The following is a 72,089-nucleotide window of genomic DNA, read 5'->3' on the forward strand; positions in this document are numbered from 1 at the left end:
ACGACAACTACAATATGCGTGTGGTAACATTTTCAACGTGTTGAATGACTAAGCATTCCGTGGCATAAGCCCCCAACAATTTGAATGATAAACATTCCAGGGCATGAGCCCTCAACAATTTGAATGACAAGGCATTCCAGGGCATAAGCCGTCAACAGTTTGAATGATAAACATTCCATGGCATAAGCCCTCAACAGTTTGAATGAAAAAGCATTCCAGGGCATAAGCACTCAACAATTGAATGATAAACATTCCAGGGCATGAGCCCTCGACAATTTGAATGACAAGGCATTCCGGGGCATAAGCCCTCAACAGTTTGAATGACGAGGCATTCTAGGGCATAAGCCCTCAACGGTTTTATGAGTATGCAATGGACTCAACTTTGTGTATATCAACATACAACTCAACAACATCAACGACAACGTAGACAACGACAACACAACTGTGCATAAATAATTATGACTTACCACAACTTGGTCAACTTAATGATATTAATCATCAACAACAACATAAGAAACTTGCAACATAGCAATATTAATAATAACAACTTGAATGATATAAACAACGATATTTTCTATATCACAGATTTCCCTCATAATATAAATATCTTAAACTAACTAACAATCATTAATCATCTTAATTGCAGACTCTCTGAACAACATTAATATTATAAACAACTTCGTTTCTACCCTAAGGACCAACTCACAACATAGGTTAAATACCCTTAAACACCTTAATTTAACTCATAGTACTTCTAGTTTTGAGGTTTGGAATTATTCCATAAGTTTGGGATTAACTTAGAAACAGTTATGCTGAATTTTCATAAAATTTCACTAAGACCTCCTTGGAGTATTTTCATTATAACTCAAAAACTAAAATTCATTTTCAAGTCAAACCAAAGCCATTGGAAAGCTAACAAAATTATCTAAAACTTTCATGTTTACACCAAAGGCCAATTAAAAACAGAAACGTGTGCAAAAGACGCAAGAACGCGAAACAGGGTATGATGTCACTAGGCAGCTCGCTGTGGCGAGTTGCAACAGACAACTCTACGGGAACGGACCAGTTTCCAGCCAAAAAGCCAATTTTTCATCCACCCAAACCCCAAATTTGATAGGAAACTTAACCTATGATTATTCTACAACCTGAACATCAATTTTTAACACAATTTCGATGGTTTCTACACTTTTCAATTCAAAAATCAATAATTAAAACCTAATCCCAATTATCCAACCTAAGAACAACAACATGTTAAATCACAAATTCAGAATTTATACAATATGATTACTGAATGTTAGCCTCACCCTTACCTTAGATCGATGAACAAAACTCTACAGAATCTGATTCTCCCCACTTGGCTCTTCTCTTGGTTTTTCTCCCAAAACTCTGTTGTACGTGAAAACTGCTTCTGACATCTATTTTCTAATTTTCTCAATTAATATAACCTTCCAATATTTACTTAACTCCCACTTAATTCACTTAATTCTCATTTAACCCCAAAACTCCAATTAAATCCAAGTTCTCACTTATTCTATTAAATAATGAAAATAGCCATTTAATAAAATACACTACACCACAAAATCAACATAAATCATTTAAAATCTTATAAAAAACTTTAAATCAACTAAAAATAATTAAATAACAATTAGGGCGTTACATCTTAAAACAAAAATCAAAGACAGCAATCCCAAATTCTTCAAAAACCTCACCAATTTCTCCAACACACGAACAAGACTACAAACTCCTACACAAACCTCAAATTCCTCTAAGCCCAATAGAACCAACACCACCAAAATACCCACCACACAAAACGGCTTATCTATAAAAAGATTGACACCTACCTAATTACAAGAACGACGCGCACAAGATCTTTGTTTTAATTATGACGAAAAATTTATCCCTGGCCATCGTTGTGCAACTGCTAAATTATTATTGCTACTGAAGGATGAACCAATGGACCCCCCCTCTTGCTGAGTCCGAAGAAGAATTGGAAATTCCTACTGAAACTGAGGAATTATACTTTCACTTTTCAGCCCAAGCACTCGTGGGCTATGACTGTAATATCCCGTTTTTCCAACATAAAAATTTCATAAAAATAATCAGAGTATTCACATAAACGGAATGTCACATTCTTTTCTTAAAATCATAAACTGAATAAATAACTATTTATCCTTTAAAATTCAATAACAAAATCTTTAATCCTTCGCAGCGGAATTTATTCAATAACTAAAACAGTCTTTGGCACGAAGGCCTCTTCATAAATGTCTCATAAAAATCCAATCTAAAAACATAGTCATAATTCTTCAAAAACAATACGTAAGGAATAGAAGAGCAATAACAAAGTTTTCATCCCGTTACGTATCAGAGCACCTAAGACACATGAGAGAGAAAGCTCACACGACATCAACTATTCTTGGTTAATTACTTGCAAGTTACTCATACGAAGAGCAACATTTCCAAGCAGAAGGGGTGAGATTTCACAAAACAATAATATCACTACAACAAATAAGATGTAATGCAACGCCACTTTAAAATGGTTGCCGTAAAACCGTTTTCTAATAGGACAACAACAACACCATATTAATGGGTGGTAGTAGTTATATTCAATAATAATACAACAACAGTTATAATATTATTAAAACCGTTACGCCTAAAAAAATAATAATATTAATACTCTTTAATTATTTTATTTTTACTTTGAATTATATTTAACTTTTCAGAGAAATAGAATCAGGTTTTTCATTTCACACTACCCTTTCTCTCTCAGGACAACAACAACACGTTTCTTACCCACTCACACCAAATCACTTCTCAAAATCACATAATCTCATAATCGCTTCTCTCGTAATCACTTATCACAATCATTCTTCACTTCTCACAATCTCATCTCAGAATCACTTCTCACTTCTCACAGAATCATTTCTCACAATCGATTATTCACTTCATCTCAGAATCACATCTCATAATCGATTCTTCACTTCATCTCAGAATCACATCTCATAATCGATTCTTCACTTCTCACAATCTCAGAATCACTTCTCACTTCTCTTCACGAATTTGCGGTATGTAGTTCCTTTGCGTTTTTATTTTGCTCTAATTTGATATTTCTAGGTTAAGTTGATACTGATTTAATGCAATTGACATTTTTTAGGTTAAGATGATTCTGATTTGATTTTAAGTTGATTCTACTTGTTTTTTGTGGATTAGTAGAAAATGATATGAAATCGAACGAGACTTGTAATAATTCTGAACTGATTTCATGTTGTTTTTGTTTGTTTTGTTGGTTTATTTGTGCTTATGGAATCTCACGCGCTTCTGATTTCACCGCTCATCAGATATGCTTCATTGCAATCACTGTGATAAGAATAAGATATGAAATAAGAATAAGAATTATGATTTTAAGTTTTGCTAAATTAGATTAGATTTTTGGACTAATTTCAATTATTTTTTTCTGTATTTGATGTTGGTTAATTTGTGGATGATTTATCTGCCGGTTCTTCGATGAGCATTTGAGTTGACTTTCTGTATCTCTCGAATCAGGTTTGTGCACTCTGTTGTCATTTATTAAGTATCCCATGTTGCTGAATTTTGATTAGTTTGGTTACCATAAAAATGTTGTTGAATGTTTTAATTTGATTGGATTTGTTCATGTTTATTAATCTGATTTGATCTTTTTCTTGACATTAGAATTAGTAGAAAATGATATGAAGTAATAATATGAATTGTGATGTTTATGTTTTGCTGAATGAGAATAAGAATGTGAATTTTGAACTAATTTCAAGTTTTTTTTTGTTGGTTTATTTGTGGATGATTTATCTACCGATTCTTCACTGAGCATTTGCGTTCACTTTCCGTATCTCTCGCGATCCAGGTTTGTTAACTTTGTCGTGTTTATTAAGTATCCCATGTTGCTGCATTTTAATTTGATTGGTTACCATAAAATTGTTGTTGAATATTTTAATTTGATTGAATCCGTTCACGTGTATCGATTGTGGTATTGAACTACGGAATATATATCTCTGACCTTAGTATAGCTCTTCATTAGTTTAAACCAAAAATTCACTATGGACCATTTTTTGAAAGTTATTTTTTCACGAGAAATGATAGAAGTAAAACATGACCAATTCCACTCTAAAGGTTATAATGCAATTGTGCTATTAACAAACTTGTGTCCAACTGGAATAGTTTCATAGTTTGAATGCGATCTTTAGTTATATGTCTTGTGGGATATTCTGAGAAATATTTGACAGAGCATAGGAATTCCTTTTAAGTTTGATATAGGCTTTAGATTCTCTCTTATTACTTAGGTGGCTGATTCTCATTTTATATTTTACATTATGATTAAGTATCAAGATAAAGGAAAAATAATAAACGATCAATTGTTTTCTTATGGTAAGTAGGGGTTTTGTGGTAGGATGGGGACCATTATATGATCCAACCAAGGGAGAGAAATGCCATCAATGCGGGTATTATGGTTTTATATTTGATTGATTAATTTGTTGTGCTATCTGATATATATATGCCCTCACCTGTGAAGAGTTTTTAGTTTTTTATGTATCCATGACACTTTATTCTGAAACAAGGAATTCTGATGCATGTTTTGTTACAAGCTAAGAAGTTGCATGCATTCTTGTTTACTAGTTTTCCAGAAGAAAGGAAAAGGAAAGAATATGCTATTTAACTAAACATGGGTGATATAAGATGCAAATCTTCTTTACTATATACTTGGTACAAAACTTGAAAAGGACTTATTTTTTGTTCAAAACTTGAAAAATAAAGCAATGCTGGTTTTGTGGTAGGTTCTTATGGTAAAATATTTTCTCAAAGTAGATCTTCATTGTAGTAGCTTTTGATTAGTTTGGTATTAAGAATCCAAAGTGTTTGTTCAGTGGGCCAATATATGTATGTTTGTGCTTCCTTAATGCTCATATTGTTAGGATCATCATCATTTGACTAATTGTTATGTGCGTGTCTTTGCGTTTAGTGAAATCAATGTTACTAATTTTATTATTTAATTGGCTCTCTGAACTCATTAATCGCCATAAATTTATACTTCAAGCTGTACTAATTTTTCTTCATTTATTTTTATACTTGTCACAGTTGAAGACGACATAACTGTAAGGAAGACCTGCATCCTCATTTTCTACACCAACAACAAACACTCTACTGTATGGTTTCTTTCTTTCATTGTATTTTCTACACCAACAATAAAGATGATGATGATTAGATATCATTTCTTATTTAGTAAACTCAATGGACAAAGAATGGATGAGATTTCCAAGAGAAAGCCCAGAGTACATGAAGGGCGTATTCTTTTTTCTTAATTATGCTTATAACAAAGGAAAACCTGAAGGACTGGAGATTTTGTGCCCTTGCGCTCAATGCCACAATGCTTCTTGGAAAACAGGAGCGATTGTATTTGATCATTTAATAGGAAATGGATTTGAGAAAGGCTACAATGTTTGGGATCGCCATGGTGAGGGGTTAAGTCCCATGGATATTGATGGTGATACAGATTCTGAAGAGGATGAACTAGATAACATTGATGAATTATTGAATGATAGATTTAGAGATGTGATACAAGAGGAGTGTGGAGTTAACAATGGTCTTAGTGATGATGCTAAAAAGTTTTATAATCTGATTGAAGAAGCAAGCCAAGAGTTGTACCCAGAATGCAAAAATTTCTCTACATTATCTTTCACTATTCGTCTGTACTTGTTGAAGTGTCTTCATGGTTGGAGCAATGCATCCTTTACTTCTCTGTTAGAGTTGTTGAAAGAAGCTATGCCTTTATTAAATGTTCCTGATTCATATAATAAAACTAGAGGAATGATAAGAGATTTGGGACTTGATTATAGTAAGATTGACGCATGTCCTAATGACTGTATGCTATATTGGAAAGATCATAATAATGACATATCATGCCATGTTTGTGGTGCTTCACGGTGGATTGAAAGTACTACAGAAAGTGGTCAGACTGAGGAAAACAAGAAAGAACACAAAGTCTCTGCAAAAATATTAAGACATTTTCCTTTGATTCCTAGACTGCAAAGGTTGTTTATGTGTTCAGAGACAACCACTTCATTAAGGTGGCATCATGATGATCGTTCCAAAGATGGGAAATTAAGGCATCCTGCTGATGGTCAAGCATGGAAAGACTTCAATGGTCATCATCCTGAATTTGCTCGTGATTCACGTAACATACGACTTGGATTGGCTAGTGATGGATTCAATCCATTTAGAGCAATGAATTTGAAATATAGTGCATGGCCTGTTATACTGATTCCTTATAATTTCCCACCATGGTTGTGTATGAAGGCTGAGTATTCTATGTTACCTTTACTAATACCTGGGCGAGATTCACCTGGAAATAACATTGATGTGTACCTCCAACCATTAATTGAAGAGTTAAAGGTATTGTGGAATTTAGGTGTAGAGACATATGATGCTTCAACAGATCAAACTTTTCAAATGCGAGCAGCTCTCTTATGGACTATTAGTGACTTTCCTGGGTATGCTATGTTGAGTGGATGGAGTACGAAAGGATATATGGCTTGCCCTTACTGTAATTATAACACTAACTCTATCTATCTGAGCCATAGTCGAAAGGTGTGTTATATGGATCATCGTGTTTTCTTACCTATGAATCATAAATATAGATCAAATTCAAGGGATTTTAATGGGGAAAAAGAATTCAGGCCTCCACCAGATTCGCTTGAAGGGGTAGAAATTTCTGAAATATTAGAAACCTACAACAATGTCTTTGGAAAGAAGCAAAAGAAAATTAGCAATGGTCCATGGAAGAAAAAATCCATCTTTTTTGAGTTGCCATATTGGAAGCATAATACTTTGCGCCATAATCTTGATGTGATGCACATAGAGAAAAATATTTTCGATAGTATTATCGGAACTTTGTTGGATATACCGAGGATGACAAAAGATCATGGAAAGGCTCGTTTGGATTTACAAGACATGGGAATTAGAAAGAAACTTCATCCGAAGGAGATCAATCAAGGGAAGGATATAGTTTTTGCAAAAGCATGTTTCTCTATGACCACAAATGAAAAATCTATTTTTTGTGGTGTTTTAAAAAATGCAAAACTACCAGATGGATGTGCATCAAACATTTCAAGGTGTGTTCAACTTGGCGAAAGAAAAATTTGTGGCTACAAGACTCATGATGCACATATTATGTTACATTATTTACTTCAAGTAGCAATAAGAAGTACAATGTCTAATCAAGTTGCTCACCCTTTAATCCGCCTTTGTTCTTTTTTTCGTTGTTTATGTAAAAAAGTTATCGATTTGAAGGATCTTGATATCTTAGAATCAGAGATTGCAGAAACTCCTTGCCAACTAGAGACAATTTTTCCTCCGAGTTTCTTTGATATAATGGTTCATTTGCCTATACATCTTGTGAATGAGGTGAGAATGGGAGGGCCAATTCAATATAGGTGGATGTACTCTCCTGAAAGGTATTTAGGTAAATTGAAGGGTTACGTTCGTAACAAAAGTCATCCAGAAGGTTCTATGGCAGAAGGATACATAGTCGAAGAAGGCTTAATACTATGCGCAAGGTATTTGAATAGTGGTGTAGAGACAAGGCTTAATCGAATGCGAAGGAATAGTGAGAAATGTCATCCTTATGAAGTTGAAGGTTCATACTTTTTTCCCTATATTGGTCATCCTATTGGAGGAAAGAAAAAGGGTGAAGCAATTTATTTAGATAGAAATTCAAAGAATCAAGCTCACTGTTACATCTTGTTCAATTGTGATGCAGTTCAAAAATTTATGAGGTAAACACACTTTGTTGTAGGCTTTAAGTTAGTAGAATTATTAATTAGTAAGTTATCAATGATTTTTCTATATTGCAGAGAGCATGAAAATGTAACAAAAAATCTCAATAAAAAAAGGAAGTGGAGCAAAGCAAAGAGGCAGGGGAAGGATTTCATTGAATGGTTCAAAATTCGTACTTGGATGGATGATGTATCTGATGAACTTAAAGAGTTGTCAAGAGGACCAAATGTCGTTGCTAGGAGATTTTCAGGTTTTGTTATTAATGGTTATAGGTTTCATACTAAAAAACGTGATGCAAGAAGGAAAACACAAAATAGTGGCGTTACATTGGTGTCGATGACCCAAAGCTTTGCAAGCACGAAAGATGAAAATCCGATAACAAAACCATTAACTTATTATGGATCGATTATAGATATAATTGAGGTAGATTGTTGTGGAAAGTTGGTGTTATTTAGATGTGATTGGTATGAAGTTGAAGACAAAAAAAAGTATGGGATGACTTGTGTCCAGTTTAATAAAAGATGTTATAAAGTTGATCCTTTTGTGTTGGCCTCTCAAGTCCACCAATGCTTCTACGTTCAAGATCCCTACAATGAAAATAGGAATTATGTTATGAGTACTGTTCCTAGAGACTTCTTTAATATGAAAGAAGGGTCAAATTTAAATGCCCAAGAACCCTATCAAAGTCAACCATTAGATCATGTTATAAATTTAACCATAGCTGATGAAAATGGTGAAGTTGAACTGTCCAGAGATGATATGCCACCAACAATTACTGAAAAGCCTGTACTAGTGCCAAATGATGAAGAGTCCGATTCTGACGACTCTTTGTCGGGCTACATTGATTAATACTCTTGGAAGACTTATTTATATAACCTGGTAGGTATATAGATAATTTTGTTTGTAGCCCTTATCCAATTTGATAACTGCCTTTCATTTATTCTCTTTTTATATGCTTTATATGTATGTATTGTGTTTGTATTGATTCACAGGTTGAATTTTTGTCATGATGAAAGCAAATAAAGGACAAAAAGACAAGAATTGGAGAAAAGAATAAAAAAAGAAATAAGGGACAACATGCTGATATTGAGACTCATGTTAAATTGAATAATAATGGTATATAACGTTTTATGCTTCTGCAATTTTCATAATGTAAATTTGTTTGTATACTCAAATCATTTTTTTGCTCTTGATAGAGATTAATAAGTCTAGAGATGATGTTTACATCAGTTCCCAACTCAAACAGCCTATGCTACCTTCTAGAGGAGAACCACCGTAAGTTCAATTGACTGTTTATAAATATTTTGCTTATATAATTTTTCATTTAGCTATTAGAAGTTTTAATTATAACTTTACTTTTCCCAATTGATAAAGGTTAGTAGATATTCCAGAAAATATAGAGTCCAATGCTGAAATGTATCAAAAGTTCAAAGCTTGGTTGGAAAATTTTTCAAAGCAGGGGCAAATTTCAATTAAAGGTCAAAAGAAGCAAAAACCATCGACAACTAGAATTTCGATCCAAGAGGCAGAATCTGCTCAAATAGAACATAAAAAGCAGGATCACATGAAACAATCACATGTTCAACAAGGTCTTTTATTAGTTATCTATTTGTGTCAGTATTTAAATCAAAATTCAAAATGCTAATTATACTCTTGATACTGACTTGAACTAAATATTTATTTGTTTCATGTGTCTAAAAGCCAAACTAGTGGAAGGCTCTATGATGAATGGATTAAACAACAAAGTTTCTGCTCAAATCAAAAAGGACCTTGTTAATCACGGACCACCCAAGAAGCAAAAGAATACTCTGAAGCGTAAATGGTACATCAAATGCAATTTATAGGAACTGACAATGTCATGATGTAGATTTTTTTACCTGTCTTTTATTTGGCTGATGTGAGTACTTTATTAACTAGTGGACGGCTCTATGATGAATGGATTAAGGAACAAAGTTTCTGCTGAACACAAAACGGACCTTGTTAATCACAGACCATCCAAGAAGCAAAAGATTACTCCAAAGTGTAAGTACTACATCAAATGCACATGATATGGAAACTAACAAAACATGTGACCATTGTTTTCCTTACTTTCTCACATTTAGTTTTGTCGAATTCTATGTAAAGTGAAAATGTCATGATGCAGTTTTTTGTTTTTACTTGTATTGTGCTTTACTGATGTGAGTATTTTATTAACTAGTGGACGACTCTATGATGAATGGATTAAGCAACAAAGTTTATGCTCAAATCAAAAAGGAACTTGTTGATCACGGACCATCCAAGAAGCAAAAGAATACTTTGAAGCGTAAGTGCTACATCAAATGCAGTTTATAGGAACTAACAAAACATGTGACAATTTTTTCCCAATTTTCTCACATTTATTTTTGGCGAATTCTATGTTAACTGACAATGTCATGATGTAGTTTTTTTTACCTGTCTTTTATTTGGCTGATGTGAGTACTTTATTAACTAGTGGACGGCTCTATGATGAATGGATTAAGGAACAAAGTTTCTGCTGAACACAAAATGGACCTTGTTAATCACAGACCATCCAAGAAGCAAAAGATTACTCCAAAGTGTAAGTGCTACATCAAATGCACATGCTATGGAAACTAACAAAACATGCGACCATTGTTTTCCTTATTTTCTCACATTTAGTTTTATCGAATTCTATTTAAAGTGATAATGTCATGATGCAGTTTTTTGTTTTTACTTGTATTGTACTTTACTGATGTGAGTATTTTATTAACTAGTGGACCAATCTATGTTCGATGGATTAAGCAACAACTTTTCTGCTCAAGTCCAAAAGGACCTTGGTGATGATGGACCATCGAAAAAGCAAAAGAGTACTCCAAAGATTCCTTCAATGTCACTTGATGAGTACTTTAAAAGGAGTAGGGAGCAACTTGAAGCAGAGGAGTCTGAAAATGAAGAACTTGACAGGGAACAAGAAGTTGAGGGTGAGATAAACTATGAAAATGGTGATGGTGATAATTCAATGGAAGGTAACACTCCTACTAGTTTGACTTTCCCTTGCTTCTCTTATATATGTGTATATATATGTATAACTCTTGTGATATTGGAATGTTAACCAGGAGAAGCATCAAAAAAAAAAAAAAAGGAAGCACATTGTGCTTAAAAATTCATGCTCGGTCACTAGTTGATAGACAAGAAATCACCTTAAATGAAGAAGGAGAGGCCATTGGACCAAGTCAAAAGATAGTTTCTGAATTCAGCAATTTTTTGGGATCAGTAGCAAGGATGTCAGATTTATGTCCTCTTACTTACACAAATTGGAAGGCTATACCAAAGAAGAAGACTATATGGGCCTATGTCAATGTATCAACTCTTCTAGTGTGTGTGTGTGTGTGTTTGAGTACATTGTTCCTTCACTTAATCCTTAATCCAATATATTTATCTGTATACGTTCATTTTCTTTGCAGAAAAGATACATTGTTCCAGAAAAAGGACAGAAGGATGTATTTGCTATTATAAATGATGCTTGGAGGAGGTATAAATGGTTGATTAAGAAAAATCATTTTACTAAGTATAGAAACTTGCGTGAGCGGCTGAAAAACCGTCCAGACAGCATACCTGAAGCACACTTTAAGAAATTAATGACTTATTGGAGTTATGAAGCTATTCGAGTAAGATTAATTTAATTTTAATTGTTTACTATTCTACATTATTATTTTCATATTTGATCAATTTAGTTCATCATATGAATACAGGAAATCAGTCATCAAAATGCTAAGAATATAGATAAACAAAAATGGAGACATCGAACGGGTCCCATAAGCTTTGCTGTCATAAGGGAAAGATTGGTATATAACTTTTACTATTATTAGCGAATAATTAAATTCTTCTATTAGTGATAATTTTTATACTATTAGAGAATAATTTTTTGCTTTGGATAGCGTGCAACCAAGGATGATAGAGAGCCTCCAACTCAAGCTGAAGTTTTTATTGAAACACGACAAAGCAAGAGAGGAAAGCAGCTGGACCAAGTTACAAGTGATGCAATCGTAAGTTTTTTCTTTATGATTTTACCAAGTTAGTTATTGGCAAAAACTGAAATAAAAATAATCATGATTTTATCCTCAAAAATGACTTTACGTAGTCAGCTAATGTTGTTTTTGATTTTGCAAGACAACTCTTCAAGATTTGATCACAAATTCTGGTCATTCTTCGGTTGAAGCTTTTCAAACTGTCTTTGGAAAAGAAAAACCAGGGAGATTGCGCTGCTATGGAAGAGTTACAACATCTTCTCTGTTGAAAAGAAATAAAGTGGAAGCTATGGAAAAAAAGCATGCTGCTGAGGTGAAAAGTTTAACTGACAAGGTCCAAGAGATGGAGACTATACATAGAAAGGATATGGCTGCAATGGAAGAAAAATTGCAAGTTCTTCTAAGAGTCATGCTGAACCAAAGCAACACAGGCATAGATATGGGGGATTTAGGAGTTTTTTTATCAACCCGAAATGATGACAATAATGTTCGACATTCATCTACATCTAATCATGAGGTATGTTTTCCGTATATTGAAGTGTCGGCTAATTGTTGCAATAGAGATAAACATCAGTAGGAGTAATCAATCTATAAATTATCATTTTCATATAATATGTAGATTTAGTGAGGTAGGCCACTTCAGATTATCATTTTATTATTAAGTTCTTGAAGTTGGGTGTCAATGACTTGATAAAATAACTTAACTCCAAAGTGAAAAATAGAAGTAGAAAAAGTTGATTGTTTTAAGCTTTATTTCTCTTTTTTCACTAACCATTGGATGCTTCGATTTCTTTGATTCTGGATCAGTCAGTCATGAAGCTCACAGTGAAGACTCTGAAAGGAAGCCATTTCAAAATCAGAGTTCATCCTTCTGATTCTGTATGTTGTACTTCTTTTTTCTCTATTTTTTTCCTTTCCAATTCTATTAAAATTCTTTGATTGAAGAATTCCCAATATTCATTCAATTTTGTTAGATAATGGCTGTAAAAACGAATATTGAAGACATTCAAGGAAAAGATAATTACCCATGCAGACAACAATTGCTAATTCACAATGGAAAAGTTTTGAAAGATGAAACTAGTTTAGCTGATAATGAAGTCTCTGAAGATGACTTTCTTGTTGTCATGCTCAATAAGGTATGGATCTCAAATATTTCAAGTTAGAATATAATATGTCAGGGATGATGGAACCTTCATGGGTAGAAACTATCAGAATAGTTCTCATGTGATACATGATCTCACCTCGAATAGTAGGAGGACGAACAAACAAAGACAAATTTGAATATGAAACATAAGCATTTAAATTAATATAATATGAGGCCCTTTTTTTGGTATGCTGTCAATTGTCTAGCTCTAGTCCTGATTTGTCCTCGGTTGTGTGATGGTTTCTGTTTTGCCCCTTAAGTTAGTATTTGTTGTTCCTGTTTTATCTGTTTTGGACTGATTTTCTTTTGGTTTTGTTCCGGTGTTGTATAACGATTCTTTGCAGTAGTAAAAATAAGATAGTTGGTATGGTTGATGTGGTTTTGCGGATAAGGGGATTAGTCTTTTTTGAATGAACTATTTGCCACATTGCAACATTGTGAGTATAATAGTGAATTAATTTTTATTTTTATCTTGTAGGTAAATAATAGATCTATGGGTAGTGAATGTGTTGTTGATAACTACGAAGAAGAGGAAATCAGACGAAGAGGATGAAGAAAAATTCTTTGATGACTTGGACGGAGATGAGGATGAAGAATAATTTGACCCATTAATTCTTGTTTATTTTCATTATTTGATGTAATAAATTTCACATTGAAGGCTAAATTGTCGATATTCATAACAAAATTGATTAACTTTGGTTAGACATTTATTTTAATGTAATAAATCTCACATTGAAGGCTAAATTGTTGATATCGATTACAAAATGATTGACTTTGATTAGACATTTATTTTAATTCATACTAGATTATCATCTATAATCAAGTTCTCTAGAATTTAATGTTTGATGTCACCATTTAAGCTCATAAAAAGTTGATATGTGCACTGTTTACATTTTAAAACTTAAATGGTTGATCAGTGAATAAGCAGGTTTGAGATATAATAATGAAAAATTATGTTTTTTTTTTCTCTAAAATCAGTGACAACGGTTTTTGTTGTTCTATACTCATATTTTAAGTAATTATAGACAACGGTTTTTATCTGTTGCGTTTTCCTGTATGCAACAAATCCGTTGTCAAATGAAAAGACAACACGTTAGACTACAACGGAAAGAAAAGCATTGTCGTAAGGTAAAACAACGGTTTTATCAACTATGGCTACGATTTTCAGCCGTAGTTTTAGACCAAAAATGTTGTAGTGTATTAAGCATATAATTCAACATTTATATTTAACAACCTAAAATCATCATAATATTCATCATAGATAATAATATATCATATATCACATCTTTAATAGTTCATATAAAGAATCACAGCTTCAACAACTTGGCAACTTAAACATTTTTGACTCGACAAATGCGACTCCAACTTGACTATGCAACTTAGACCTCTTATATGCATGTGGTACCAATCCAGGGCATCAAGCCCCCACCGTATTTGAGCGTAAATAGGCTCCCAGGGCATCAAGCACTCAACTTATTTGAGCGTAAAAAGGCTCCCAGGGCATCAAGCCCTCAACTTAATTGAGCAAAGGCTCCAGGGCATCAAGCCCCCAACAATGAAATGCTAATGCATGGACTCGACCTCTTAACATCTTAAATCGACAACCTCTTATATAATCCAATAATTTGGAACTTCATCATCTTAATCAACTTAGACCGACTCATGCAGCTTAGTTAAATAACAACAGCAACACAACGGTATACAAAAACAGCATGACATAATAATAATATCAAATGCAAGTCAACAACGTCTCAATTATTCACATATAATTCAAGTAATGCATATACAATTATATCACAATATAACAACATCAAATAATAATCAACATCTTAAAATATCATATATACATATAACACTTCATCAATCATGGACAATATCGTATTCACAACATATATATACATATACTAATTCATCAATCATAAACAACATCATACTCATAAACATATACATTCATATCCTAATTCATCAATCACATTCAATTATTCACTGTGACCTACGTGCAGTAATTTGACTATAACTCAAGTTCTATAAATCCTTTTGAAGTCAAACCAACGGCGCTAGAAAGTTAAAATTCATACCTACAATTTTCGTGTTTACACCTAAGACCAATTCTCTACCAATCAATACCAGTTTTCATTTAAAATTCGGACAAAGTTGTGCTGAAATTCATAAAAATTCACTGTGACCTACTTGCAGTAATTTGACCATAACTCAAGTTCTATAAATCGTTTTGAAGTCAAACCAACGGCATTAGAAAGCTAACATCCATACCTACAACTTTCGTGTTTACACCTAAGACCAATTTTGTACCAATCAATACCAGTTTTCATTTAAAATTCGGACAAAGTTGTGCTGAAATTCATAAAAATTCATTGTGACCTACGTGCAGTAATTTGACCATAACTCAAGTTCTATAAATCTTTTTGACGTCAGACCAACGGCATTAGAAATCTAACATTCATACCTACAACTTTTGTATTTACAGCTAAGACCAATTTTGGACCTATCAATACCAGATTTCATTTCAAATTCGGGGCAGAGATGAAAAGAAAAATCAGAAAAAGCAACCTATATTATTCAACTTCACTTTCATTCAAAATCATAACAATCATCACTCTTAACTCTAATTCTCAAATTCTCAAAAACTAAACCTACAACATGTTAAATACAATTTTCAGAATCATAGACTCAAGATTATTGAATGTTAGTCCCACCCTTACCTTATAACTCAAAATCGCCGCTTTCTAGGTCTTTTGCTCTTCTCTTGGCTTTTTTCTCCTTTTTCTCCAAAATTGATCGTACGTTATGTTTTTTCTAAACTAGGTTTCCCTATTTATAATCTTTTTTCTATTTTATCTATTTTCTCTTTCTCCCCCAAAACTCTTTAAAATCTCATAACAACCCCTAAACTAAATATTATTTTATTTTCAAATCTTATTCTATTAAATAATATAATAAGCCACTTAATAAATCACATAATCATATAAATATATTTTAAACTCTTCTTAATAAATCCTAGACTCAATTAAATAGTTAAATAAAACCAATAATTCAAAGAGGGCGTTACAATGACTGCCCAAGAACACAGCATTTTCATGGATGCATTGGTGAGATCACAGTTGTAATTCTTGATGAAAGTAGGAGCACTCACAACATCCTTCAACCCCAGATAGCCTATCACCTCAAACTTCCATCCACCCCCTGCCGTCCATTTTCCGTCATGGTAGGAAATGGTTCACACATCAAATGTACACACCGCTGCCCTAATGTATCCCTCCACATCCTACAAACTTCTCTATCCCTCCCATTATACTTGCTACCCATTCAAGGCGTGGATGTCGTCCTTTGCATCGAATGGCTCAAAACTTTGGGTCCAATCCGAGCAGATTTCTCCAAACCCTTCCTCACTTTTACCCACCAAAACCAAACCATCACTTTCACTGGCGATTCCACCTCCTCCCTCAAAGAATCCACTTATCACCAATTTCATCATATGTTACACTCTGATTCAGTTGCCGCCCTACACCTCCTCTCCATTATTCCCTCTGATAATATTTCGCCTACTCCACCACAAACGGCCCCCTGATACTAAGCCCATTTCCCCAGAATTCCAAGACTTATTATCCGCATATGTAACACCCCGTTTTCCGAACATAAAAATTTCTTAACAATTATCAGAGTAAACATCATAAAACGGGATATCACATTTAAACGTAATCGTAAATAGTCAAATAACAATTTAACTTTCAACGAAATAGCAGCGGAATTATGTCATCAACCATAAATAAGTTTGGCATGCAGGCCTCGTCATAATATTTCAGTTAAACGACTTAAGGATAAATATCATAGTCAAATACGTAAAGGAAATGAAGCATGCAATCAAGAACCCCATCCCGTTACGTATCAGAGCAACCTAAATGACTCAATGAGGAACACGTCACTCACGACAGCAACACACCACCCTAAGCTCGATCACCTGCAAGTTACTCATACGAAGAGCAACATTTGCAAGCAGAAGGGGTGAGATTTCACAAAACAATAATATTAATCAATATAATTCAACAATCGTAATCAACAACATAAAACTTCAACATAAGCATCTTAAACATCATAGCATCATAGATAATAATATATCAAGTAATCACTTCATTTAAACATCATAAATCTCATAGCATCTTAACATCTTTCATCAATGACTCGACTATGCGACTATGCAACTATGCAACTTAGACCTCTTATATGCATGTGGTACCAATTCAGGGCATGCGCCCCCATCGTTATTTGAGTATTAATATACTTCCAGGGCATAAGCCCCCATCGTTAATTTGAGCGAATGCTCCATCGTGTTGAGTACTAAGCTCCAGGGCATGAGCCCCCAACATATGTATGCTAATGCATGGACTCGATCTCTTAAAACATCTTAATCATCATCTCTTAGGTATCCAATAATTTGGAGGTTCAACATCGTCTTGATCATCTTATATCAATTCATGCAACATAGTTAAATATCAATAGCAGCATAGGCAGATTGCAACAATAGTATGACATCACATGACGATATCAAATAAAAGCAACATTTCAATCACTCATTCATAACTCAAGTAATGAAATTAATCATTAAATCACATCATATTCAACATTAACATTTCATAACAGCTTCACAGATTGCAGTTAACTTCTTAAATAGGTCACATTACTACCCAAGGGTCCATCTCTAATCAAATTATGCGACACAGATCGCAACATCCTCACTTGCACTCAGTTCTGGAAGTGCTCGCGAGGCGAGAGCATCTGCTCGCCATGGCGAGTACTAGCCAGATTCCCAACTAATGTTGTTCTAAGCTAAACCAGGTTCAATCTCATTCTAAGTTATCATTTAATCATTAATAAACATCTTTAGGCACTCAAAAACATCTAAGGTTCAACTCAAAAGTCAAAAATACAGAATTCTACATGCTCTTTGATCATCCTCGCAATGGCGAGTAACATTGTTCGCTGTGGCGAGCTGCGACATGCAACTGGCGAGGCAAGGGTAATTGGTTCGCGTGGCAGAAGTGCAGTTTTTACGAAAATCCATCATCTCACATGGTTTTAAGCCTAATTTCAATTCCATAATTCATCCTAATCATATTCTAAGGTCAAAGGACAGTTTCTACATCAATCTAACCAATTTTCACCGTTTAATCATCAATTCTAACAATTTGACCTAATTCTCGACTTCTCCAATTCAATCATATTTCTTGCTAAATACAACCAGATGGATTACATGATTAATAAAATTGCAGAGTTAGTCTCACCCTTACCTTGTTTGAAGAAAATCGCAGCTTTCCTAGGTGTTCTCCCTTCTCTTGGCTTTTTCTCCCTTTTCTCCAAAAACAGTGGTACGTACTAACTTTTCTAAAAACCTAGGTCTTTCCTTTTTATATCTCCTCCTAAAATCTTATCTTATCTCTTTTTCTCCCCCAAAACTCTCTAAAATCTCAAAACAGCCCCTAACTAAATATTTTATTTTATTTTCAAATCTTATTTTATTAAACAACAAAATAAGTCTCATCTCCTCATAAAAATCATCATATAACATAAATCATCTCAAATCATCGTAAATCACACATATATTATATAAATATAATATAACTCGTCTAGACTCAATTAAATAATTAATTAATTAAAAGTGGGCGTTACAACTCTCCCCAACTTATAATATTTTCGTCCTCGAAAATTTACCTCAAGCAAGCAACTCTGGATAAGACTCCAGCATCTTACTCTCTAGCTCCCACGTCAAGCTTTCACCAGTCGCTCCGTCCCAAACGACTCTCACAAGAGGTATCTCCTTGCCTCTCAACGTCTTCACTTTTCGATCATCAATCCTCACCGGTAAAGTCTCTACCGTAAGGTTGTCTCTTACTTGCACATTGATAGGTCCGCAAGTGCACGGAAATATCGGTTTTAGTATAAAAGATTGTCGAACCCACAGAGACCAATGTCAAGTACCGTAATTAATTGTTACGTTGTTTATCTAAGGCGATGCAAATTAATTTGGTTGCAAAATTGGGAAAATAACTTGCTTTAAATTAATACTAATGACAAGAGACCGGAATATAATTCACGTCGACCGTGAGTACTTGTTAAGTTATATTTTATTATTGTAACAGGACAATATTTTCGCGTGTAAAAAGAACAAATTTAAAGGCACCATCGACTTTCGTACGTCCGATACCGTATTTTAAACTCACAAGCGTCAGCTTTCGCATGTACGACCGCAAGTTTAAAATAGCCTTTTTGAAAATTTGAAATTTCTAAATTAATTAAAGAAAACGCTTTCGCTGTATTTCAAAATCAATTCCTAAAAATTCTCCGGTCAGATACAGGTTTCACTCTTTTGATATGAAACCGGTATCACTGTATTTCAACTTTTATTGTAAATGTTAATTGTTTAAAATCAGAATTTTTAGACTTTAAAAATAATTCCTGTTACAATTTCTAATCATACAAATTAACAGAGCACCATTGGTACGACATTCATCACATTCCGGACTCTATGGAAATCTACTCAGACATAATGGTGATAATAAATAAACAATTGTTCATATTATGCATAGTAATTGAAACAGGAAAACAAAAGAACAAAAGTGAGTAATTAGAAAACAAAGTAAACCGAACCTGCAATTAGATGGACACTTTAATTGAGTATAATTCCACTGCTACAAATAATTGAAAGCTAAGCCAATTATATTCAAATAAACAGCCGCAACACACAGTATGAAAGAACTTCTTGTTTGTAATGGATATGCGCAGCAACAGTAGCAATTTGGAATTGGAATGGAAAAGAACAGCAACCATACGTCGTAACCAACACAATGGATTGGACCGCAGCAACAGTCTAATAACACTTCTCAATTACAATAGATATCGCAGCAATAGTATATAATTGGAATTGAGAAATTACTTAGCAGCCACAAGGTAATCAATGGAATTTGGACGGTTAATAACAATAAAGAAACGGCAATTGAGATCAAATAAAAATAAGGACTACTTAATTAAAATTGCAATGAAAACAAAGGTTTTTGTATCGAGACTCCTTTGAATGAAAAAAAAACACAAAACTAAGAACGTAAACTACAACAAGCAGTTCAACGTGAAAACAAGCTCTTTTCTAAATTGTTGAATTTCTCTCTAAAATGCTTGGTGTATTCAACTGAGTTCTTCAGGTCTATTTATAGGGAAAAATCTGCTCTGAAGTGCTTCCGATCATGTCTCAAGTAGTGGAGAAAATGAAGAAAGTGGGCAAACTGCTTCTAAAACGTGGGGAAAGAATAGGTCAGGCTTTTACTTCCCACTGACTTATGACTTTTTAACCTTCTTTTCCATTTTTACCCTTTCTTTCCTTTTTTCGCTGAATTTCATCATTTTAACGCGCGGAGACCTTTAACCGATAAATACCTGAAATAGACACACACTACCAACATAACATTGCAAAAATTTATAAAATCAAAATCAAAAAATGTATAATATGAGTCAAAATAATAGTGCATTTTACGTGTTATCAAACTCCCCTACACTTGAACCGTTGCTTGTCCTCAAGCAACTTAGCTTGCATATAAAAAAAAAAAGTATAATGCAGCAACTTCCACACACAGACTTAGGAAAATAGCATCACAAGTAAATACACGTGGTTCCAAATTCAAAAGGATAAAGGCTAATCGTCTTGGTACTAGAATCAACATCAAGGGTATTGTAACAACATGAACCGCGTTAGCGGACAAAAGTCTCCCTCCTAGCATACTAATTCAAATCATGTCGTTGTATCTTAGTCTCTTAACCCCCCATTTCGTTCATCCTCTTTCATTCGAGACAGTCACATTAAGATCCTTAATTATCTATAATATTGTCACACACATGGTAGGCTAACCGGTTAGCGTCGTTTTAACACATCTTTCTTTGAATTTGCACATTTTGCACATAAATGCATTTTTGAATAGATATTCAAGGTTAACCGGGTTGTCCTTTATTCAAGGTTCACCATTATTGGTCCCTTTATTAAGTTCGCGCTTATATTCATCGACTAGCCTACTTAATGTGTGACTATAGATGGCATCCGACTGGATAAATAAACTACTTGAGGATTACTAAGAAATAAAAAGTTTTGAGACTATATATGTATAACATGAGGAATGTGATTGATGTATGTGCATGATTATAAATAATTGTGTATGTTCTGGATTGTCGAGTTGTGGAGTATTAAGTCATATGAAATATATGTAGTAGTTGAGTTGTATGTAGATATACACAGGTTGGGTAGTTGCATAAATATCAAGTGGGAGAGCTTCGGCTCTAGAACGCCTTGTCGTTCAAAGCGGTGGAACACTAGTTGTTCAAAGCGGTGTGGAGCGGTGAGGACTTAGGTCCTGTTGAGAATGCTTTAACCATTCGACAGCGGTGTGGGTCACGGCCCTGAATTATGGTACCACATGCATAATTGCATTTATTGAGGAGTATTAGGGGGGGATGTCGTGTCATAAGATGAGTTGCATTCGTTGATTGAATTGCTATTATGGATGATTGTTGTTGATTTATGAAATACCTATGCTTATTGAATAATCATTGATATTGTAAGGTGTTAGATTTTCAATTAATGTTATTATATGTTATTTTTATTGATTGAGAATCTCACCCCTTCTGCTTGGAAACGTTGCCCTTCCTATGGGTAACTTGCAGGTGATCATGAGTAATAGGTGGTGGCTCAAAGTGTCTAGGGCTCTGATACGTGGGATGGGATTTTATTGTTTACTTTCATTCCTATGTATCAAATTTTGGATAATGCTGTTGTAGCCCTATGTTTGTCGGATTATTTTGGTTGAGGCTTTTTATGCCAAGATGTTTTATGGAAGTTTAGACAGTGAATGTTGTTGCTTAAATACAATTATTCCGCTGCAGATTAATGATATTATTGATGAAGGTTATTTTAAATAGTTTTATATTTTTATTTAAGAAAATTTGAAAACGAAGTGTGACATGCCCATTGGAATTATTACTCTGATGTGCGTTTATTTTATTAAATAAATTATATTTGGGAATGGGGTGTTACAAATTGTCCGAGTAGGATTCAAGAAAACAGAAAATTTTGAAGCCTCGTCCTCCAGAACCTTGGCACGGCCCGTGCTCACACTGGCACGGCCGTCCCAGACCTTGACAAGCCAAAATAACCCATTGTTCCAGAAAGTTGGCACGGCCGTGCCCGATCATCAGGTAGGTATAACCACACCTTTTGGCCTTCTTCTTCCTTCACTCTCAACCACAAACATCTCTCCACCTCCAAACTTCTCTCTAAGACCTCCATAACCATACAACCTCAAACCTTCACACCCCCCCCCCCCCCCCCAAAAAAATCTCACCAATTCCCAAAATTTCTCCACCCAATCAATCACAAACACCATTCCAATCATAAACCCCCATTTAGAAACAACTTTCATCCATCCAAAACAACATCCCCCAAATTCATAACCCTTCCTAACCTAACCCAAAAACCAGAAATTCTTCACCAACCTCCCTAACCCAACCCCTAAAACTCACTTAAACCTTCACCACACCAAAAGCAAGGTCAAGGCTTCAAAGAGATGTGGAAAAGAAGTCGCAAGCTCATCAGGGGGCCCTCCCCCAAAGAAGAAAACACAAGCCAAGAATCATGGCATCACCTTCAGGGACAACAAGCAAGGAGATAGGTACAAAATTCTAATCTCTAAACCTTTACATCCTTGCAGGTACCCTGATAACCATGACTTGAATAAGCTAGGAATTAAAGACAATGTGTTTAATCTGCTCGAAAGTTTAGGATGGGTTGATATGTTGAGACCTATGAGAGGGTATGAGAATTTCACCTACGAATTTTTAAGTTCTATTGTTTTTACGAAGGATAGGTTGAATTTTGATAACCCTAACCATAGAGTTTCTTTCCGGCTTATGAATATTGATTATGAGATGTCTCTTCAATACTTTTGTGATGAGATGGGCTTCGCAAATGCGGGGTTCATCCACGACTCTTGGGATCAAAATTTAAAGCCGGTTGACTATCAATGTAACACCCCGTTTTCCCAACATAAAAATTTCATAAACATTTATCAGAGTAAACAACATAAACAAACGGGATATCACATTTAACATAATCCAAAACAGTTAAATAACAATTTAACCAAATATCTTAAACATTGCAGCGGAAATTATTTCATAATCCGTAAAACGCTTTGGCACGCAGGCCCCTTCAAAGTATTTCAAAAGTTAAACAATCTTATAAAAATAACATAAACGTTTCACGTAATAGAATGAAGCATGCATATCAAAACCCCATCCCGTTACGTATCAGAGCGACCTAGACGACACAGTGAGGCAAGGCCACTCACAACAGCAAACTTCACACTAAGCACGATCACCTGCAAGTTACCCATACGAAGGGCAACATTTTCAAGCAGAAGGGGTGAGATTTCATAACAAAATAATGTTAATCAATGTAATTCGAATCATAAATTAACTTTAACATCATAATTAATCTTAAACAACTTTGCATATTTGATAAACAATTATCACATATTCAATCATCATCAACAACATAGCATCAAAAAAGACACGACAATGCGACAATGCTCTTAGACTCCTTATATGCATGTGGTACCAATCGTCATCATAAGTATTAATATACTTTAAACGTGCGGAGGACAAAGCTCCTAATAAATCGTGCGGAGGACAAAGCTCCTAATAATCGTGGTGAGGACTAAGCTCAATGAATGCTAATGCATGGACTCTTATCAACAAATCACCGTAATCATCATATCAATATGCATCCAATAATTTGGAGCTAAACGTCATCTTATTCATCATATATAGACATTATGCACTTAGTTAAATAACAGCAGCAGCATAGTCAAGTCACACAACAACAGGATGATATCATTATATCAATTACAATTCAATGGCATCATAATATTTAATTCATATCTTACATAATGCATAGTACATTAATCATGCTCAATTAATATCGACATATCTTAAACGGCTTTACAGATTGCATTAAACATCGTCATTAGGTCTCATTACCAATTAGGGATTCACTCTTGATCAAATGTGCGACACAGATTGCACAAACACTCAAGACACTCCAATCTGGAAGTGCTCGCGAGGCGAGAGTTCCTACTCGCCATGGCGAGTACCAGTCAATTTCCAAACTAATGGTGTTCTAGGTTCAATCTTGTCCTACATTCATTCCTAATCATTACTAGGTGTTATCGCGATTTTCGGATGTCAAGTCATAAATTAGGATTGAATCTTTCAATCTTTGATATTCTCTATTTTTTCTTGGGAAGGGCAAAATTGAGAAAAAACCCTTAGATTCTAAGTTCGGGGGTCGCTTTCGCTACGGGAAGGTGTTAGGCACCCAGAACGATTATGGTATTCCATAAGAACCGTTCTCCTAAGTTTATTTCTACGCTTTATTTTTATTGCCTACTTATTTAAAAGAGAAATTTTATTTGAGTGAAGAATGGGGGAAGAGAAGATGATTGAGATTTTATTTTACTTGGCCCTGAGGAGTTTTAACTCATTGCCTACGTACCCTTTTAAGGGATCAAAACCAAACGTAGTTCGTTCTCGAAAATTGTTTTTGTTTTTGTTGGTTGATTTTAAGTTTGAAAAAGGAATTTTGAAGAATGGAGATGAGAGGCCTCGAAGGCATGAGATTTGGAAAATGTGAGGTGGAAGTAGTTATTTTGCAAAATAAAGTCTAAGTATGATTAAAATTCATTAGGATTTTTCTTAAGAAAACAAAAGGAAAATGAGGAGTTTTGACTCCTATTTTAAAAAAAGGTTTTCAAGTGAGGTTATTCACATTTTTGAAAAAAAGATTTTTTTGTCTAAGCGTTGTAAAACCTAAGCATACATCTAAACATTCATTCCCTAATCATGCATTTAGAACATCCGTGTGGGGTGTGTGCACGTGTCGGTGCTCGTGTCGGTGTACATCACTTATAGTGTCCATAGTCCTTTACATTGAGTCCTAAATACATGCTATGGTCCTGCAAGGAATTTTTTTAAAAAAAAACTAATCTATCTAAAATTATTACAAACCCAATTGATATAGAAATGAATAGAGAAATGATGCCAAAACTATGGGATGAATGAAATGTGAAATGAAATGGTTAGTATCATAAGGTATAAAAATAGTAGAAAGGTGAGCAAAATTGAATAGAATAGCAAGAGAGAAAAAAAAAAAAAAAGTAATGAAATGAAATAAAGTGGCAAAATATACCTAAAATTGGTTATGACACTTAGACAATGCACATGACCTATAATCCTCTCATTATAGCAATGTTAAAGGGGTTTGATTTTGAGCTATAATGTGGGAGCAAATAGGACACATTCAAGCCAAGAATCATGACACATTTTCAAAGATATTTTGCACTTTATTTCTTGATCAAAACACACATTACTTACAAAACAAGAAAGAAATGAAAATCCATATCCACAATCAGCAAAACATACATGTGATCAGCAACACATTCACCATGAAATTACACACCAATCATCCACATCACATGCCAACATTTTATGAGAAAATATACCACAAAAATACACAAACTTAGATCAAACACAAAATTAACCAAGAAGAAATAACACACACATTTTTATGATTTTTTAAACTCTTGAAAAATATCACAAAAGTATTAAAATGTATTAAGAAACATATAACATTTTTTTTAGGAATTTTTAGAGAAAAGATTGAGCATGCAGAGGTTCAATTAGCAAAAAAGCATGGTGTAAACAGCACAAAAAAAACAAAAACGTACAGAACCCTAAGCCCAAACCCAAAGCCCAACACCGGATTCACAGGGAGCGTTGGATTGATCCAGGGAGGGAAACCCTAGATCCAACGCTCAGGATGAAGGAAGGCGAACCGGAGATGAACCGGACCGGTCTAAGCGCCTATAAAAGCACATGGACTCCGGTCCAATTCATTTCCCTTCCTTCTTTCTCTCTCTAACTTGCTCGTTCTCTCAGACCTCTCACCTCTCTCTAGAACTCACCACCGGTGAGGATGAAGCGACGGCGGAGACCTTGAAGGTCCGCCGGAAACTTCATCTTCTCCGGCGAGATTATGCAGTTTCCGGTGACCTAAATTTCCAGATCTCACCCAAACTAAACCTAAATCACTCGTCTCTTCAATCTAAACACGAATCTGATATTAGAATTGGCATGCAAGCTTCGAATCGATGTAGATCGGAGAAATTGTTTACGGTTTTGAAAATAATTTTAGGTTTTGTGAAATTTTGAATGAAACCTTTTTAAAACCTCAAGGATCTACATTGATACGTCTCTGATAATGTTCTTGAGAAGGAAGGGATGAGGTTTGAGTTTACCTGTGATTTTTCTGGAAAATTTCGAATCAGAGGTCCTTCAGAGATCTTCGATTTGATGCTGTTGCTGATTTCGTTCTTGAATCCGAAAATAAATCGGTGTTCTTGCTTCTTCTTCTTCACCGGTTTAGATCTTCGTTTTCTTTCCCTCTTCTTCTCAGATCCTTCGTGATCGTGCTTGAGTTCGTCACTGATGGTGATGAATTCGCACTGGAATTGCGAAGGGAATGGTTCAATGATGACGATTCAGTGATGAATCACTGAGAACCGCAAGAAAATCCACAAAAAAAACGGTTGAATCTGGATGAATTTTGATGAATTTGCGAATTAGGGTTTGTGATGATCTGTGTTGGTTTGTGTTGATTTGTGATGATTTGTGTTGGTTTGTGTTGATTTGTGTTGGTTTGTGATGATTTGTGTTGATTTGTCATGATTCTGGTGGAGTTTGGAAACGGTTAGGGTTTGGAAGATGATGAATGTTCTTGAGTGTTCATCGTGATTCCTGGAAATTGTTGAGTTTTGATCTTTGAGATCAGAAAGAGAAAGTTGAAAAGTGTTTGTTGAGGTGGCGTGTGGTTAATGGATCTGTGTGGCACTGTGCACTATTTATAATCTGACAAGTGTGCTTGAGACCCAATGAAATGGTGACACCTGGACTTGTATGGAAATGGCTCGGCCTTGGACTGAAATTTTGACTTAGGGACCTTTCTGCAAAAAAGAAAAATTGAAGGACTAAACTGCAATAAAAAAATGGACTGAAAAGTAATTTTAAGAATTTTGGACTAAAATGCAATCCTGGAAACTTTCTCAGGGACTAAAATGCAATTAAAAATAAAATTGGACTAAAATTGGTAACTTGAAAAAAACGTAAAGTGAAACCAAAAATAAAATCAACAAAAAGGACTAAAATGAACCAGCTACAAAAATGAGGTATTTTAAAATACCTCTCTGCCGAAATTTTGACAGGAAAAGACCAAAATGCCCCTAGGGACTAAACTGACTCAGACTGACTCAGATGCAATTTTTGAAATGACTTTTAAACAAAGACTCAACAATGATTTGTACAGACAAATTGAAAAGGCTCAGAGGCAAACACAGGGACTAAAATGGGTTCCACTGCAGGAAATGACCAAAATACCCTTTTTGTATGATTTTTTGAAATAAAATGCAAGAAAAGTAATGCAATGATTCAGGGAGTTTTTTTCAAATGACTTGTAATGCAAGAAAGACATTTTGGATAGCTTTATGCAAGAAAATCATGATTGAACATACTTTGAGACAGAGACAGTAAAATATGCAGATGAAAAGAGAGTAAAGGTTCGGAGTAAAACAACAGCAAATTGACGAATATCAGTGGTAGAAAATAAATTTGAATGAGTATTTTTAGGTCCAAAATCAGGGTACAACAGCTGCCCCTATTTAAGTTTCTTTGTCCGGAGGGTCAAAAGACGAAGTCTTTGGCTTGACGGGACGAAGATACTTAAATATCAACATTTGCACTGTTTTTTGGACGTAAAAATACGCTTGCACATTTTCAAATATCATGAATGCCATGCAACATTTGGATTATGAATGCAAGACAAACGAGAGTTGGAACTAACAAAAGATATCGTATCCATTGCGGGATTGGTAGACATTGACGAGATAACAGATAACATGGTAGATAGGAGACTAGGAACAAATTGACAGGTACAAGCTGCTCTTGGATTGAGCTGGGCACTTGACCTGGAATAAAAGCAGACAAACAGGTGCGAGTTGTTCTTGGATTCGAACTGGTCACTCGACCGGAGACATAGAAAAGGTAGACAGGCATGAGTTGTTCTTGATTCGAACTAGTCACTCGACTGAAAGCAAGGCAAATAGACAGGTGCGAGCTTGTTCTTGGATGCGAACTGGTTACTCCACCGGAGACAAAGACAAATAGACAGGCGCAAGCTGCTCTTGGATTGAGCTAGCCACTTGACCGAACAGAAACAAATAGACGGGTACAAGCTGTTCTTGGACTTGAACTACCACTTGACCAAAATCATAGACACATAGACAGGTACGAGCTGTTCTTGGATTTGAACTGGTAACTCGACCGATAACATTGAAAAGTAAACGGGTGCAAGTCGTTCTTGGATGCGAACTGGTAACTCGACCGGAAACATAAACAAATAGGTAGGTTCAAGCTGCTCTTGGATTGAGCTAGCCACTTGACCAAACAGAAACATATTCACTGGGGATTATTGTTTTTTGACAAAATATAGATTGAGATTGACTTGACGTCGATTTGATTTGAAAGGTAGAAATTGATCGATATTATTGGCTCACAAGGTTTTGACAGAGAACCCGACATGAGTATTGAGTTGAGACTGATATTGACATTGGAAATGCAATATGCATGAATGATATAACAGTTTCATTAAATGCATGGGCACGTAATATGCATGATTATGCATGTATGAATGCTTGTAATGCATGACTGTTGGCGATTTGTAGACACAGTTCCGCAGAGACAGACAAGACACTGGAGTATTGGGCACACAGTGGCTCGTGCTATATTACACATTCTTGGAAATCCTCTTTGGAGATGACGTCGTTGGGAGACGTATCGGGACCATGGCTGAGGGCAGGTAGCTATGCAACTTGCTGAGGATAGAATCTCGGGAAACTCTACTGGGAATAATGCCGGATGCATCGTGGACGTCGCATTTGTGGTCAATGCTTTTTGCATGTTATTTTCTCAATTTTCATTCATTTTTTTTGTATCCCATTTTTGCCTGGATCGCCCCTTCGGGTTTTCGATCCACCGGGGAAATAAATTCTTTTCAATGCCCCATTTTTGCCTGAACTGCCCTTTCGGGTTGTCAATCCAGCGGGGTGCTCAATTTTGCCTAAGCCGCCCTTCCGGGTTTTCAACTTAGCGAGCCTATTCATTCTCATGCATTTTCATTCTGTTTTTTCATTCTTGCCATTGACCACAGACTATCTTGGAGGAGAACCTGCTTGTAACACATATTGAAATAGACATCAACATACACTCGCTCATGCATGTTTCATTTGAATGTACCCTGTTGCTCAGGTTTGCTTTCAAAAATAGACAAAAACTTTTTCAATTTTCAAGATGTTTGTTTCAAGCATTGTCATTATCAAAATAGAAAGAAAATGTTTTTTGTACATAGCTTTGAAAGTAAAAAGGAAATAGAGTTTTAAACAAAAGCACAGGCTCAATTTGATGTATAAGAGTGGTGGTCAGCCGAAGGCGTGACTCCACGGATTTACAAAGCTTGGAAAAAGGTAATTTTATTGGTTGGTGGTACATTGAACACAGTAATCATTACATCTCCTAGAAACTTTGAATTTGCAAGCGTAGGAGCTTTTGATGAAGATCGTCATTAACAGCTGCAGATGCCCCAAGGGGGACGGTGGTTGGCCAGATATAGTTACTTGCCTTTTGTTTCAATCTCATTTTTGCATGAACCGCCCTTCCGGATTTTCGGTTCATCGAGACGCTCATTCTTGCCTGAGTTGCGTGCAATCTCAGCGAGCTTTTTCGTATATATTTTTTTGTCCCTTATTTTGCCTGGACCGCCCTTTCGGGTTTTCGATCCACCGGGAAGCGCATTTTTGCCTAGGCCGCCCTTTCGGGTTTTCGACCAACCACGTTGTTCTTTTCATATTTCTAGGCAAAGTATTTCTTGACTATATCGGCATTCACTGGATTTGGGAGTTCTACACCATCCATGTGTGTAAGGATTAAAGCACCACCGGAGAAGGCCTTCTTGACAACATAAGGACCTTCATAGTTAGGCGTCCACTTGCCCTTTGGGTCAGGTTGCTGGCTTATCCTCCTTTTCAATACAAGTTCTCCTACCTTGAATTCTCGAGGATGGACCTTCTTGTCAAAAGCAGTCTTCATTCTTGCTTGATATGACTGTCCACGAGCCATGGCATCCATACGTTTTTCCTCAATCAAATTCAACTGATCATACCGGCTCTGGCACCATTCAGCCTCAGATAACTTTGCTTCCATGATCACACGGAGAGATGGGATCTCCACTTCCAAAGGAAGAACTGCTTCCATACCATATACAAGAGAGAAAGGGGTTGCCCCGGTTGAACTGCGCACTGTGGTACGGTAGCCATGCAGAGCATAGGGTAGCATCTCATGCCAGTCCTTGTAAGTGGTTACCGTCTTCTGGACAATTCTCTTGATATTCTTGTTGGCAGCCTCAACTGCACCATTCATCTGAGGTCTATAAGGAGAATAGTTATGATGCTCAATTTTGAATTCTTCACAAAGAGCTTGCACCACATTGTTGTTCAGGTTGGTACCATTGTCGGTAATAATCTTGCTGGGAACACCATATCGACAGATGATGTTGTTCTTGATGAACTTAGCTACCACTTGCTTGGTCACATTGGTATAAGACGCTGCTTCAACCCACTTGGTGAAGTAGTCAATTGCCACTAAGATGAAACGATGACCATTTGAAGCCTTCGGTTCAATTCTTCCAATCATGTCGATGCCCCACATTGAGAACGGCCATGGGGATGAAATAACATTGAGAGCGTGCGGAGGCACATGAATCTTATCAGCATAGATTTGACATTTGTGGCACTTTCTGGCGTGCTGGTAGCAATCATGCTCCATGGCCATCCAGTAGTAACCTGCTCGTAACAACTTCCTTGACATAGTATGCCCTGTAGCATGGGTCCCGAAGGTACCGTCATGTACATCATGCATTAACTGCTCTGCTTCATGTTCATCAACACATCTTAACAATACCATGTCATAGTTTCTCTTGTACAGAATATCTCCATCTAACAGGAATCTACTGGCCAATCTTCTCAGGGTCTTCTTATCTTGGTTGGAAGCACCTGGCGGATACTCACGGCTCAGCAAGAACTGTTTGATATCATAGTACCAGGGTTTATAGTCAACCACATTTTCACCAGCCTGATCGATCACATCCCCAATAGCAAACACATGTGAAGGTCTTTCAAGGCGTTGCACTTTGATTATTGGCACGTCATTCCAATGGTTTACTCGAAACATGGAAGATAGAGTAGCAAGAGCATCAGCCATTTGGTTCTCATCGCGAGGAATATGGTGCAGCTCAACCTTTGTAAAATATGTCAGCAAACGTCTCGCATAATCACGATAAGGAATCAACTTAGCATGGTGGGTCTCCCATTCACCCTTTATCTGATTGATGACGAGCGCAGAATCTCCATAGATGTCGAGGTGTTTGATTCTCATGTCAATTGCTTCCTCGATCCCAAAGATACATGCTTCATACTCAGCCATATTGTTTGTACATTCGAACAGAATTCTGGCGGTAAAAGGGATGTGATGCCCCTGTGGGGATACAATGACTGCCCCAATTCCTTTACCATAAGCATTGACAGCACCATCAAAGACTAAACCCCACTTGCTATTGGGATCTGGACCTTCATCAATCAACGGTTCTTCGCAGTCTTTTGATTTCAAATACATGATCTCTTCATCGGGGAAATCGAACTCAATTGGTTGATAATCATCGAGAGGTTGGTAAGCAAGATGATCGGCAAGAATGCTACCTTTGATTGCCTTTTGAGTTTTGAACACAATATCATATTCAGACAAAAGCATCTGCCAGCGTGCAATCTTCCCAGTAACAGCAGCTTTCTCAAAGATATACTTTATCGGATCCATTCTGGATATCAACCAAGTTGTATGATTCACCAAATAATGACGCAGGCGTTTAGCGGCCCAGGCCAAAGCACAACAAGTCTTCTCAAGCATTGTATACCGAGTTTCACAATCGGTGAACTTCTTGCTTAGATAGTAGATAGCATGTTCTTTCTTTCCAGTCTCATCTTGTTGACCAAGTACGCATCCCATGGATTCATCAAATACTGCCAAATACATAATCAAAGGCCTTCCTTCCACGGGTGGGACAAGGATAGGTGGTTCCAGCAGGTAATTCTTGATGCTATCAAAAGCTTCTTGACATTCATCATTCCATACAATAGGCTGATTCTTTCTGAGTAGCTTGAAGATCGGCCCGCAGGTTGCGGTCATGTGAGATATGAATCGGGAGATGTAATTCAAACGTCCGAGGAAACCTCTGACTTGCTTCTCGGTCTGTGGAGCTGGCATTTCTCGGATGGCCCGGACTTTATCAGGATCGACTTCAATGCCCTTTTGGCTGACAATGAAGCCTAATAACTTCCCGGATCTGACGCCGAATGTACATTTGTTGGGATTCAATCGAAGCTTGTATTTTCTCAACCTTTCAAACATCTTTGTCAAATATTCAACATGTTGCTCCTCATCTGTTGACTTCACAATCATATCATCCACATATACTTCGACTTCTTTGTGAATCATGTCATGAAACAGAGTAGTCATTCCACTTTGGTAGGTAGCACCCGCATTTATTAAGCCGAATGGCATCACTTTGTAGCAGAAAGTACCCCATGGAGTGATAAAAGACGTCTTTTCTCTATCTTCAGGAGACATTTTGATCTGATTGTAACCGGAGAAACCATCCATGAAGGAGAACACCTTAGACTGAGCAGTATTATCAACGAGCACATCAATATGAGGTAATGGAAAGTTGTCTTTTGGACTGGCTTTGTTCAGGTCTCGGAAGTCAACACACATCCGGACTTTACCATCCTTCTTTGGCACAGGTACAATATTGGCAACCCACTCAGGGTACTCAACTTTCATGAGGAAACCCGCATCAATCTGTTTTTGAACCTCACTCTTAATCTTGAGAGCCATATCTGGATGAGTCCTTCTCAATTTCTGCCTGACGGGAGGACATTCAGGCTTGGTGGGGATTCGATGCTCCACAATCATAGGATCTAGACCTGGCATATCTTCATACGACCATGCAAAAATATCCGGATATTCCCGGAGGAGTTGGATGATCTTCTTTTTAACCCCTTCCTCTAAAGCAGCACCGATCTTGATTTCTCGCTTGTTCTCCTCGGTACCTATGTTGATAAGCTCAATCTCTTCCTGGTGAGGCTGAATGGCTTTCTTTTCTTGCTCAAGTAGCCGAGTGATCTCATATGGTATGTCATCACCTTCCTCATCTTCGGCTTCATACACTGGGAATTCAAAATTCGGAGGGAATGCAGGGTTACTGTGCCCAACGGGTTCATTATAGTTCAATCTGCTTAAAATGGTTGGATGATTTTAGAAAGAGGTTTTTTTATGCAGATTTTTGAAATTAATAAGAAAATACAGATGTTTTGGTTTTTTCTGGCATTACCATTATTTCCAAGAAAAAAAAAAAGCACTAAACAAAAAGCAGTCGTGAAAGAAACGACATTTTTTTTTATTAATCAACGGCAATGCCGAAACAAACATGCCCTTATAGAAAATATCACTCTCGCTTTGGGCAGAGCGAGAGGATTGTTATTTTGAAAAAACAAGATACTTAAGCAACAAGGTATATTACTCAGAAACATGCATGATTGAGGGAATGTCAACGGCATCCCAATCTCTCGCAATGCCTCCTGGTATAACAAATACAGGCCTCGGGCCAAATCCAGTTGCCTCTTCTGTGATTGCGTTGACAAACCCAGCACTATAGAATGCCCCGGTGGAAACTCCTGAAGTTGGGGAGAAGCCAAGACCTTCCTTATGCTTGTTCTCACGAAGCTGTATTAACCTGCCCCAGCCGGCAGCTTGACCCTCTTGGACGGCTCTCTGTGCATCCTTCAAAGAAGCCATTGCAGTTCCATCCCTCTTAGGCTCCGTACCTTCGACAGTTAATCCTTGAAAAGCGGTCCCCTCCGCAGACCCTGCTTCTATGCAAGAGAAAGATGATAGCTGGCTAACCAGGTATGCTTCCTCTCCATGAATGGTAACAAGCTTTCCACTTTTTGCAAATTTCAACTTTTGGTGCAAAGTAGAGGTCACCGCTCCCGCGTCATGTATCCATGGTCTCCCCAAGAGACAGCTGTAAGAGGCATTAATATCCATGACCTGAAAGGTGATTAGAAAGGTTTCGGGGCCAATAGTTATTGGCAAGTCTATCTCCCCGAGAACGCTCTTACGGGTTCCATCAAAGGCTTTGACCAGAAAAGTGCTCCTCCTCAAAGGAGTTCCCCGGTAACTCAGCTGATCCAGCGTTGACTTGGGCATCACGTTCAAAGACGAGCCAGTGTCTACTAACACATTTGATAGCATATCGGACTTGCAATTCACGGAGATATGCAAGGCCAGATTATGATGCTTTCCTGCTTCGGGCAATTCATCTTTACTGAACCACAGGTTGCTACATGCGGTAATGTTCCCCACTATGCTACCAAAGTGATCCACAGTGACTTCATGATCCACATAAGCCTGCTCCAATACTTTCAAAAGGGTATCTCTGTGAGCAGCGGAACTCAGGAGTAGAGACAAGATGGATATCTTCGACGGAGTTTGCAGCAGCTGATCTACAATCTTATAATCACTTCTTTTGATCAACCTCAAAATCTCATCCAGATTAGAATCCTCTATAGACCGGCCTGGTTGGCTCTCGTCTCTGTTAACGGGAGAAACATCAGTCGGGGTTGGCTTGTCAATGGGTGGCACGGTAGGCGTAGCTGCCTTCTTTTGAAACAACGGTGGACGGACTCTTCCGCTTCTTAGGGCTGCTGAAGTTCCTTCGGCGGTATTGTTCATCACAGCCAAGGACACTAGAGGCACTTCTACTTCGTTTTCGATTATGGTACCGTATACTTCAGATAGGGCTATCCCGTACAAGTATAATGCTACCATAATCGAAAACGGAGTAGAAGTGCCTCTAGTGTCCTTGGCTGTGATGAACAATACCGCCGAAGGAACTTCAGCAGCCCTAAGAAGCGGAAGAGTCCGTCCACCGTTGTTTCAAAAGAAGGCAGCTACGCCTACCGTGCCACCCATTGACAAGCCAACCCCGACTGATGTTTCTCCCGTTAACAGAGACGAGAGCCAACCAGGCCGGTCTATAGAGGATTCTAATCTGGATGAGATTTTGAGGTTGATCAAAAGAAGTGATTATAAGATTGTAGATCAGCTGCTGCAAACTCCGTCGAAGATATCCATCTTGTCTCTACTCCTGAGTTCCGCTGCTCACAGAGATACCCTTTTGAAAGTATTGGAGCAGGCTTATGTGGATCATGAAGTCACTGTGGATCAATTTGGTAGCATAGTGGGGAACATTACCGCATGTAGCAACCTGTGGTTCAGTAAAGATGAATTGCCCGAAGCAGGAAAGCATCATAATCTGGCCTTGCATATCTCCGTGAATTGCAAGTCCGATATGCTATCAAATGTGTTAGTAGACACTGGCTCGTCTTTGAACGTGATGCCCAAGTCAACGCTGGATCAGCTGAGTTACCGGGGAACTCCTTTGAGGAGGAGCACTTTTCTGGTCAAAGCCTTTGATGGAACCCGTAAGAGCGTTCTCGGGGAGATAGACTTGCCAATAACTATTGGCCCCGAAACCTTTCTAATCACCTTTCAGGTCATGGATATTAATGCCTCTTACAGCTGTCTCTTGGGGAGACCATGGATACATGACGCGGGAGCGGTGACCTCTACTTTGCACCAAAAGTTGAAATTTGCAAAAAGTGGAAAGCTTGTTACCATTCATGGAGAGGAAGCATACCTGGTTAGCCAGCTATCATCTTTCTCTTGCATAGAAGCAGGGTCTGCGGAGGGGACCGCTTTTCAAGGATTAACTGTCGAAGGTACGGAGCCTAAGAGGGATGGAACTGCAATGGCTTCTTTGAAGGATGCACAGAGAGCCGTCCAAGAGGGTCAAGCTGCCGGCTGGGGCAGGTTAATACAGCTTCGTGAGAACAAGCATAAGGAAGGTCTTGGCTTCTCCCCAACTTCAGGAGTTTCCACCGGGGCATTCTATAGTGCTGGGTTTGTCAACGCAATCACAGAAGAGGCAACTGGATTTGGCCCGAGGCCTGTATTTGTTATACCAGGAGGCATTGCGAGAGATTGGGATGCCGTTGACATTCCCTCAATCATGCATGTTTCTGAGTAATATACCTTGTTGCTTAAGTATCTTGTTTTTTCAAAATAACAATCCTCTCGCTCTGCCCAAAGCGAGAGTGATATTTTCTATAAGGGCATGTTTGTTTCGGCATTGCCGTTGATTAATAAAAAAAAATGTCGTTTCTTTCACGACTGCTTTTTGTTTAGTGCTTTTTTTTTCTTGGAAATAATGGTAATGCCAGAAAAAACCAAAACATCTGTATTTTCTTATTAATTTCAAAAATCTGCATAAAAAAACCTCTTTCTAAAATCATCCAACCATTTTAAGCAGATTGAACTATAATGAACCCGTTGGGCACAGTAACCCTGCATTCCCTCCGAATTTTGAATTCCCAGTGTATGAAGCCGAAGATGAGGAAGGTGATGACATACCATATGAGATCACTCGGCTACTTGAGCAAGAAAAGAAAGCCATTCAGCCTCACCAGGAAGAGATTGAGCTTATCAACATAGGTACCGAGGAGAACAAGCGAGAAATCAAGATCGGTGCTGCTTTAGAGGAAGGGGTTAAAAAGAAGATCATCCAACTCCTCCGGGAATATCCGGATATTTTTGCATGGTCGTATGAAGATATGCCAGGTCTAGATCCTATGATTGTGGAGCATCGAATCCCCACCAAGCCTGAATGTCCTCCCGTCAGGCAGAAATTGAGAAGGACTCATCCAGATATGGCTCTCAAGATTAAGAGTGAGGTTCAAAAACAGATTGATGCGGGTTTCCTCATGAAAGTTGAGTACCCTGAGTGGGTTGCCAATATTGTACCTGTGCCAAAGAAGGATGGTAAAGTCCGGATGTGTGTTGACTTCCGAGACCTGAACAAAGCCAGTCCAAAAGACAACTTTCCATTACCTCATATTGATGTGCTCGTTGATAATACTGCTCAGTCTAAGGTGTTCTCCTTCATGGATGGTTTCTCCGGTTACAATCAGATCAAAATGTCTCCTGAAGATAGAGAAAAGACGTCTTTTATCACTCCATGGGGTACTTTCTGCTACAAAGTGATGTCATTCGGCTTAATAAATGCGGGTGCTACCTACCAAAGAGGAATGACTACTCTGTTTCATGACATGATTCACAAAGAAGTCGAAGTATATGTGGATGATATGATTGTGAAGTCAACAGATGAGGAGCAACATGTTGAATATTTGACAAAGATGTTTGAAAGGTTGAGAAAATACAAGCTTCGATTGAATCCCAACAAATGTACATTCGGCGTCAGATCCGGGAAGTTATTAGGCTTCATTGTCAGCCAAAAGGGCATTGAAGTCGATCCTGATAAAGTCCGGGCCATCCGAGAAATGCCAGCTCCACAGACCGAGAAGCAAGTCAGAGGTTTCCTCGGACGTTTGAATTACATCTCCCGATTCATATCTCACATGACCGCAACCTGCGGGCCGATCTTCAAGCTACTCAGAAAGAATCAGCCTATTGTATGGAATGATGAATGTCAAGAAGCTTTTGATAGCATCAAGAATTACCTGCTGGAACCACCTATCCTTGTCCCACCCGTGGAAGCAAGGCCTTTGATTATGTATTTGGCAGTATTTGATGAATCCATGGGATGCGTACTTGGTCAACAAGATGAGACTGGAAAGAAAGAACATGCTATCTACTATCTAAGCAAGAAGTTCACCGATTGTGAAACTCGGTATACAATGCTTGAGAAGACTTGTTGTGCTTTGGCCTGGGCCGCTAAACGCCTGCGTCATTATTTGGTGAATCATACAACTTGGTTGATATCCAGAATGGATCCGATAAAGTATATCTTTGAGAAAGCTGCTGTTACTGGGAAGATTGCACGCTGGCAGATGCTTTTGTCTGAATATGATATTGTGTTCAAAACTCAAAAGGCAATCAAAGGTAGCATTCTTGCCGATCATCTTGCTTACCAACCTCTCGATGATTATCAACCAATTGAGTTCGATTTCCCCGATGAAGAGATCATGTATTTGAAATCAAAAGACTGCGAAGAACCGTTGATTGATGAAGGTCCAGATCCCAATAGCAAGTGGGGTTTAGTCTTTGATGGTGCTGTCAATGCTTATGGTAAAGGAATTGGGGCAGTCATTGTATCCCCACAGGGGCATCACATCCCTTTTACCGCCAGAATTCTGTTCGAATGTACAAACAATATGGCTGAGTATGAAGCATGTATCTTTGGGATCGAGGAAGCAATTGACATGAGAATCAAACACCTCGACATCTATGGAGATTCTGCGCTCGTCATCAATCAGATAAAGGGTGAATGGGAGACCCACCATGCTAAGTTGATTCCTTATCGTGATTATGCGAGACGTTTGCTGACATATTTTACAAAGGTTGAGCTGCACCATATTCCTCGCGATGAGAACCAAATGGCTGATGCTCTTGCTACTCTATCTTCCATGTTTCGAGTAAACCATTGGAATGACGTGCCAATAATCAAAGTGCAACGCCTTGAAAGACCTTCACATGTGTTTGCTATTGGGGATGTGATCGATCAGGCTGGTGAAAATGTGGTTGACTATAAACCCTGGTACTATGATATCAAACAGTTCTTGCTGAGCCGTGAGTATCCGCCAGGTGCTTCCAACCAAGATAAGAAGACCCTGAGAAGATTGGCCAGTAGATTCCTGTTAGATGGAGATATTCTGTACAAGAGAAACTATGACATGGTATTGTTAAGATGTGTTGATGAACATGAAGCAGAGCAGTTAATGCATGATGTACATGACGGTACCTTCGGGACCCATGCTACAGGGCATACTATGTCAAGGAAGTTGTTACGAGCAGGTTACTACTGGATGGCCATGGAGCATGATTGCTACCAGCACGCCAGAAAGTGCCACAAATGTCAAATCTATGCTGATAAGATTCATGTGCCTCCGCACGCTCTCAATGTTATTTCATCCCCATGGCCGTTCTCAATGTGGGGCATCGACATGATTGGAAGAATTGAACCGAAGGCTTCAAATGGTCATCGTTTCATCTTAGTGGCAATTGACTACTTCACCAAGTGGGTTGAAGCAGCGTCTTATAATTTCCTAATGATTATGAGGTAGCTTGTCACAACAAGGAAATGATTTTTTTTTTGTTTATATTTAATGAAGAGAAGAAAAAAAAATCCTCCTTTTAATGAGTTGTTGAATAATCAGATTTGTATGAAGATGGATGATAAAGATGGTATGTTTATGAAGGAAGAAGATGAAGAAATGGGAAAAATATTAGCCTATTGTAACATACAATGGCCCTTCATAATTCAACGGTCCTCTTTTAATACATCCTTTGGTCCCTTAACTTATTTTTGAATTTCAATTTGGTCCTCTAACTATAAAGTGTTTCAATTTGGTCCCATAAGTCTTCTGCGGTTTATCATTTTGGTCCTCTCCGTTAGTTTTTAACCTTAAATTTCTAAGGTGAACCAACTTTATAGATGGTCCACCATAGACTTTATTAAATCACATGTTTTTAACCATTTGATATTTTTTTAAATGGAGACCGTTGGATCAAGGAGGGATCTATCGTAGCTTATAATGAACCACAAACACCAAATTTTTTCCTCCATCTTCTTCCTTATGTTCTTCTTCATCCCCAGATTCCAATCCTAGCCTCAATTTCAATCCCCAAATCCAATCCAGTCTCAATCTAAACCTCTATCTCCAACAACAACATCAACAATTTCTTCATGGCCAACAATAACAACAGCTGCAGCAACAACAATAATAAGCAAAATTCAAAAACTTGTGGAATACCCATTAATCCACAAGCAATTCACAACAGACAACACTGAAATCAACAACAACATTAATCCACAACTCCACAACTCAATTATCATACACAGATACATCAATTCCACCATCACATATCACAATTTCACCGTTGTATAGAAGAATTAGAACAAACCACTATTTATCACAATCTGCAATTGACAACACTAAAATCAGCAACAACATTAAGCATAACTCCACAAATCGCACATCAAAATTTTACATAATTATGGTTCTAATCCAAAACCAGAATTAAACAAAACTCAGAACAACATTGCCAGATTCAAGCCTCCTTGCATACTCCTCAGCAACAATCATAGAAGCAACACCTTTCTATGAAGAGCATCACGCTTAGCTTTCATGGATGCAGATTCATTAACCACATCACCACAACCACCACTGCTAACAAGAACAATTTCAGGCGGCGGTGACACCACTTTCGGCACCGCAACTTGAATTGTTCCACCATCTTCCTTCCGTGAATCACCGAGGACGGAAGGGGTGTAGAGTTGACGGCAGCGATGACTTCGATTTGTGCTCCGACGACAGTGTTGTTTCCGTTTGGAATGGAATTCGTTTTCATTGGGAGAAGGGAAAGAATGGAATCTCAATTCTCACATGTTGTTGTTGTTACATCTTTTTTTTTTTTTTTCATGTACGATCTTGGTGATGGTTGTTCTACCTCACTGATTTTACTATTTTGGTTATGTTGTAAATGAATCTTTTATTTGTTTGTTGTGTTGAATGTGAATTTTATTTTTGGTTAAATGTTAATTTTTTTTTTTTGGTATATTGTATGAAGAAGTGGTGGAAGAAGATGAAGAAAGAGAAAAAATTAGGTGTTGGTGGTTCATTGTAGTATATAATGGACCTGCAATCAAATGGTCACAATAATATCAAAAATATTAGACATTAATAAACAAACGGATATGACCAAAATGGTAAACGGTAGAAGATTTATGGGTACAAATTGAGACACTTTATAGTTAAGGGACCAAATTGAAAACCCAAAATAAGTTAAAGGACCAAACCATGTATTAAGCCTAAAAAATAAATCAAATGGTTTAAATTGAAGAAATTATTAGGGTATGTTGTTTTTGGATTTACAAACTGTTGTATTTGTATTTCCAAATTCTATTATCTACCGAAGTTGTTACTAGGTTGAGTCACGAAGAGGACCGTTGAATTATGAAGGTCCATTGTATGTTACAATAGACCATCAATAGCTAATATTTTTCCCATTTCTGAGGTCCTCTTTGGAAATGAAGTTCTTAATTATGCGTATGTTCTTTGGAAATAAACTTCATTTCCGAGGTCCTCTTTTAATACATCCTCTTAATACATAGCTATTGATGTTGTTCTTTGAAGAGGATGTGGTAGTAAGACATTCAAGCTTTGCATTCTGAAATTTGTCGAACCAACTATCATTTTCCATAGCTCTATCTAATTTTTCCTCCACATCGGTTCTGAGGCTTTTGAACCAAGTGAAAGCATAACCATCCATATGAATATATGCAAGTCCAACATCCAAGACATCTTGCCGGAAACCTTGAATAAGTCAAGGTTGACAATCAGACCTTCGTTTCTTTTCATCAGCTGATAGAATATTATTAAAATCTCCAATAATACACCAAGGAAGTTGAGAAAGATTTGGATAACTGCCGAAGTAAATTCCAGGACTCTCTTCTCCTTCCATTTTTGGCATACCATAGAAACCAGTCAACCTCCATCTTCCTCTCAAAGAGTCATTAACCTCCATATCAATATAATTTTGGCCGTTGTTGTTGTGTGGTATGTCTGGAATTCCCGCATTGATTTGATCTTTGCTGGAGGGATTCTTACTGTCGAGTTGATTGTGGATCGGGTGAAGTTCGCCTCTTGGAAATGGTTGCAAGCTAAAAGTTCTGCGTGTCTCTACTCCTTATACGAGTGGGAGGTGCAACCTGTCTTGTGATGGTATCGGTAGGGTTTAAGGAGTTGTGGGTGCGGGGCGGTGGTTCTGTGGGGTGCGGGGGCGGTGGTTATGTGGGGTGCTCGTCGTTTGCATGGCAACTTGTTTTCCTCGCTGGAGGGGTTGGTGTTTGTTTATGTGGGGGTCGGTTTTTTTGTGTGGTGTCTTTTTGGTGTTTCTTGTGTTTTCTTTTTTCTCGTTTTTACCCGTGTTATTTGTGCCTTTTTGTTGTATCCCATGCACTACTGGTGCTGGGTTTCTGTTTGTCTTTATATGGTTCTTTTTGTACTTTCGGGTTGATTCCCATGATTTTCTATTTGTGATATATATATTTTGCCATTAAAAAAATGATTTTTTGAGAAGGTCGTGATAGTACAATCAAAATTCTTATTCCATAAACAAGTCAAACCACCTCCCCTACCCATAAGGTTAACAGAAAAACAGTAATAAAAAGTCAACATATATTTCAATTCTTCAATTTTATTAGACGCTGTCGTTGTTTTAGACAAGATTATTGCATCCGGTTTATAGGTCTGGATTAGGTACTTTAAATTAGGAACTGTGCTCGGGCAACCTAAACCCCGACAGTTCCACTAACCTTGAATAAGCCAAGGTTGACGATCAACATTAACCCCGATTCCGAGGATTTTAACCAAGTGAAAGCATAACCATCCATATGAATATCTGCAAGTTCTGCATCCAAGACAGCTTGCCGGAAACCAATCTTACTTTATGAAACATAAATTGAAACCGAATAACCAATATATTTTGGGACCAAATATATATATTTTTGCAAAGCAATTTCCATGTGCAAACCACCATAAACCGAGGATTTGAGATAAAAATAAGAAAGTAGAGTCTCCCATCATAAGGTGACAGAAGCGTAGCAAAAATTTGAACCAAATCTTTCCTAAAAAAAATACACGCCAAATATAATTGGATCCAAGGAATATATTCAGAGAACAAATCAGTTATTATGTGAAACAATTAACAAGCCTGTTATTGCTTCCAGAACTAGCCATAATTATATTTTTGGATCCAATATGCAGAAGCTTGTAGTGACTTACCTGAAAACTTCTTAGGCAAGAAACTGACGTGCAAAATACCAGAAACACCCTAGCCTGCACAACTGTTCCAGAATCAGCCCTCTGATGAGAGAAACACACCATACCACATGAGGCCATAGGAAACTGATGAAGATCAGAACAAAGCATACATCTGATCATTAAGGAAGAACCTGCCACTCCCTTCTCAAGCAGACTGCCACCAGATAGAAAGTTAGGACTTGAGAGAAACAGACTCCTGTAATCCAACCTTGGTGACATGATAATGTCAATGGAATTAATGGCAAATCAAATTCTATAAGATTGCACATTTATTTGTAATAGTCAAATAATCATTCTTTCAATTAGCATAATTAGCTGTAAATATACATATGTCAGTTTAGCTAATTTAGTGGGTTGAAAGTCAACTTGACAGCTTGTAAATACATTGTATTTATATCAGAAATCAGAATGAAGAGGGACACGGTTTTTTGACCCTCATTTCTCTTAGTCTCTTTTTGTTTAACATTCCTCATTTCTCTTAGTTTCTCTGAGTCTAACATGGTATCAGCCTAGGTTACAATCCAAGAACCTAGTCTGTTTTTTTTTCCTTCTTCTTTTCCCTTATGTGTCTCAGTTATTCGTTTCCTAGTCCAGATTAACCTCACATTCTTGTTCAATACCTATTTCCATAGTCACATGTCTACCGAAAAACATGAAATCTTGGTGGTTCGCCTTAATTGCAAAAACTACTCAACTTGGGCATTCCATTTCGAGATATTTGTCACAGGAAAAGATTTGTGGGGTCATGTTGATGGTAGCACTCCAGTTCCTGAGAAAGAGAAAAATAAGGTTGCACATGCCAAATGGGTAGTCAAAGATGCTCAAGTCATGTCTTGGGTCCTAGGTTCTGTTGATCCAAACATTGTCCTGAATCTGCGAGCTTACAAAACAGCAGCCACAATGTGGAATTACTTGAAGAAAGTTTACAATCAGAACAACGCCGCTCGAAGATTCCAGCTTGAACACGACAAATCCTTATTTAAACATGATAGTCTCTTCAACTCTGAATTTTACTCTCAATTCATAAATCTTTGGGCTGAATATACTGAAATAGTGTATGCAGACTTGACTTCTGAAGGTCTAAGTTCTTTGCAATCTGTTCATGAAACTACCAAGCGAGATCAATTTCTTATGAAATTGAGATCTGAATTTGAATGTATTTGGTTCAATCTCATGCATAGAAACCCTGTACCATCATTGGATGCATGTTTCAATGATCTGTTACATGAAGAACAACGTCTACTAACACAATCCATCATTGAAGATCAAAAGTTGCCTACTGTTCTAGTGGCTTATGTGGCACGAGGAAAGACAAAAAGTCATGACATGAGTGATTTTCAATGTTTCTGTTGCAAGAAATTGGGACATTATGCTTCAAACCAAACAAAGTCTGCAACTTATGCAAAAAAGAGGGACATATTCTTAAGGAATGCCCAATAAGGCCACCAAGGAGAAATGTCACAGCCTTTACAACCTCAGTTGATTCATCTATTCCTAGCAACTCGGTCAAACCAACACCGGTTCAGCAAAATGCTCCTACTACTTCAACGGTGACCCCTGAAATGGTTCAACAAATGGTCATTTCTGCCTTCTCTGCTCTAGGAATCTCAGGTAAATCCTCTTCTTCCTGGTACTTTGATTCGGGGGCTTCCAACCACATGACCAGCAATGCCCAATTTCTTACTAATATCAAAAAAAATATTTTGGAAATCTCAAGATACATATTGCTGATGGAAATCAATTACCTATAACAGCCACCAATGCTATTTCTTCATCTCTAACAAAATTTTTTGTCTCTGCTGGTCTCACTAGTAATCTCATTTCGATTGGTCAATTAGTCGAGAATGATTGTCAAGTACAATTCTCACAATTTGGTTGTCTTGTGCAGGATCAACAATAAGGGAAGATAATCGCGAAGGGGCCTAAAGTTGGACGTCTTTTCCCAATCCAGTTTTCATTGCCTCAAAGTCTTTCTTTGCCTTTATTTTCTTGTAATTCTGCTATTGTTGATTATCAAGTGTGGCATAAGCGTCTTGGACATCCAAACACAAATGTACTTCATCAGTTGCTAAAATCAAATTTTCTTGGAAATAAACACACTCCATCACTTAATTCTGTTCATTTTGATTGCATTCCTTGTAAGCTTGGTAAAATTAAAATATTGCCATTTCCAACACATTAGTCTAATGTAACACAACCTTTTGATATAATCCATAGTTATGTTTGGGGCGTGACACCAGTTATATCTCATGCTCATTACAAATAATTTGTAACTTTTATTGATGATTATAGTCGTTTCACATGGGTCTATTTTCTGCGATCAAAAGATGAAGTCTTTTCCTCTTTCAATTTTTTTCATGCTTATGTTCAGACCCAATTTTCATCAAAAATCAAAATATTTCGCTCTGACAATGGGGGGAATACATGTCACACTCATTTCAAGCATTTTTGCAATCTAATGGCATTATATCTCAAAGGTCATGCGCCTCGACTCCACAACAAAATGGGGTAGCGGAAAGAAAAAACCGTCATTTGCTCGATGTTGTTCGCACCCATTTGTTAGAGTCTCATGTGCCTTCACGATTTTGGTATGAAGCTCTTTCCACTGATGTCCATCTTATAAACAGAATGCCATCTCCATCAATAGGTAATGAATCCCCTTTCACTCGATTATATGATCACCCACCAAATTACAACACTTTACGTGTCTTCGGTTGTGTGTGTTATGTCCATCTTCCTCCACAAGAACGCACCAAGCTCACTGCACAATTTGTTGAATGTGCTTTTCTTGGATATTCTCCTCATCAAAGGGGTTTTCTATGTTATGATCCTAACCTTCGTAGGATTCGGGTATCTAGAAATGTCATATTCCAATAAAATAAATATATTTTTTTGCATCACATCATGACCTTGTCTCTTCTCCAGTTTATATTTTGCCATTGTTTTCTAACTATCATTCAGGGCAACAACCTTCTAAACCTCTCTTGACCTACAAAAGACGTAGTACTGCCACTCATGGGCCCCCTCAAGATAATTCCTTGGTTGCTGGTCCAATAGAAGAACCAGAACAAGCTCCTCTACGACACAGCTCACACGAAAGTAAACCCCCTGATAGGTATATCAATTGCATGACAACATCATTATCTTCTATTCCTATTCCTTCATCTTATAAAGAGGCCATGGAGAATGATTGGTAGCAGAAAGCTATAAAATCTGAACTTCTTGCCTTAGAAGAAAATCAAACATGGGATATAGTGCCATGTCCCTAATCTGTTAAACCTTTAGGTAGCAAGTTTGTGTTTTCTATAAAGCTGCGCTCGGATGGATCTATAGATCATTACAAGGCTCGTTTAGCTGTGCTTGGAAATAAGCAAGAATATGAACTAGACTATGATGAGACGTTTGCTCCGGTTGCCAAAATGACAACCGTGCACATTATTCTTGCTATTGTTGTGTCACAAGCTTGGCCGTTACATCAAATGGATTTCAAAAACGCATTCCTCCACGGTGATCTTCAGGAAGAAATTACATCAAACTTCCTAATGGTATGCCTACACCTTCACCTAATACTGCTTGCAAACTAAAACGATCTTTGTATGGATTGAAACAGGCACCAAGAGTATGGTTTGAAATGTTTCGGTCAACACTACTTGTTTTGAATTCAGTCAAAGTCAGTATGATCCATCTCTTGTTTACGTGGATGACATTGTTGTGACTGGTTCTGATCAAGATGTTATTTCTAGGATAAAAAACCTGTTGCATTCAACTTTTCATATGAAGGAGTTGGGCCGTCTCACTTATTTCTTGGGTTTAGAGGTGCATTATCATCATGAAGGTATTTTTCTAAATTAACAAAAGTATATTCAAGACTTGGTCCAGCTAGCTGGACTCACAAATGCAACCCCTGTTGACACTCCCATGGAAGTTAATGTTAAATATAGAAGAGATGAAGGTGACCACCTTGATGATCCCACTAAATATCGCAAACTGGTGGGAAGTCTCATCTATGTAACTATCACTCACCCAGATATTTCTTTTGTTGTACACACAATTAGTAAGTTCATGCAAGCTCCGCGACATTTTCATCTTTCAGCAATACAACGAATCATTAGATACCTCCTTGGCACCCTAAAGCGTGGCTTATTTTTTCCTATTGGTTCATCAATCAAACTTCAAGCATATAGTGATGCCGATTGGGCTGGCTATCCAAACACAAGAAAATCTAGTACTGGCTGGTGTATGTTTCTAGGAAATGCTCCTATTTCATGGAAATGTAAGAAACAAGATTCAGTCTCAAAGTCATCCACTGAAACAGAATACCGTGCAATGTCTGCTGCTTGTTCTGAAATAATATGGTTGCGTGGACTTCTCGCAGAGCTCGGATTCTCTCAAGAACAACCGACTCCGCTAGATGCTGACAACACCAGTGCCATTCAGATTGTAGCAAATCCAGTTTTCCATGAATGGACGAAACACATCGAGGTTAATTCTATGATCGAAGAATCATCAATCTACCACATGTCTCAACATCTGTTCAAACAGCTGACATTTTCACTAAAAATTTGACACGTCAGCAGCACAATTTTCTACTTGGCAAATTGATGCTTGTAGGTTTACTAGCATCAATTTGATGGGGGGGTGTCAATGGAATTAATGGCATATCACATTCTATAAGATTGCACATTTATTTATAATAGTCAAATAATCATTCTTTCAATTAGCATAATTAGCTGTAAATATACATATGTCAGTTTAGCTAATTTAGTGGGTTGAAAGTCAACTTGACAGCTTGTAAATACATTGCACTGATATCAGAAATTAGAATGAGGAGGGACACAGTTTTTTGACCCTCATTTCTCTTAGTCTCTATGAGTTTAACATCCCTCATTTTTCTTAGTTTCTCTGAGTCTAACAGATAATACGCAGAACAAAGCCACATATACTTACTTCTAGGTGCAGACTAGCCTGATATCAGAATACCACCAATCATTTGTCCTTGACACTAGCACAATAACAATCAGAACAAAAAGACACAACAACCAGTTTAATGCACAAACGATTGTAAACACAGCTCACAAGGGTAGAATTAAATGGGAAACAGAAGGAATCTGGTAGGAAGAAGGTGAAACCCTAGGAGAGAAAGAGTTTTTTTTTTTTTTTACAAGTGAGAGAAAGAGCGATTATATATACAGTGGCGGATCTTGAGTTTATTTCTTGGGAGTGCCAAAAATATTTGTAGAATATATACTAAAACGTTTCAAAAAATATACAAAATTGTAAACTGGTGTGATGGTACAATTTCATGAATATGACATGAGGGACGCTAGTTCAAATCCCACTAGGATCCTTTTTTTGTGTAAAATATGAACTTTTTTCAGTAAAACATGAAGAATTCGCTAATAAAAATAAAGACTTCAAGACCGCTGGAACACCAGCATACATATTGTAGGATTATGGCTAATATGCTATATATATCAAATCTGGGGGGTGCAGTGGCAGATCCGCCCCTATATATATATATGAGCATTTGTTAAAAGACACCAATTAATTTTTATGAAGGTGTCTTTTAGCAAAGTTATAACTAAAAGGTGGAAATCACACCTTGAGGTGTGGGTTGCTAAAAGACACCTTCATGGGTGGCTTCTAGCAAAACCCATATATATATATATATATATATATATATATATGGTCAAAAGGTTGTTTTTAAGTACACATTTTATTTTATTTTGAAGGTCTAAGGTGATTGTCTTACTGGCATTACTTTGAATCGGTCTTGGAGTGATTATGAAGCCAAAGACAATCCTTTTTAGATTAACCACATTGCACCTAATTACAGTTATTCTTTAAAGAAATACAATAGAAGAAACTTGTATTTAAGGAGCGCAAGCAATAGAAAATGTTGTTTACTCCTTAATATGAATGTTGTCCCTTATTGCTTGTTGACTACTCACTAAAGGCTAAACAGCATTCATGTTAAACTTCCTCTCAACCAAAAAAAAACTCATATTAAACTTTTTTTTACCAGCAAATAGAAGATATGTTGAAAAACCGTAGGACCACTGCAATTGAATCAAATGAATCTCTCTTGCAGAGATCCAAATTCATATAGACATACAATAAAATCCAAATATAGCCTCCTTGATTGACACTCCAAGGTAAGCATAAAATTGTTTGAGTAGTTTTTTTTTGACACATTTATTATCAGTTGGAAAAGTAGGTCTAGGTAACCAAATAAGAAAGTTATTGCCCTTATCCCTCTTTGTGTTTAATGTTGTTTTAAGCAACCAATACTAACTAGCTTTCCAACTAGAAACCCCTGAAAACAGCTAACTTGGTGTAGCGCATGTTTTTCATGTATAACACTTGCGTGAGTTAACTCACACAGGTTTTCGGAACGTGACGGAATGTGACTTAAGTCACGCTGGGTATAGTATTTTGGAAAGTTTGGTTGGGAGTGAGCTTTTTTTGTTGGGAGAAGAGCAATTTTCATTGATTTCTGATGTTCATGTCTTGTTTGTGTATCAAGTATTTTCCCTCTCTCATTCCATTTGTTATGATGTGTCATGGTAGCAACTATATGACCATGAAACTGCTTCCAACTTTTAAGTAAAATCGACCACTAGGTTCATGCACATCATATTGAGTTGTTTCCTCTAATAATATGATGATGTACCATACCATAATTGTCTTATACCTTTTATGATATGATGATAATAATTGAAGCTTAGCATATATAAATGTGGACAACCCATAAATTCTGGACGATGCAAATAAGGACCTTAATTTTTAAGGGTGGCATTTACCAAAGAAAGTTTTACTAGATGTGATTTTACCTGGGTGGCTCGTGATGGTGGCTCACATGGTTGCTTCACCGGCAGCTAATGGTTCTCTTCTGCTCCTCTGTACAGTTAAACCTCCAGATTCTCTCCGTTTGCAGCTGTTGAAGGATAGGAGTTAGAGCTATTAACAGAGTTCGCTTTTCAGGTGTTAACATTAGTATACCTTGAATCTCCTCAGTGTTTTGTGGAGCTGCTATGCTGGGTGCTTTTAGTGCTCAGATTTGGTTCTTTTATTGCCAAAGGTGTGCAGCTGCGTGTAGTTATGGCTGGTATATAGTTTAATTGGGTTGGTGGTGGTAGTTCCTTGGAGTTTTAAAGAAGGCATCTTTTTTTGGTTTTGTGGGCCTCTGTGTTGGTGACTTTTGGAGAAGGGTGTTTGTTTTTGGCTAAACCTCACTTTTCGCCCTCTAAGTTTTAAAATGTTGCAATTTTGGCCCCTTATTAAAAAAAATGGCAAAAGTGACCCCCTATGTTTAGGGAAATATACTCTTCTGACCTCCTAACATAAGGGAAATATGCTTTTTGACCCCTTATCTTTACAAAAAGTTGCGATTATGACCCCTTTTTTGGGACACGTGGCGTCTTCTCAGCAATTTTTTGATAAAAGGGGCCAAAATTACAATTTTTTTTAATAAGGGGCCAAAATTGTAACATTTTAAAACATAGGGGACGAAAAGTGCAGTTTAGCCTTTGTTTTTTTCTTGCCACTGGCCTGTATTGATTGCTTCAATTTGCTTCCATAATTTTCCATAGTATCTTTTGGAGTCTTGCTCTATGTCACGTGAAGGCTGCTCCTGCTTCTTGAAATTTTGCTTTGGCCACCATCATGTTTTTGAGGATTGCTTTTTTGACATGTGATATGTCTTAGCAGCATAGGTAAATGACCAAAAAACCCAACGGCTGCTGCTGATTTTATAGTTATAACTCAACGGTAGTTAACTACCGCCGAGTTATTCTAATAATTTAGTTGTGTTATTTGAAACTTTTGAATGTCAAAAAAGCAATTGTCCATGTTTTTTTTTGTTTAATTTATCTTTTAGGCTAGGGTCCATATAATTTGGACCACCAACACCACTTTGGGTCCAACTTAGACCACCTAAATGACTTAGAGTAGCAGATATTGTATCAATTTCCTTTACTCTACATGTTTTAAAATATAAATTTAAAAGGATGATTAAATTATAGTGTGGGAACCCCAAAAGTGAGTTGTTGTCGAATTCACCTTTTTTAAGGTGAATAAGTGAGGTGTTCGGGATTCGAACCCCGACCCCTACATATAACAACCTATGTCCCTATCAATTATAGTGTGGGCCCCTAATATATTATATTTTATTTATCCACTTAGGGTTAATAACCATTTAAAGTTTTTTTTTTAAATAACCATTTAAGTTTATAATTAAAACTTTATCTATTGTCTGTTTGGATTGAGCTTATTTTGAGCTTATGAAAAAAGAGCTTATACAAATAATTAAGCTTTTATGTTAATTCATAATATCTTACTAACGAAAATTGTATATTCATAAGTTGTTATTTCATAACTACCTTAACAAGTTTATAAATAATACATTAATGCTTATTTATTTGCATAAACTGTTATGCATAAGCTCTAAAATAAGTCAATCCAAACGGAACAATATAAATCCGTTTGAATTAGTTTATTTTAGGGCTTATACAAAACAGCTTATGCAAATAAATAAGCTTTTAATTATTATTTATAAGTTTGTTAAGGTATTTTACGAAAAAACAATTTATGAAGATACAATTTTCGTTAGTGAGAGCTTACAAATTAAAATAAATACTTATTTATTTACATAAGCTATTTTTCATAAGCTCAATCCAAACGGGATAATAAGGGATTTTGGGCTGCCTTTTATGTAATTCAAATTATACCCTTAAACAATTTTTCTTATAACTAGGACATCGACCCAACTAGCGAAAATAAATTGCGAATAGAGTAGAACAACAACACACATTAGTACTTGAGTTACCTGTCATAACAATTATTAAGCATTATAGCAAGTTTATCGGTGACAAAAGCTAAAAGTGGTAATAACTAAATGTATTGTCGAATATTCATACATCGAACAGTTAAGGTTATACATTACAAAATACTTCATTATAAACAAAGTTTGAAGTGTCGTTTGTATGGTCGCCGTCCTCATCAGTAATTAGTATCTTAAATCCGTCTCGGGAGATAACTTTTGATATCGCAACATATAATTGACCATGAGAAAATACAGGTGATGACAAATAAACATTGGCGGAGCTACATAGAGCTCAGGGGGTTCAAGTGAACCTCCTCAATTCTTAATTTTACATTCAAATTATTATGTTTTTCTCATGTTGAATCCCCTCAAATATAAACATTGCACCACACTTGCACCCGCTGCATCACAATTGCACTAACTCTCACTCTTTTCCTAGCTGTGTTGTTTACGTATAGTGAAATGAGATAAAGCTTGTGACTGACAATTGCAGCAGCTAGCACGTGTCCTTTGATAGCAAGTATTGTAATATCATGTCAATGTGGCACATTGTTAATTTGTTTTGGTGAATGTGTAGTATTGTAATTGTAATATTATTATATTGATAGCACGTTTGTTTTGGGGAATGGCTAGTATTATTGTAACAAAAAAGAAAAGAACGACTAGTATTGTAATATTAACTAGTTCAATGATTATACAGTAAAATATGAATTAATTAAATAGTGTAGCATTTTCCTAATTTTTTATATTAATTAATTCATAACTAATTCCTAAAATAAATTCATATGTTTTACAATTCAAATTCAAAATCAAAACATTCCACATAAATTTACTTGTGTGGTAGTTGAACTAGGTTGTGGTGTGAAATAGAAGAAAAGCTTTGCTGCTGAGTCAAACTGACAGATGTGGCATAGCTGGTTTTGTGGCATAATTGTCTAATCAAATAAAGGATAAATGGATGAATGATTCTCTCTTAATTTATATTTAGAAAGACATAGTTGACATTGATAATTAGTCGATTATTCAACAATATCATAAAATCGCATAGAGGATAATCGTAGACTATATATGTAATTTTTTTAGTACCATGTAAATTGAATACAATGTAATTTTTTAATATATATTATTATAATTTTTAATTAAAATTCAAAAGTTGAACCCCCTAACTCGGGTTCTTGGCTACGCCACTGCAAATAAATACCAACATTTTTAAGAGATTACCCTTGACTCTTATTTATTGTCATTGCAAATGAAAGAGATAAGGGGAATTGTCACCGTGAAAACATGAATGGAATTCTAAGGTCGGATGATGTAAGAGATAATCTGGGATTAAATACTTTCTCACCAATATGACTGCCATATACCACCTTACCTCCAAGTACATATCTGCCCATTTTTGTAATAATTAGCCTTATTCCATTGCACAATCCTAATGTTTGATCAATGTTCCTTAACAACAGCACAATCATGAGCAGTTTTCTTTAGACGCTTTAAGCTTCCCTTTTTGTTGGTTCCTTTGCTCTTTATTGTTCTTCCAAGACCTTTTTAAGATATCAAATTTTTGTCTAAAGTCCTATACACTTGAACAAATATTAGCATATCCAATTGACAACTTTTAATACTTTGTTATCATCAAAACTCTTAAGGGTTAATGTTAACACATTTTGTTCCAACAATCTCCCCCTTTTTGATGATGAGAAACAATAGTATTTAAAATGTTCAATTGTTGTTAATCTAATTAACACGTTGACTATAAGGGTATGAGGTTTGTAAGCTCCCCCTGAATCCAATAGTACTTTAAGGTAAGGTTTGTAAGCTCCCCCTGAGTTCTATCCATGTCAATTAAATTCATCATTTAAAAAAACGAAATAACACTCAGAATAGTCTCACATTAAAAGACTAAGAGATTAGAAGAAGGTCCTATTAATTTAACTTGATTAGAATTAAATTAATGGGGCTCAGAGCCTATAAATACTATGCATCTACTCCCCCTTTTGTCATCAACAAAAAGAATAAAAATAAAGACAAAAAGAAAGAGATGAGAAAATAGTGAGAAATTCTGTAATTAAATACATTCAGAAGCAATATAACAGAGCAAACAATGTATAAAACACAACATACAAAAGATTCAGAAGCATTCAATAGTCATTAAGAATAATTTAGAAAATATTAAAACAAAATGAAAAAGTGCAGAAACAACTTTAAGAGATAAATCTAAACAAGCTTAAATAGGTGTGCAACTAAGGTTGGGATTGTCTTTGAATCATATTCATCATCTGTTGCATCATTCTCTGAGTTTCATCTACCTTTCTGTTCATTTCTTGCCTAAACTCTTCATTACTCTTAAGTAGGTTTTCTTCTCTAACCCTTGCTTCTTCCAACTTAGCATCTGTGGACATCTTATATTCAAGCAAAAGTAGCTTTTGATTGAGAACTTCCTTTCTCAGTTGCTTGGTCTCCCTCTCAAGTTCTTCATTCCTTTGCAATAGCTCCATTTCAGTGGAAGCAGACTTGAAGTTTACTTTCTGGAGAAAAGTTAAATCCAATTCTCTTGGATGCACTCTGTAACGCCCTCTTTGATTATTTGATTGATTTGTTGAGTTTAGAGTATATTTATATGATTTAAATAATTATGTGATGTGTTGTGGATTTATTAAGTGGCTTATTTTATTATTTAATAGAATAAGATTTGAAAATAAAATAAATATTGAGACGAGGGGCTGTTTTGAGAATTTAGAGAGTTTAGTGGAATAAGAGGAAATAAGATAAAATAGATGGGAAGAGATAAATAGGAGAAACTAGGTTAGAAAGTTTTTCACGTGAAACAAGTTTTGGAAAAGGGAGAGCAAGAGGAGAGAAGAACCGAGAGAAGAAGCTGCCCAATCGATATCCTAAGGTAAGGGTGAGACTAACATTCATTAATCTTAAGCCTTTGATTCTGAAAATTGCATTTAACATGTTATAGGTTTAGTTTTTTAGAATGTAGGAATTAGGTTAAAAGTGATAGATTGATGATTAGATGATGAAAACTTGTTGAATTGATGTAGAAACTGTGTACAGACCTTAGATAATCCATAGAATGATAATTGGAATCAGTTTTAAGGTTAGAACCATGAGATTAGGTGATTTTTGGAGAAAATCAGCATTTTGCCCGAGCTGACATTCATCGCTCGCCCTCGCGAGCAGCAAGCCTCGCCTCGCGAGGGATGAAGTTCATCGCTCGCTTTCCGAGCAATCTTTCCCCGCCTCGCGATTGACACATTGTTGCTCGCCATTACGAACAGATCACTCGCCATAGCGAGTTGACCATTGAAGAAAACATGATTTCGTGATTTAACCTTTTGGGTCAAGTATTAGATGGTTTTGAGTGCCTGAACATTTATAAAAATGAATAGGAAAGTTTTTAGATTGAAATTGGACGTTGGGAAGTTAAAAATGGGATTTTTGGGTGAAAAATGTCAAGTTCCCGAGAGCATCCAGTTTCTAGCTCGCCAAGGCGAGCAGCCATTTTCATGAACTCGCCATAGCGAGCAGAGTGCCTTGCCTCGCGAGCTCCTTAGAGACAGACTACCTTGTTTAGGGTTCATGTGATCTTTGTCGCACGAGTTGTTAGGAGATGGACCTTAGGGCAGGAGTGAAGTTGTTCATCATGTTATTGCTGTTCTGAGAGTCTGAATTGTGATGATTAAATGTTGTTGATTATTGTGAAATATTTATATGCCTTATGTGGAAAATGAATGATGTTGAAGTTGTTGATGCTTATCATTAATATTGTTATGCTGTGAATTGCTTGTGCTGTTTTATGTTGCTGTTGAATATTAATTAAGTTGCAAGTGTTGGTCCAAGTTGTAAGTTGTTGTTCCAAAATATTGGAATCATATAAGTTGTCGACGTTGTCTAAGTTGTAAGTTGTTGAGTCCATGCATACTCATTTAAGTTGGGGGCTTGATGCCCTGTGAGCCTTTGCTCTTTACGTTGGGGGATTGATGCCCTGGCAGCTTTTGCTCTATAAGTTGAGGGTTTGATGCCCTGTGAGTGTATTTATGCTCTTATGTTGAGGGGTTGATGCCCTGGATTGGTACCACATGCATGATTAAGAAGTTGAAGTTGCATTGTCGAGTCAAAGTCGTTGTTAATAAGTTGTTATCCATGAGTTGTCAAGTTGTTAAGTTGTCTTCTCTCCATGAGTTGTTAATTAAGTGTTTTATGGAGAATTACTATTATTTATGATGAATTGATGATGTCTATGTTGTTAAATGTAATTGTTGAATTATATGCTTGATATTATTGTTTGTGAAATCTCACCCCTTCTGCTTGGAAATGTTGCCTCTCTACGTGGGTAACTTGCAGGTGATCAAGGATAGTTGCTGTCGTGAGTGGTTTCCCTCTCACGTGTGTCTTAGGTGCTCTGATACGTAACGGGATGGAAATTTTGTTGTTGCTTTCTGTTCCTTACGTATTTATTTATGAAGTTTTATGAACATGTTGTTGGATGAACTTTTATGAGATTTTATGTTGAGGCCCTTGTGCCAAAGTTGTTTAAATGTTGAATAAATTCCGCTGCGAAGTATTAATTATTATGTTATTGAATTTCGAAGGATAAATATTTATTTTATTCCGCTTATGATTTTATGAAAAGAAGTGTGACATTCCGTTTATGTTGAAATACTCTGATTTATATGCGAAATTTTTATTTTAGGAAAAACAGGGTGTTACACACTCCTACATGAATGAAATCTGTTGGATCTTTCTCTTAGACATAGAGGAGATTGCACCCAAGTTCTTAGAACTTTCACCTTCTTCAGATTCTGGTCAATCCCTTTGAGCCAGTTCTGGAATTTCAGCTGAGCAGCATCTTGAGCTTCAGTGCAAGTCTTTTGTAGAGCAGTCAGAACAAAATCTACTCTTTCCTTCAGCCTATTCTAATGTTGTTCATAATTATCCTTATGAATCAACTCTTCTCTATCTTGAATCAAGTTGGTCAACTCCTTTTATAAATATTCTCACACACATATGACAATAATGTAGAATCAGGAAGATTGTTGGTGGAGAAGGTATCTTTGGTTGTTTGATTAGGGCTATTGATTGAATGGCTGAGGAGGTGACTGTTTGTGGAGATTGGAATTTCATTAGTTTGGATAATATGATCAGAGTTAGAATCCATGATTATATCAGAAGAAGAGTCGATAAGCTCTTCCTCAACATCAGAGGCATCTGATATGATCATAGGTTCTGGCTCAGACATTGTTTCAGGTTCAGAAGCGGATTCAGGAATGGTTGATGATGAAGGTTGTTCAGGAACAACTTGTTCAGGAACAATTTGTTCTAAAGTTGGGTTGGTTGTTTGTTCAGGAATGTCAGTTTGTGAGTTTGATGTTGGTTGTTGTTGTTGGTCTTCTAAAGTAACTTCCTCTGAAGCTACTTCAGAGGTTGTTTGTGGTTCAGGCTCTTGAGTTTCTAGGTTCGTTTTAGGTTGAATTACATTGAGTGGTTGGATGAATGGTGGTTGAAGGGGATGGTTAAGAGGTAGACGCTGACATACATTTATTCTCATTTGGGCTAGGTCACCAATCCTTTCATCTGGACCAGGAACCATAGGTTCAGAGGTTGTAGTGTTAACATCAGGCTTTTTATGAGTCTTGGCTGATGGTGAAAGGCCTTTGTTTATGGTTGGGTATATCTGTCTTAATGGTATGTCATCTAAGTCTAATGAAGATGAGGATGAGGATGTTTCAGATGATATGGAGGGGGTTGAGTCTGATTCTACAACAATTATATTGTCGGAGTGAGGAGAGTTAGGAATACCTTGAGAACTGTTTTAGATTGTGGCTTCTGAAGAACCAACAACAATGTTCAATAGATGTTCTGATTCAGAAGCTACCAGACTTTGTACTTCTTCAGCAGCTTTTAACACTTGCTCAACATCTGCACCAACATCTTCCCTTGCTATGCTGGATGCAGGGATTTCTATTTGCTCGGCTATCTCCAAGGTCTTCTGGAGTGCAGCAGCAGCCTCTTCTCCCTCTTCTTCTTCAATTACTGCTGACATCTTCAGCTTTCTAATAGCTTGCTTCCTCTTCTTCTTAGGAATAGCAGGCTGTTCAGAAGCATTTTGAGAGGACATAGCAGCTTTGTCACTTCTGGTTTTCATCTCCAGAATTGCATTAACATTCAGTTCTTGAGCCTCTTCCTGAATTGTTGATACACCAGAAATTGACTTGTCTTTCCTTGACTTCTTGGAAGATTTGTCAGCAATGTCTTCCAGATAGTCATCCTTGCTCATAACCTTCCTCTTAGTCTTTCTGCTTTTGGCCACAGGCAGAGCACCTCCATACATTGTCTCAGGCACCTTCATACATTGTCTCAGGCACATCCTCCAGATTAATCTTTGTGCCTATTGTTGCAAAATGATCCTTGATGAAGTTCATCTGGACCTCGAGAGGATCTTGTTTGCAGATGGGAGGAAAGTCCTTCATTATTGCTGAGACTGCATCAGATTCTTTCATATTTGTGTCTAGCTTCTTGTAGCTTTCCTTGCTGATCAACCTCATGTTCTTCAGAGTCTCTCCATTGATAATCTTCCCAGTCTTAGTTCCCAACTGCTCATAAGTGAAGAAATTCATGTTACTAAGAGCATTTAGGATTCCTCCTTGATGGAGTATCTCTGAGATGAGCCTCCCATAAGGTATCCAACACCTGTTCTTCAGCTGGCTCTCCCTAAGCTGATGAATCATGTGCCTGAAGATGTACCTTGGCACATTAGCTTTTTCCCCTTTGATGAAGAGATGAAGAAAGATCTTGTGCTCCAAGGATGGTTGATCACTGCCACCACCTTTTGGTAGGAGATTCTCATTCTGAATCTTCAGCATCATCTTCTTTTCCATGCTCAGATCAGCATAGACACCCTTCTCTTTGCTGTTGAAGATTGTTTGATGAATAATCTCATTCCATGGGTTGGTCTTCACATTCTTGATTCCAGCCTTGTATGTCCCTTCAGCAGTTCTTCTTAGGACGAATGATATAATCTCTTCTGAGATGTGAACATGAATTCCCATTATGCTAGACCTGATCTCAATGCTTTCAAAGGGTTCCAAACCCATTTCTTCTCTAGATTTTCCTTCCAACTCTGAATGTAACAAAACTTTCTCAGTTTCTTCAAGCTTGGCTGCTTCTCTGTCATAGATGCTTTCCCTTAACCAGAAGGGACGTACCAAAGTCTGATAGGTAGGTCCATTCAGAAGGTTGAAGTAGCCTACTAGGCCTTGTGCTTCGTAGTATCTACTAATGTCACATCCATGAAATGCTAGAGATGTGAAATCCACTGGGTTTTCAGTTTGAATCTTCAAATCCCACTCCTCTAATGACATAGTTCTTCCCTTTATGTCATAAGCTGGAGCAGCTTCTTGTTGCATGTTAGATAATGATTTAGGAGCGGAGCTAGAAGATGCCATTTGATGATGAAGATGAATTTTGGGTTTCTAGGTTTTGAGTAGAAAATGCGCTTACTTTGCAGAGAAAGGTTTGAGAATACGAGAGTGTAGGTTGTGAAGTGAGTAGTGTGTGTTTTGTCTAAGTGTTTTTAGTAAAAACGTTTGCAATTCAGACGGGGACAGACAAATACAGCATTAATGACAATTGGGGGCGCGTGATAGTACATTCAAAGCAAAAAATCATCATTGCCCACTAAAGTCATACACCAATACAAATAGACCACGTCAGAGGCTTTTCAGAGTAACTGTTTTGTTAGTGGGACAGGTGTTACTGAATAGTAACTTCCAACGTTTCCACTAACACTACTTGTTCAGAAACAAAGAATACATCTTCTGAAGTTTAAGTGCTGACGTCATCTTCATAAGCACATTTTCCTCAGAATCTCAGTTAAGAGCTTCTGATAGACCATAGCTTCTGAGTAGACTTCAGAACCAAACTTCTAGTTCAGGAGCAAGCAAGTTTAATCAGACACAAAGTGCATGTTCAAATTTTTCTTTATAAAATCAAATCTTTCCACAGTTAAAGGCTTAGTAAATATATCAGCCCATTGATGTTCAGTATCAATGAATTGTATATCTAATATTCCTTTTTGAACATAATCTCTGATAAAATGGTGTTTAATTTCAATATGTTTGGCTCTTGAATGTAGAATTGGATTCTTTGATAATCAAATAGCAGCAGTATTATCACAATAAATGGGAATACTGTTAGCATTTATCTGATAGTCTTCCAATTGATGTTTCATTCAAAGTAGTTGTGTACAACAACTTGCAGCTGAGATGTATTCTGCTTCTGCTGTAGACATAACAATAGTTGCTTGTCTTTCGCTAGCCCAAGATATCAGATTTTCTCCCAAGAACTGACAGTTTCCACTGGTTGATTTTCTTTCAATCCTATCACCAGCATAATTAGCATCATAGAATCCAACCAACTGATAATCTTGGGATTTCCTATAGATGAGTCAAAGATTAGTTGTTCCATTCAGATACCTGAAGATTCTCTTAACAACAGTTAAATGAGATTCTCTAGGATCTGACTAAGATCTTGCACACAAGCATACACTGAATAAAATATCTGGTATAGATGCAGTGAGGTATAACAAAGAACCAATCATACCTCTATACAGCTTCTGATCTACCTTTGTTCCAGTATCTTCTTTGCTTAAGGTGTAGGTTGGAGTGTTCACCACTTTACAATCTTCTAGCTTGAACTTCTTCAGAAGCTCCTTTGTATATTTTGTTTGATGAACATATACTCCATCTTTGCTTTGATTAATTCGAATTCCAAGAAAGAACTTCAATTCTCCCATCATGCTCATTTCAAATTCATCCTACATTAACTTAGAAAATTCCTTGCAAAGAGATGCATTAGTAGAACCAAATGTTATATCATCAACATATATCTGCACAACCAGAATGTCTTTCTTAAGAGTCCTTCTGAAGAGTGTTGTGTCAACTTGACCTCTCTTAATATCATTTTTGATTAAGAAATTACTTAGTCTATCATACCAAGCTATGGGAGCTTGTTTCAAGTCATATAGTGATTTCTTAAGTTTGTAAACATGGTCAGGATGCTTAAGATCCTCAAAACCATGAGGTTTCTTAACATACAATTCTTCTTCAATGACACCATTAAGAAATGCACTCTTGACATCCATTTGATATAATATTATGCCATGATTAACTGCATAGGATAGAAGTAACCTGATTGCTTCCAATCTTGCAACTGGAGCAAATGTTTCAGTGTAATCAATGCATTCTTGTTGACTGTAACCTTGTGCAACAAGTCTGACTTTGTTTTTGGTTACTTCACCTTTATCATTCAACTTCTTTCTAAATACTCATTTTGTTCCAATAATGTTCTTCTGCTCTGGTTTGGGGACCAGATCCCACATATCATTTCTTTGAAACTAATTTAGCTCTTCTTGCATAGCTAATAAAGAGATTCAATCACTGATAACAATCCTATCATAGACTCTTCTTGTTTGAAATATGATCTTGATCTTCTAGGACTATCTTTGTTTCCAATTATTAAATCCTCAGGATGTGAAGACTTGTGCTTGAATTTAGATTGAAATACTTGCTAAGAGTCATCTTGAATTTCTTCAGAAGCATTTTCACTTTGTGCTTCTGAGGTTGGTTCAGCTTCTGGAGTGGGTTGAGCTTTTGGACTTTCTTCAGATTCATCTTTCTGATCAGGTTCTGAAGTGTCTTCAGTAATTTGTATCTCTGCAAAACTTTCATCTTGCTCTGGAGTTTCACTTCCAGTCTCTTTGTCATCAAATTTAACGTGCATTGATTCTTCAACACAGAGTGTCTCCGAACTATACACTCTGTATGCCTTTGACCTTTCAGAGTAACATAGAAAGATTCCTCTTTGGGCCTTGACATCAAATTTCTTTAGGTAGAGCTTGTTATTTAGAATGTAACATGTAACGCCCTCTTTGAATTATTTGTTTTATTTATTTCAGTTTAGAGTCTGTTCTTCTAGAATTTAATTAACTTATTTAATAAGTGATATTTTGTTATGTGTTGATATATATATTAGTAGCCTATATTTGTTTATTTAATTATTTTAATGAGATAGAGTCGAATTATATGATTTATTTGATTATGTGGTATGTTGATATTTTATTAAGTGGTTTTATTTTATTATTTATTAGAATATGATTAAATAATAGAATAAGTAGACTTGGGGGGCAGAATTAGAAATTAAAGAAGTTTAGTGGGCTTAAGTAGAATTAAGAAAAGTGGTTAGTGATATAAAAGATTATAAATAGAAGAGACCTAGTTTAGAAAAACAGAACGTACGATCAATTTTGGAGAAAAAGGAGAAAAAGCCAAGAGAAGGGAGAAAGACCTAGGAAGCTGCGATTTTTATTATTAAGGTAAGGGTGAGACTAGCATTCAATTCTATTAAGTCTGTAATTCTGATGATTATTTAACATGTTGTAGGTTTAGTTTTTGAGAATTTGAGAATTAGGGTTAAGAGTGATGATTTTGAATGAAAGTGAAGTTGAATAATATAAGTTGCTTTTTCTGATTTTTCTTTTTACTCTGCCCCGAATTTGAAATGAAATCTGGTATTGATAGGTCCAGAATTGGTCTTAGGTGTAAACATGAAAGTTGTAGCTATGGATATTAGCTTTCTAATTCCGTTGGTCTGGCGTTAAAACGATTTATAGAACTTGAGTTATGCTCAAATTACTGCACGTAGGTCACAATGAATTTTTATGAATTTCAGCACAACTTTGTCCGAATTTGAAATGAAAACTGGTATTGATTGGTACAGAATTGGTCTTAGGTGTAAACACGAAAGTTGTAGGTATGAATGTTAGATTTCTAATGTCATTGGTTTGACTTCAAAAGGATTTATAGAACTTGAGGTATAGTCAAATTACTGCACGTAGGTCACAGTGAATAATTGTTTATGATTGATGAATTAGTATATGTTTGTGAATATTATATTGTTCATGATTGATGAAGTGTTATATGAATGTATATGTTTATGAGTATGATGTTGTTCATGATTGATGAATTAGTATATGTATGTATATGTTGCGAATACGATATTGTCCATGATTGATGAAGTGTTATATGTATATATGATGTTTAAGTTGATGTTGATTATCATTTGATGTTGTTATATTGTGATATAACTGTATGTGCATTGATTGAATTATTTGTGAGTAATTGAGACGTTGATTGACTTGCATTTGATCTTATTATGTCATGCTGTTTTTGTATACTGTTGTGTCGCTGTTGTTATTTAACTAAGCTGCATGAGTCGGTCCAAGTTGATTAAGATGATGAAGTCCAAATTATTGGATTATATAAGATTAAGAAGTCGAGTCCATGCATTAGCATTTCAGCGATAGGGGCTTGATGCTCTGGAGTATATTGATGCTCTGGAGTATATTGATACTCAAATAGCGATAGGAGCTTGATGCTCTGGAGTATATTGATACTCAAATAGCGATAGGGTCTTGATGCTCTAGAGTATATTGATACTCAAATAGCGATAGGGGCTTGATGCTCTGGAGTATAATAATACTCAAATAGCGATAGGGGTTTGATGCTCCGTATTGGTACCACATGCATATAAGAGGTCTAAGTTGCATAATCGAGTTGGAGTCGCATTTGTCGAGTCAAAGATGTTTATGATTGATAAGTTGTGAAGTTGTAATTGTTTATACAAACTATGATTGAAGTGCTAAATGATATATTATTATCTATAATGAATGTTAAGATGATTTGATGTTGATTAAATATAATTGTTGAATTATATGCTTAATATTATTGTTTTGTGAAATCTCACCTCTTCTGCTTGGAAATGTTGCTCTTCCTATGAGTAACTTGTAGGTGATCGTTAGTAGGTTGTTGCTGTTGCTGTTGTGAGTGACTTATTCCTCACTGAGTCTTAGGATGCTCTGATACGTAACGGGATGGGATCTTTTGTGGCTATTTTCTATTCCTTTACGTATTGTTTATGTTTTAATAAGGCCTGCGTGCCAAAGACTTATCTATGTTAATGAATTTAATCCGCTGCAAAGTTTGGAATAATATGTTAATGATTTTTGGAAAGATAATTAGTTAACTATCTCATTTATTATATTTTAGAAGTGTATCATTCCGTTATATGTTGTTTACTCTGATAAATATTTATGAAATTTTTAAGTTGGGAAAACGGGGTGTTACATAACAGGTACATCCAAATTGATGAAAGTAAGAGATATTGGGTATTCTTCCCTTAAAAAGTTCATATGCTGTTTTCTCCAAGATAGGTCTGATATAGATTCTATTTTGGACATAACATGTTTTATTCACTACTTCTATTTTAGCCAAATTGTTTTCATGAATCATGGTTCTAGCCATTTCTTGTAAAGTTCTATTCTTTCTCTCTACAACCTCATTTTGTTGTGGAGTTCTAGGCGCAGAGAATTCATGGACAATTCCATGTTTTTCACAAAAAAGTTCAAATGGCTCATTTTACAATTCACCACCATGATCACTTCTGACTTTCAAAATTTTCATTTCTTTTTCAGATTGTATTTGAGTGCAGAAGCTACTGAATACATCATATGCATTATCTTTGCTTCTTAGGAATTTTACCCAAGTTCATCTGTTGTAATCATCAACAATGACCAAACCATATTTACTTCCATATAAGGATGCAGTGTTAATTGGTCCAAACAAAAATATGAAGTAATTCTAAGGGTCTGGAGGTTGAAACAATGTCTTTTGTTTTAAAAGATGATTTCACAATCTTCCCTTTCTGGCATGCACCACAAAGTGCATCTGAATGATAATCAATGTTAGGTAGGCCTTTAACCAGTTGTAACTTACTAAGCTTAGAGATTAACCTCCAATTAGCATGTCCCAACCTTCTGTGCCACATCCATTTCTTATTATGCATTGATAGAAGGAAAACTACCTTCTGATCAGCCAGTTTAGAAAAATTGATTTTATAGACATTTCCAACTCTCTTTCCATTGAATATTATGGATTTGTCATCTTTTTTTATTACAGTGCAGCTGGTCTTATCAAACATCACATCATAACCATTATCACAGAATTGACTAATGCTTAACAGGTTATGTTCAAGACCATCTACCAGCCACACATTATTAATTGAGGTAGAGGAGTTACTAATAGTTCCTGTACCAATGATCTTGCTAGGTTGGCTGCCACCAAACTTCACGTTGCCTCCTTCTTTCATTGTAAGGGCAAGGAACATAGACTTCTATCCTGTCATGTCCCTTGAGCAACCGCTGTCTAGATACCATGACTTTTGCTTTACCTTTCCCCTTAGGCATATCTGGAACATTGACATTTTTAGCTTTAGGTACCCATTGCCTTATGGGTCCTTTGATGTTAGTACTGGAAGTTTTACTCTTCACTCGTTGTACCTTATGCTGAGAGTTTAATTTCGTCTGGTTACTTATTGCCTTAGGTTTAACACCTTTAGGTCCTGAGTTCCAAGTAGCAACCACTGTTTTCTTCCTCTAAGACTTAGTCTTTAAGATACCAGCTTCTGGTTTCATCAGACTCTGAGGAACAGGTTTTGATCTCTTCAGAAGCTTTATCTTTGGAGTCTTAGAATCAGAAGTTATCATTCCCTTTGACTTGGAGTTCTTTGGCTTTGAAGTAATATTCGCCTTAGAACTAGAAGCTTCAGGTTCTGACTGAAGAAAAGTTTCACTCTTAGCACATTCAGGTACAAAGACGGTTTTCAAACCTTCCTTGATGCATTCACAACATGCTTTAAGACTGATTTCATTAGGTTTCCCTTCTGAAAATCCAATCCCTTTGCCATTGTTTCTATAGATGCTGTAAATCATGGAAGCAACTTTGCTTCTGTCAATACCAGATATAATGTACTCTTCAAGAGCAATTTCCTCTTCACTTAAAGACTTTCCATTACACTTTTCTTGTAGCTTCTGACAAAGATGCTTGAGTTTTTCTTCATAATTCTACAAATGAAGTCAAACCCTCTGAGTCCTTCTTTAGAAGCTTTCAGATCCAATAGAGTTGATTCTTGTTGTTTCATCAAAGCAACATATTTTTCTTTTAAATCTTTCAACTCATTGGTTTTGTATTCAAAATGTGTAAGAAGTTCTTTAAGAGACTCAATTAATTCTTCTCTGGGAAATTTAGAATATACCTCATTTTCATCTTCAGAATCTGAATTAGAATCTGCTTCTGAAGTCACTGTAGCCACTAACCCAACAGCTACTTTAGCATCTTCTTCAGAATCTTCCTTTTCAGAGTCTGAATCACTGTCTAAATCTTCCCATGTTGCCATCAAACTCTTTTTGATCTGCTTTCTGAATTTCCTTGTGTTGAAGCTTGACTTCTTTGACTTGTCTTTTGATTTCTCCTTCTGAAGATCAGGGCAATCAGCAATGAAGTGTCCAGGTTTCTTACAGTTAAAGCATCCCTTCTGATATTCTTTCTTGTAGTTCTTATAGCCACCTTTCCTCATCAGAAACTTCCTATTCTTCTTCGCCAGGTACTCAAGCTTGTTGGAGAGCATAGCCATCTTCTCAGTAGGATCTTCATCAGAATCTCCATCAGGTGATTCTTCTTCAGATTCCACAACTTTAAGAGCTTTTGATGACTTCCCTTTTGATGGTAGAGCAATGGATTTGCTTTTCTTAGTCGACTCATGTTCATTAAGACTAATCTCATGAACTTTGAGAACGCTGACAAGATCTTCAACACTTAAAGTGTTCAAATCTTTAGCTTCCTCAATATCAGTCACCTTTGGTCTCCATCTAACAGGTAAGCTTCTGAGTATCTTGCTCACATGATTAGAAGCTACATAGCTTTTCTTCAGTATTTGAAGTCTAGAAAGAAGGTTTTCAATCCTTCCTTGATGCATTCACAACATGCTTTAAGACTGATTTCATTAGGTTTCCCTTTTGAAAATCCAATCCCTTTACCATTGTTTCTATAAATGTTGTAAATCATTGAAGCAACTTTGCTTCTGTCAATACCAGATATGATGAAATCTTCAAGAGCAATTTCTTGTTTACTTAAAGATTTTCCATTACAATTTTCTTGTAGCTTCTGACAAAGAAACTTGAGCTTCTCTTCATAAGTTTTACGATTGAAGTCAAAGCCTCTAAGTCCTTCTTCATAAGCTTTCAGATCCAATAGAGTTGATTCTTTTTGTTTCATTAACTCAACATATTTTTCTTTTAAATCTTTCAACTCATTGGTTCTCAGTTCAAAATGTGTGAGGAGTTATTTAAGAGACTCAATAAGTTCTTCTCTCAGAATTTTAGAATATACCTCATTTTCATCTTCAGAGTCTGAGTTAGGATCTGCTTCTAAAGTCACAGTAGTTACTAACCCCATAGCTACATTTGCTTCATCTCCAGCTTCTTCCTTTTCAGACCCAAATTCACTATCTAAATCTTCCCAGGTTGCCATTAAACTCTTCTTAATCTGCTTTCTGAATTTCCTTGAGTTGAAACTTGACTTCTTTGACTTATCCTTTGATTTCTGCTTCTGAAGATCAGGGCAATCAACAATGAAATGTCCAGGCTTCTTACAGTTGAAGCATCCCTTCTGATCTTCTTTCTTGGAGCTCTTGTAACCACCTCTCTTACTCAGAAACTTCATGTTCTTCCTTGCGAGATACTCAAGCTTGTTGGAGAGCATAGCCATCTTCTCAGTAGGATCTTCATCAGAGTCTCCATCAGGTGACTCTTCTTCAAATTTAATAACTTTAAGAGATTTTGATGACTTCCCTTTTGATGGTAGAGCAATAGATTTACTCTTGTTAGCATGCTCATGTTCATTTAGACTTATCTCATGAACCTTGAAAGAGCTGACAAGATCTTCAACACTTAAAGTGTTTAAATCTTTAGCTTCCTCAATAGTAGTAACCTTAGATCTCCATCTAGCAGGCAAGCTCCTTAGTATCTTGCTAACATGATCAGAAGCAACATAACTCTTTTTCAGTATTTGTAGTCCAGAGACTAGGGTTTGAAACCTTGAGTACATCTCCTCAATAGTTTCATCATCCTTCATCTTGAACAACTCATACTGATGAATAAGCATAAGAGCTTTTGCTATCCTGACTTTCTTGATGCCTTCATAGTTTGCACAAAGAGAAGCAAACATTGCCTTAGCAGTGGATTTGTCACTCATCTTCATATACTATGCTTTAGGTATAGTAGTGACAAGTGCTCCTCTGATAGTATGATGCTTCTTGTAGAGTTTCTTCTGAGCAGGAGTGTGTTTCTTTCTATCAATAGCATCTCCTTCTTCATCAAGGACCAAGTTACCAACACCCTCTTCAAGTATGTCCCATAGTTCTTCATCTAAATCCATGACATAGTTGTAGAAGTTGGTTTTCCACCAAGAAAATTATTCAGGATCTCCATTGAACTTTGGAACTTTTCCAGAGTTAGATTTCTTGTTATCACTATAATCATATGGAATAGCATTGTTGGTCCTACATCCAGAACTGGAGTCTTCACCAGACATGTTTTTCTCAGATCTTTTTCTGTTACACTGCTAATTGTTAAGACAACAGACCAAAGCTCTAGATACCAATTGAAGGTGAGAAAAATATAAGAATGGGGGTTGAATTATGTTGGCTTTTTCTTCGTTTTCTCCTAAGCTGAAAACACCGATCAAAGCAGATAGAGTTCTACTTCTGAAGTGATGTTCAGGACTAACTTGCAGCCGATAAAAACGTAGAGAGAGAAAGAAGAAAGACACAAAGCAATTATACAGGTTCCTTCCACAAACCGAAAGTAGTCCTGTCCCCCTTGCACTTCCAAGGAGAGTTCACTAAAATGTAATATCTGATTACAACTGCTCACTGCTAAACTTAGAAAGAGACTTCAAATTGCTCAAGCACAACTGCAAGAGACTTCCTATGCTCTTGAATACAATCAAGAGACTTCTAATGGTCAAGCACAACTGCAAGAGACTTATAATCAAACAGAATTACAAAGAAAAATGTTTGAGGTGAACACTTGATATACAATCAGTGGTGTTCACAATACAAATCAGATACGGACTATTAAGACTCTAGAATTTCTAAGATATGAAAGTTGTTAAGAAATTCTAAGTGAACTTTTGAGTGCAGAATAATTTCAGCAGAGTTTTGTCACTTGTAAATTGTTGTTGAGTCCTTGCCATTCTCTAAGTCTTCACTCCTTTATATAACGGTGTGAAAGAGACGTTGTGAATTGCCAGCACATCAAAATAGAGTCGTTTGAAGCTTTGATCAATCACCAATGATCTTTTGCCTGATATGGTTATTGTCCTATGAAGGATCAATTTCAAATCTATTCCAATTGTGAAGGAACATCGTTGCAGGCAGAGCTGGTTTTCTTGTCTTGTAGGAGAGACCAAAACAGAGTAGTGGAGGTAGTGGTTGTACACTTCGTACAATTTTACTTTGTCAACGCTTTTTAAAGGAACAAGCATCCAATGCCTTCAAATCCTTTCAAAATAGTTGTTGCTTCACTCTTCCAGTCTTCTGCAATGCTTAGACGAGATTAAATCCATTGAATAGCCTTTTGAAGCTTTAAGTCTTGCATCTCCTGATGAACTTCAGCTTCTAGTGATCTTTAGCTTCTGATGAGATGCTTCTGATGAACTTGCTTCCGATGTCGTCATCACTTCAGGAGCACTATACTTCAGGAGCACTTCTCTTCAGATGCTTCAAGCTTCTTTTTTGGTTGATTCCATTACTCTCTTTTGTTCTTCTAGAACCTATTTAAGATGTCAAGTTTTTGTCTATGGTCTTGTACACTTAAACAAATATTAGCATATCCAATTGACAATTTTTAATACCTTATTATCATCAAAACTCTCAAAGGGTAATGTTTTTTGTTCCAACAGATTTTTCTCTCATGATTCAACATTTAGGCAATAAATCACCACTTTCTGGATGAAATCATTTGGGGCAGAAAATTTAGGTTATGACTAAAATTGCAACAAATATAAAAATTGAGGAATCAAAAAAATTTCATTTTAGAAAAAAGAGGGGTTATTTTCCACATAAAATAAGAGGAGAAAAAATGCAATTAATCGATAAATGTTGGCTCAATTGACAAATCATAATTTGTAGGTAATTTAGCTCGTTAAACCTTGAGACATATCCTTGAAACCCAACTTATCTAAAAAAATTATTCTAAAAAAACAAAAATACTAAATAATAATAAAATAGAATAACGAACTTAATAACACAAACTTGTATGTGAGAAAAAACTTGCATGTAGCTTAGCTCACTAAGCCTTGACGCCTACTCTTAAAACCTAAATAAGAAACTAAGTAATAAAACCAAAAACTGAAACAGCAATTTAAACTTTGTGTTTAAGTTGCTGTTTTATTTTTCATTGTCCTAAATTGATTCTTTGGAGCCTATAAACAATATCATACTACTTATTTCAATCGATGCGGGACTATATTTAGTGCACTTTTCTTGCTTCTTTAAGCTTTAGATAATCATATAGAACGATATCATTAATTATGTTAATTGCTTTAAGTTACTACGAAAGTATGTTAGATTCTTGAAAGTTTATATCTTTACTACTTAAGTTTATTTTTATTATTTTCAAATAGCATGATCGATATGAGTATTTACATTCTGAACAGTCTTATAATCCATTAACATCATTTCAAAAATGACTAAACCAGCTTAATCGAAGAACACCAAATTCAACCAGTTTTGAGTGAAAGATTCATATATTGTGTGGAACCAAAACCAAATTGGAGACCATCAAAATAAACTGGTTCAATAGCAGTCTAAAATGGGTTTTCTTCGTTGACCACCATCAAAATAATTAATCTAATTTTTCATTAGACAGCATAACTCTTCTTCTAGCACTTTCGTCCATCTCAACAAGCCAACAGAGGGACATGGAGAAGGAGAGATTTTTGAATGTTTTTTCGCATGCACGTTTAGAACGTTATAAAATGTTCCCGTACAAAAAATGAACTATAAATTTTATTTGTAGGTCAATCTCCTTGCCACTGTGTGTATATTGATCCAACTTTTTCTGTGTTTAGGCAAGGCGCCATAAAAATAATCTTCAGGACTTGGTTGGCTATGCCTATGGACTTGTAGAAATTGAAAACAATTATTGTTGATGCATGCATTTTCTTACTAGTTGCAACTAGGAAACTAATCAAAGCATTGAAAGCTTTTGGTTTCAACAATATCTTTTGTGACTAGATAAATATTATTCTCCACTCATCAAGGCTATCTATTCCAATCAATGGAAAACAAGATGGTTACTTTGCTTGTTCCACGGGGTCAGACAAGGTGATTGTTGTGAATTCCGGTCTCAAAATCACACCAATACAAACTTTGATGTGTGGAGCAAAGGAAAGTAGTAACCAATAACAAAGTGAATGCAAGCAATAATCAACAATAACAGCACCTAGATCTAATCTAGGAATCGAAGTGAAAAGCACAAACCACAAGCAAAATATAAAAGGAGAGAAGAGAGAAACAAACACACCAAAGATTGTTCACCCAGTTCGGTTCAAACTTGACCTACTCTCGAGGAGAGATTGAACTCTCCAATCCACTATCAATGAGTTCTTCCAAAGAGATACAAAAGTGGTTACAAGAAATTAGCTTTGACAAGTTCACAAAGAACAACCATAATTTCTACCCTTTTTTCCCAATCTCACCAATGAACAAGACACTCAATGATTTTCACTCACCAAGGTGTTTACAATGTTTCCCGACCCAAGAGAACTCTAATCAAAGACTCTAAACCCTAAAGTTGCTTCCTTTGATTTCCCAAGTTTGTCTCTCTTCAAGCTCTCCTTCAAAATCTGCAAAGAACACTTATATAGCTGTCTTCTGCGTCAAAATCGTGCCACGATTGATGCGTACGATCCAAGGTACGATCAACCTTATCCTGAAAATCTTCCCCAACAAGCCAAAAATCGTGTCACGATTTCCTAAAATCGTGTCACGATTGGACGCCCTGAAAACCAGCTCTCGACATTATCAAAATCGTGTCACGATTTCTCTGCTTCTCAACTTTGCAATTTGAAGACATAATAGATAATTGAAGTTACCTTTGAATGGGATAAAGATATTGAAGTAGAAGACAGTGC

At 36.5% G+C, this 72,089-nt stretch overlaps 2 protein-coding genes and 1 long non-coding RNA gene across 6 annotated transcripts; 2 read left to right on the plus strand and 1 right to left on the minus strand.

Moving 5' to 3' along the window:
* Positions 1-3,781: 3,781 nt before the first annotated feature.
* On the plus strand, positions 3,782-7,800 carry LOC112417202 (uncharacterized). Its single transcript, XM_024772437.2, has 3 exons — positions 3,782-3,871; positions 5,101-5,168; positions 5,246-7,800. The coding sequence occupies exon 3, from the start codon at positions 5,254-5,256 to the stop codon at positions 7,798-7,800; it is 2,547 nt and encodes an 848-aa protein (XP_024628205.2). The 5' UTR covers positions 3,782-3,871; positions 5,101-5,168; positions 5,246-5,253.
* A 994-nt stretch (positions 7,801-8,794) lies between these two features.
* LOC112417241 (uncharacterized) lies at positions 8,795-13,696 on the plus strand. Its single transcript, XM_039828672.1, has 16 exons — positions 8,795-8,913; positions 8,994-9,072; positions 9,172-9,386; positions 9,499-9,619; positions 9,715-9,819; positions 9,995-10,099; positions 10,268-10,372; positions 10,548-10,804; positions 10,894-11,133; positions 11,238-11,441; positions 11,526-11,618; positions 11,712-11,819; positions 11,944-12,318; positions 12,609-12,680; positions 12,776-12,937; positions 13,424-13,696. The coding sequence occupies exons 5-16, from the start codon at positions 9,726-9,728 to the stop codon at positions 13,496-13,498; spliced, it is 1,890 nt and encodes a 629-aa protein (XP_039684606.1). The 5' UTR covers positions 8,795-8,913; positions 8,994-9,072; positions 9,172-9,386; positions 9,499-9,619; positions 9,715-9,725; the 3' UTR covers positions 13,499-13,696.
* A 9,612-nt stretch (positions 13,697-23,308) lies between these two features.
* Positions 23,309-50,323, minus strand: LOC25501199 (uncharacterized). Of its 4 annotated transcripts, none has more exons than XR_003007689.2 (3): positions 50,172-50,323; positions 50,003-50,106; positions 23,309-23,369 (listed from the first exon to the last, which is right to left on the minus strand). It is a non-coding gene; the product is annotated as an uncharacterized lncRNA (long non-coding RNA). The 4 variants fall into 4 exon arrangements; XR_003007696.2 differs by lacking the exon at positions 23,309-23,369 and adding an exon at positions 40,078-40,983; XR_005643454.1 differs by lacking the exon at positions 23,309-23,369 and adding an exon at positions 40,990-43,323.
* Between the last annotated feature and the right edge of the window lie 21,766 nt (positions 50,324-72,089).

This window comes from Medicago truncatula, chromosome 8 (genome assembly GCF_003473485.1).
Source record: "Medicago truncatula cultivar Jemalong A17 chromosome 8, MtrunA17r5.0-ANR, whole genome shotgun sequence".
Classification (NCBI taxonomy): Eukaryota; Viridiplantae; Streptophyta; class Magnoliopsida; order Fabales; family Fabaceae; genus Medicago; species Medicago truncatula.

Bases quoted from the DNA above. Each gene is read 5' to 3' on its own strand.
- LOC112417202 (XM_024772437.2), top strand. From the start codon at position 5,254: ATGGACAAAGAATGGATGAGATTTCCAAGAGAAAGCCCAGAGTACATG.
- LOC112417241 (XM_039828672.1), top strand. From the start codon at position 9,726: ATGATGAATGGATTAAGGAACAAAGTTTCTGCTGAACACAAAACGGAC. The intron at 9,820-9,994 runs GTAAGTACTACA...TTTATTAACTAG, and splicing joins GCAAAAGATTACTCCAAAGT to TGGACGACTCTATGATGAAT. The intron at 12,319-12,608 runs GTATGTTTTCCG...ATTCTGGATCAG, and splicing joins CATCTACATCTAATCATGAG to TCAGTCATGAAGCTCACAGT.